Raw genomic sequence first — 51577 nt, 5'->3', positions numbered from 1 at the left:
TGAGTATTTTTCCAGATAGTTACCAAATTAAGTGCAAAACATTTTCATTCTGTTTCAAATAGAGATTATTCAAAAAGATAGTGAAAAGACCATAACAAGGAGTCATTAGGGCTTCCCCCAGTGGCTCAGCATAAAGAATTTTCCTGCAGTACAGGAGCCACAGGAAACATGGGTTTGATCCCTGGGTAGGGAAGACCCCTGGAGGAGAGCATGGCAACCCACTCCAGTATTCTTGCCTGGAGAAGCCCATGGACACAGGAGCGTGTCAGGCTACCGTCCACGGCATCACAGAGTCAGACACAACTGAAGTGACTCAGCACACATACACACACAAGGGTCATTAAGACTAACCTTGTAAATAAACTATTTTATCTCTAAGGCAGAGTCTGTCACCTGTGAGTAGACACTACCTGCCTGCTTGGTTCACAGGATAAAGTAAGATAAAGTAAAGGTGAAATGTTTTATAAATCTCAAAATGTTTCACACATTTAAGGTATCATTTAACCAGATTTTTGCTTACTCAGAGGAAGTTCTGTGAACTTAATTGTCTAGGTAAACAGTGAAGACCCCAAAGTCTAGAATATATTTAGTTAATACTGTTTGCTCCTCTTCCTTCTAGCCCAAAGTGCTGCAATTTTCAATGGCAAGCTTTTTTTTTTCCTTCTCTTCTTTTGCTATCTGTGTCAATTCTCATTGTTATCAGTGTTTTAGCTTCTAAAAGATCCTCTTTCCCCTTTTATTTACTTTTGGCTGTGCAGGATCTTTGTTGCTGAGTGGGCTTTTCTCTAGTTGTGGTGAGTAGGGGCTACTCTTTGTTGCTGTGCGTGGGCCTATTGTGGTGGCTTCTGTTGTTGCGGAGCACAGGCTCTAGGGCATGTGGGCTCCAGTAGCTGCTGGTTCTAGGCTCTAGAGCACGTGGGCTTAGTTTCTACACAGCAAGTGGGATCTTTTTGGACCCGGGATCAAACCCATGTCCCTGGCACTGGCAAGCAGTCTTCACCACTGAGCTACCAGGGAATCTCTTTCTTTTAATTTGCCACTAATTATATGCTGTGGCCTAAATCAAATCCCTTATGATTATACAGTGGAAGTGAGAAATAGATTTAAGGGCCTAGATCTGATAGATAGAGTGCCTGATGAATTATGGACTGAGGTTCGTGACATTGTACAGGAGACAGGGATCAAGACCATCCCCATAGAAAAGAAATGCAAAAAAAGCAAAATGGCTGTCTGGGGAGGCCTTACAAATAGCTGTGAAAAGAAGAGAAGCAAAAAGCAAAGGAGAAAAGGAAAGATATAAGCATCTGAATGCAGAGTTCCAAAGAAGAGCAAGAAGAGATAAGAAAGCCTTCCTCAGAGATTAATGCAAAGAAATAGAGGAAAACAACAGAATGGGAAAGACTAGAGATCTCTTCAAGAAAATTAGAGATACCAATGGAACATTTCATGCAAACATGGGCTTGATAAAGGACAGAAATGGTATGGACCTAACAGAAGCAGAAGATATTAAGAAGAGGTGGCAAAAATACACAGAAGAACTGTACAAAAAAGATCTTCACAACCCATATAATCATGATGGTGTGATCACTGACCTAGAGCCAGACATCCTGGAATGTGAAGTCAAGTGGGCCTTAGAAAGCATCACTATGAACAAAGCTAGTGGAGGTGATGGAATTCCAGTTGAGCTATTCCAAATCTTGAAAGATGATGCTGTGAAAGTGCTGCACTCAATATGCCAGCAAATTTGGAAAACTCAGCAGTGGCCACAGGACTAGAAAAGGTCCGTTTTCATTCCAATCCCAAAGAAAGGCCAATGCCAAAGAATGCTCAAACTACCACACAATTGCACTCATCTCACACGCTAGTAAAGTGATGCTCAAAATTCTCCAAGCCAGGCTTCAGCAATATGTGAACCGTGAACTTCCTGAGGTCCAAGCTGGTTTTAGAAAAGGCAGAGGAACCAGAGATCAAATTGCCAACATCTGCTGGATCATGGAAAAAGCAAGAGAGTTCCAGAAAAGCATCTATTTCTGCTTTATTGACTATGCCAAAGCCTTTGACTGTGTGGATCACAATAAGCTGTGGAAAATTCTGAAAGAGATGGGAATACCAGACCACCTGATCTGCCTCTTGAGAAATTTGTATGTAGGTCAGGAAGCAACAGTTAGAACTGGACATGGAACAACAGACTGGTTCCAAATAGGAAAAGGAGTTCATCAAGGCTGTATATTGTCACCCTGTTTATTTAACTTATATGCAGAGTACATCATGAGAAACGCTGGACTGGAAGAAACACAAGCTGGAATCAAGATTGCCGGGAGAAATATCAAGAACCTCAGATATGCAGATGACACCACCGTTTTGGCAGAAAGTGAAGAGGAACTCAAAAGCCTCTTAATGAAAGTGAAAGTGGAGACTGAAAAAGTTGGCTTAAAGCTCAACATTCAGAAAACGAAGATCATGGCATCCGGTCCCATCACTTCATGGCAAATAGATGGGGAAACAGTGGAAACAGTGTCAGACTTTATTTTTCTGGGCTCCAAAATGACTGCAGATGGTGACTGCAGCCATGAAATTAAAAGACGGTTACTCCTTGGAAGGAAAGTTATGACCAACCTAGATAGCATATTCAAAAGCAGACACGTTACTTTGCCAACAAAGTTTCGTCTAGTCAAGGCTGTGGTTTTTCCTGTGGTCATGTATGGATGTGAGAGTTGGACTGTGAAGAAGGCTGAGCGCCGAAGAATTGATGCTTTTGAACTGTGGTGTTGGAGAAGACTCTTGAGAGTCCCTTGGACTGCAAGGAGATCCAACCGGTCCATTCTGGAGGAGATCAGCCCTGGGATTTCTTTGGAGGGAGTGATGCTAAAGCTGAAACTCCAGTATTTTGGCCACCTGATGCGAAGAGTTGACTCATTGGAAAAGACTCTGATGCTGGAGGGATTGGGGGCAAGAGGAGAAGGGGACGACAGAGGATGAGATAGCTGGATGGCATCACTGAATCGTTGGCTGTGAGTCTGAGTGAACTCTGGGAGTTGGTGATGGACAGGGAGGCCTGGCGTGCTGTGATTCATGGGATTGCGAAGAGTCGGACATGACTGAGCGACTGAACTGAACTGAACTGATATGCTGTGGGGTGGGGATGGGGATCTTTTTCTTGGGGTTCAAGCTATATTTAGAAAAGGCAGAGGAACCAGAGATCAAATTGCCGAAATTTTATGGGTCATAGAAAAAGCAAGAGAATTCCCGAAAAAATATCTACTTCTGTTTCATTTACTCTGCTAAAGGCTTAGAGTGTGTAGATCACAACAAACTGGGAAATTCTTAAAGAGATGGGAATACCAGATTACCTTACCTACCTCCTGAGAAACTTGTATGTATGTCAAGAAGCAATAGTTAGAACCAGATGTGGAACAATAGACTGATTCAAAATTGGGAAAGGAGTACATCAAGGCTGTATATTGTCACCCTGCTTATTCAACTTATATGCAGAGTACATTATGCGAAATGTCAGGCTGGATGAAGCACAAGCTGGAATCAAGATTGCCAGGAGAAATATCAATAACCTCAGATATGCAGATGATACTACCTTTATGGCAGAAAGAGAAGAGGAACTAAAGAGCCTCTTGATGAAGGTGAAAAAGGATAGTGAAAAAGCTAGCTTAAAACTCAATATTCAAAAGATGAAGATCATGGCATCTGGTCCCATCACTTCATGGCAAATAGATGGGGAAACAGTGGAAACAGTGACAGACTTTATTTTTCTGGGCTCCAAAATCACTGCAGATAGTGACTGCAGCCATGAAATTAAAAGACGCTTGCTCCTTGGAAGAAAAGTTATGAACAACCTAGACAGCATATTAAAAAGCAGAGACATTACTTTGCCAACAAAGGTCTGTATAGTCAAAGCTATGGTTTTCCAGTAGTCATGTATGGATGTAAGAATTGGACCATAAAGAAAGCTTAGCACCAAATAATTTATGCTTTTGAACTGTGGTGTTGGAGAAGACTCTTGAGAGTCCCTTGGACTGCAAGGAGGTCAAACCAGTCAGTCCTAAAGGAAATTAATCCTGAATATTCATTGGAAGGACTGATGCTGAAGCTCCAATACTTTGGCCACCTGATGCAAAAAGCCAACTCATTAGAAAAGACCCTGATGCTGGGAAAGATTGAAGGCAGGAGGAGAAAGGGATGACAGAGGATGAAATGGTTGGATGGCATCACTGACTCAGTTGAGTTTGAGCAAGCTCCGGGAGATGGTGAAAGACAGGGAAGCCTGGTATGCTGCAGTCCATGGGGTCGCAAGGAGTCAGACACGACTGAGAGACAGAACAACAACAATATGCTGTGGGTTCAGAGAAGATTACTAGAAATGGATATAGATTAAGAGAAAACAAAAAGTGAATGAAAGTCACTCAGTTGTGTGTCCCACTCTTTGTGATCCCATGGACTATACAGTCCATGCAATTCTCCAGGCCAGAATACTGGAGTGGGTAGCCTTTCCCTTCTCTAGGGATCTTCCCAACCCAGGGATCAAACCCAGGTCTCTTGCATTGCAGGCAGATTCTTTACCAGCTGAGCCACAAGATAAGTCCAAGAGAAAACAAAAGACTTCCACAATAATGAAGCAAATTAACATTATTGCATGTGACTGTTATGTTGCTACCATTTCCCCCTTATCTCCTGATTATTGGATGTGTTTTGAATTTCTTATTTCAGCAAATATCTATTGAGCACAGTAGTGCCAGACACTAAAGCATAACCCCTACGCCTCATGGAGTTTACAACCTCGTTAGGGAGGCCGTTAATAAAATCACAGACTACAATGAAAAGTGACTGTCATGATAAGGAAGGTACGGAGTTTTATAGGACTAGGAACAGAGGAGTCACAAGTAGTTTAGGGAGTCATGATGGCTTCACAGACCCAATGGCTTCAGAAGCCTTTCCAGCTGAGACCTGAAGGAGGGCTAGGAATTAACCAGGCAGGGAAGAGGTATGCAGGGGAAGAGTTCCAGGTAGAGAGACAAAAAGTGGGAGAGCGCAGGAAGAGGGAGAAGGAGAGGAGAAAGAAGCCAGCCATGATGTGATTTGGGGGAGCTGGGAGGATTACAACACAGACCAGAGGTAAAGCTGGAGAGGTAAACAGGTAAGGAATCGGTAGAATTCTGGCTTCTATATTTGCATCTTCTTGTATTTTCACTCCTTTTATTTTCCAATTATATATTTCTTTTATAAAATGACTTTTACTTTTTCCTGTGATTTTGACAGTGCCACCTACTATTGGCCCCCAAGTGTGTGATTAATGAATTAATAGAGCACACAGGAATAGAATGCTGCCACATTCATTATGAGGTTGGAGTCATTACCTCCTAACCTTGTGGGGTAACTGTCAGAAAAGCATAGGCTTGGGAATCACACAAGCCCTCAGCCTGCCATTTATTAGTTCTCTAATTTGGGAACAGGTTATCTAACCTCTTCAAGCCTCAGTCTTTTTCATTGGTAAAAGGAATATAGTGACATTTAGTTCATAGAGGTATCAGAGGATGAAGTGAGATATTTATATAACATCTAGCAGAGTGCACCCAACAAATGCCAGCTCCTGTTCTCTCCTCTCCTTTCCCTTAACTCCCAGTCCATTCTTTTCCGCCTGCCCCTGTGCCTTGCTTCATAAACATTACTTCTCCTTTGCATTTTCTAAGCCTCCCTCTCCACTGCTCCTTCCTCTCAACCTACAAATGTCCTCAAACTCCAAGCCAAAAATAGTCCTCTCTCAATTCAGCTTCCCATCCCTTTAAGCTACCTTTCCATTTCTCTTCATCCCTTTACCACCACATTCATTTAAGGCGTTGTTAACATTTCCAATCCAAATTCAATCAAGCTCTGAAACCTGGGCCGAGAGAGGCGGGAGTGAGAAAGGAGCCAAGGCCCAGTCACTGTCTCCAAGGAGAGAATCAATGGTTTTGGAGTCACTGGTATGCTGATTGCCTCCACTTCTAAACTTCAACCTTTCACAACCAGACACCTTTCCCATTCTTCTTTTTCTGCCAGAACTTTTACTTTCTTAAAAAGTCCTTTAAAAAAAAAAATATATATATATATATAATCTAATCAGAAAATAAGAGGAATGAAAATACAAGAAGATGCAAATACAGTCAATACCTTCTGAATCCAGATCTCAAGTCCTCTCATCGGTTCTCATCGTGTGCTAAAGAAAATTATACTGATGGTCACTTCCTTTTAAGTGTCCCCTTTCCTCAGCTAAAACTTTGCTGAAGCCCCTAACTCAGTCCCACTGGGCTGATAAATTTCCCTCCCCTGGTCAAAAACCTTTCAGATCAGATCAGATCAGATCAGGTCAGTTGCTCAGTCGTGTCCGACTCTTTGCAATCCCATGAATAGCAGCATGCCAGGCCTCCCTGTCCATCACCAACTCCCAGAGTTCACTCAGACTCACGTCCATCAAGTCAGTGATGCCATCCAGCCATCTCATCCTCTGTCCTCCCCTTCTCCTCCTGCCCTCAATCCCTCCCAGCATCAGAGTCTTTTCCAATTAGTCAACTCTTCGCATCAGGTAGCCAAAGTACTGGAGTTTCAGCTTTACCATCATTCCTTCCAAAGAAATCCCAGGGCTGATCTCCTCCAGAATGGACCGGTTGGATCTCCTTGCAGTCCAAGGGACTCTCAAGAGTCTTCTCCAACACCACAGTTCAAAAGCATCAATTCTTCGGCGCTCAGCCTTCTTCACAGTCCAACTCTCACATCCATACATGACCACAGGAAAAACCACAGCCTTGACTAGACGAACCTTTGTTGGCAAAGTAATGTGTCTGCTTTTGAATATGCTATTTAGGTTGGTCATAACTTTCCTTCCAAGGAGTAACCGTCTTTTAATTTCATGGCTGCAGTCACCATCTGCAGTCATTTTGGAGCCCAGAAAAATAAAGTCTGACACTGTTTCCACTGTTTCCCCATCTATTTCCCATGAAGTGGTGGGACTGGATCCCATGATCTTCGTTTTCTGAATGTTGAGCTTTAAGCCAACTTTTTCACTCTCCACTTTCACTTTCATCGAGAGGTTTTTTAGTTCCTCTTCACTTTCTGCCAAAAGGGTGGTGTCATCTGCATATCTGAGGTTATTGATATTTCTCCTGGCAATCTTGATTCCAGCTTGTGTTTCTTCCAGTCCAGCGTTTCTCATGATGTACTCTGCATATAAGTTAAATAAACAGGGTGACAATATACAGCCTTGACGAACTCCTTTTCCTATTTGGAACCAGTCTGTTGTTCCATGTCCAGTTCTAACTGTTGCTTCCTGACCTGCATACAAATTTCTCAAGAGGCAGGTCAGGTGTTCTGGTATTCCTATCTCTTTCAGAATTTTCCACAGTTTATTGTGATGCACACAGTCAAAGGCTTTGGCATAGTCAATAAAGCAGAAATAGATGTTTTTCTGGAACTCTCTTGCTTTTTACATGATCTAGTGGATGTTGGCAATTTGATCTCTGGTTCTTCTGCCTTTTCTAAAACCAGCTTGAACATCAGGAAGTTCATGGTTCACATATTGCTGAAGCCTGGCTTGGAGAATTTTGAGCATCACTTTACTAGCGTGTGAGATGAGTGCAATTGTGTGGTAGTTTGAGCATTCTTTGGCATTGCCTTTCTTTGGGATTGGAATGAAAACTGACCTTTTCTAGTCCGGTGGCCACTGCTGAGTTTTCCAAATTTGCTGGCATATTGAGTGCAGCACTTTCACAGCATCATCTTTCAGGATTTGGAGTAGCTCAACTGGAATTCCATCACCTCCACTAGCTTTGTTCATAGTGATGCTTTCTAAGGCGCACTTGACTTCACATTCCAGGATGTCTGGCTCTAGGTCAGTGATCACACCATCGTGATTATCTGGGTTGTGAAGATCTTTTTTTGTACAGTTCTTCTGTGTATTCTTGCCATCTCTTCTTAATATCTTCTGCTTCTGTTAGGTCCATACCATTTCTGTCCTTTATCGAGCCCATCTTTGCATGAAATGTTCCTTTGGTATCTCTGATTTTCTTGAAGAGATCCCTAGTCTTTCCCATTCTGTTGTTTTCCTCTATTTCTTTGCATTGATCGCTGAAGAAGCCTTTCTTATCTCTTCTTGCTATTCTTTGGTACTCTGCATTCAGATGTTTATATCTTTCCTTTTCTCCTTTGCTTTTTGCTTCTCTTCTTTTCACAGCTATTTGTAAGGCCTCCCCAGACAGCCATTTTGCTTTTTTGCATTTCTTTTCTATGGGAATGGTCTTGATCCCTGTCTCCTGTACAATGTCACGAACCTCATTCCATAGTTCATCAGGCACTCTATCTATCAGATCTAGGCCCTTAAATCTATTTCTCACTTCCACTGTATAATCATAAGGGATTTGATTTAGGTCATACCTGAATGGTCTAGTGGTTTTCCCTACTTTCTTCAATTTAAGTCTGAACTTGGCAATAAGAAGTTCATGGTCTGAGCCACAGTCAGCTCCTGGTCTTGTTTTTGCTGACTGTATAGAGCTTCTCCATCTTTGGCTGCAAAGAATATAATCAATCTGGTTTCAGTGTTGACCATCTGGTGATGTCCATGTATAGAGTCTTCTCTTGTGTTGTTGGAAGAGGGTGTTTGTTATGACCAGTGCATTTTCTTGGCAAAACTCTATCAGTCTTTGCTCTGCTTCATTCTGTATTCCAAGGCCAAATTTGCCTGTTACTCCAGGTGTTTCTTGACTTCCTACTTTTGCATTCCAGTCCCCTATAATGAAAAGGACATCTTTTTTGGGTGTTAGTTCTAAAAGGTCTTGTAGGTCTTTATAGAACCGTTCAACTTCGGCTTCTTCCGTGTTACTGGTTGGGGCATAGACTTGGATTACTGTGATATTGAATGCTTTGCCTTGGAAACGAACAGAGATCATTCTGTCGTTTTTGAGATTGCATCCAAGTACTGCATTTCGGACTCTTTTGTTGACCATGATGGCCACTCCATTTCTTCTGAGGGATTCCTGCCCGCAGTAGTAGATATAATGGTTATCTGAGTTAAATTCACCCATTCCAGTCCATTTCAGTTCGCTGATTCCTAGAATGTCGACATTCACTCTTGCCATCTCCTGTTTGACCACTTCCAATTTGCCTTGATTCATGGACCTGACATTCCAGGTTCCTTTGCAATATTGCTCTTTACAGCATCAGACCTTGCTTCTATCACCAGTCACATCCACAGCTGGGTATTGTTTTTGCTTTGGCTCTATCCCTTCATTCTTTCTGGAGTTATTTCTCCACTGATCTCCAGTAGCATATTGGGCAGCTACTGACCTGGGGAGTTTCTCTTTCAGTATCCTATCATTTTGCCTTTTCATACTGTTTCCCTACTGTCTATGGCAAAAATCTGAAGTCTTGAGCAGCTCCTTTAAACCCTTCTGTGGTCTGGTCTTTTTCCTTCTTCACTTCTTTTTCAAACAACCTATGCTCTAGTCATCAGAATAAATCATTTCCTGAATATGCCTTGAATCTCTTTGTTTGCTCTTTGGCTTATGCGTAACTCCATTATCTGGGAAGCATTTCTTCCACACTCTGCCTGCTAGGTAGTTAAATCCATCCTTCTAAGTCTACCTCTTCAGCACTCCTATTAGAAAAAAAAAAATCTAAATTTCTCTTTACTCTCACACTTCCTTAATTCCTTAAATTTCTATGAAAGCTAATGACATCATTTGGCTTGTATTAGTCATATGTGCTTACATTTATCTCCCTGACTAGGCTGTAAGATGCCTTTTTTTTTTCCTTCAGGATGTAAGGTTCTTGATGGTAAATAAATTTGCCTCATTTACGGACTGTGATTTGCCTTCATTTTTTGCATCCCGTTCGCAGCTATGAAGCATAGTCGATAAGCTCGTTGCCTCTAGTGGTACAACGATGTGCTGACACCTGCTGGTTATATCTAGTTCTGCAGCCTGACCCAGCATCTTCCTCTCAAGTATTTGAGGTGAAGAGAAGTGTCAGTCGCTCAGTCGTGTCCAACTCTCTGTGACCCCATGGACTGTAGCCTGCCAGACTCCTGTGCCCATGGATTCTCCAGGCAAGAGTACTGGAGTGGGTTGCCATTCCCTTCTCCAGGGGATCTCCTCGACCCAGGGGTGGGAAACCAGGTCTCCTGCATTGTAGGCAGATTCTTTACCGTCTGAGCCACTAGGGAAGTGTAAGTATTAGGGGTGGGGAGACACCCCTGGAAAATTCAATGGCAACCCGCTCCAGGATTCTTGCCTGTGAAATCCCACAGACAGAGGCGCCTGATGAGCTACGAATGGTCGGACATGGCTGTGAGATTGAGCATGTCTGCATGCCCTTACCCTGCCAGGTACTGGAAGCCTGTGCTCCTGGTAATGTTGCCCCACAGCACCACCCATCCTTCGTGACTCTAGGGGCACACTCAGACCTGCTGATCTCTAACTTGCTTCTTGTGTCTCCAGTCTAAGTTCAATACACTCTTCAGAACTTTCTGCCCCGACCCCACCCCCCCACCCGCCAGCAATTTGTACATCACATTTCCCCCAGTACCACAGAAATACAAGGAGAACAAGATCTCAAGGAACTGGGCAGCAAGAGTAGAAAGAGGCAGACAATTTGGGAACAGGGGATGTGCAATTCTTCCTCCTCACCTCAAGGAATCAAGACTGTTTCCTACAGAGTGCTATTCCTTTTGACCTTTGTCTTATTTATAGGAGGCTACTGGGGCCATGGACTTTCTTGGTGACAGTGTGATGAACCGGAGGTTGAGCACAGAGTAGGTAGGCGGGGCTTGGGGGTGGGGCCAGGCCAAAGGGCCTCTCACTTAGGAGCTTCTCCATTCTGTCAGCTCTCCCGGAACATCCAAGGCGAGACTGGCACCCAGGGCGCAGCAGGTGAGGGACTGGGCAATGACAGAGGGTAGGCTTCAGGGGAGATGGTGGCAGAAGAGTCCCAGCTCTGTCAACCTGAGCTTTCCATATTGTGGCTCTCATTTGATAGAATTCCTGAGTCTCAGTGGGGAGGTCCAGCTCAGTTTTTCCTGGAGTAAAGCAGCCTCAGAAAGAAAGACATGGTTTTGGATGGGTGGGTGCGGGGCTGAGGGATGGCGGTGGATAAGGGCACGTGAGAGACCACTGAGAGATGCAAGGAGATCTTAGGAGACACGGATATAGAGGTAAGGGCCAGTGAGAGAGTATGGCCAGAGGATGACAGGGCAGCACTCAGTCAAGTGAAAACAGGAGACTGAAACATGGAGGGAGGGAGAGGACAGTGGACCAAACGCGAGATGGCAACGGAGGCAGTGGAGAGCTGGGTAACAGGAAGGCCAAGGAGGAAGGAAGGCTCACATGGAGCAATCTCCTCTTCCGGCTGTCGAGTGTGGTCCAGAAAGCCCCAGCAAAGCTGGGGGCAGAGCAAGGTTCTGGGTTTCCACTGGATTGATTCGGCTGGAGGAGAACCCCCTACCCCAGTGACCCTGCCCTGCTTCTTCAGACTCCCATTTTGGTTGGGGGACAGGGCGAGGCTGCTCCTCACTGCGGTCAGAGCCACATCCTGCAGAGGAACAGGGGAGGGGGAAGTAAGAAGCAAAACAAGCAGAACCACCGTAGGCAAGACCATGGGGACAGCGCTCCGGGACCAGGCACTCATGTGCCGCCAGCTGGTCCTGAGTGCAGCCTCAGCAGAGGCCCCGAGACCTCGGGGCAGTCTTGAGGTGCTTGTTCTCATGCTTCCTCAGCGTGCTTCAACCTCATTGAGAGCATTCCATGGGAGGAGGCTTCTTCAGATTGTGTGGTTCAACGCCCATTTTTATCATTTGCCAGTGACTTCAGTCAAATTGCTTAATTGTTCTTAGTTTCATTTTCCTCATTGCAAATTGGGGATACCTACCTTACAAAGGGTTGGAAGACTGAGATAATTCACATGAAGCACTTGCCATATAGTAGGTTCTCAATAAATGTGAATGATTATTATTTTTTTTCATCAGGACTCCAGGGACCCCTATATTTCTCATGTCTCTAAAGGCAGTACAACACACTAGCTGATATGGGCTTTTGGAGTCAGAAAAACAGTTGTGTTTGACCTGGGTAAATTATTTAATGTAAGCTTAAGTTTGCTCAGCTGTAAAACAAAGATAGTAATAGCTACGCTTCACAGTGTAGGTGTACGTCTGGGTACAGATGTACAGTACCCAGTCAAGTGTCCAAAAAGGGCAGCTGTGAGAGCTGTCTGCCAGGTAAGCTTCATCATCTCCACTGCAGGAGCAACAGCCCACTTCTCTTGAGGTCTTAGCTGTGGTGCGCTAGCCTGGGGTATGCCCTCATCCCTCCAGCTAAAGCTCCTACTGCTCTGCTGGCCTGTTTTAGAGATCATGATGTCCTGCAGTCCTAAAGGGAAAAATGGGAACCAAGTGTAGTGGACTGAGGGGGCGCAGGGGGAAAGAGATGACAAGCAGAGATGATGATGAGATGGAAACCAGAGACAGAAAGGGGAAAAGCTATTTCTCTCTTGCTAAGGAAGCCTGTGGCCTCTCTTCTAGTGACTGATCACATAACCCCCCACCCCGACCCCTCCCTAGGAACCATGGAGTCCTTCAGTTCCAAGAGTCTGGTGCTACAGGCAGAGAAGAAGCTACTGAGTAAGATGGCAGGGCGGTCTGTGGCTCATCTCTTCGCAGATGAGACGAGCAGCGAGGTGCTAGATGAGCTCTACCGTGTGTCCAAAGAATACACACGCAGCAGGCCCCAGGCCCAGCGGGTTATCAAGGACCTGATCAAGGTGGCGGTCAAGGTGGCTGTGCTGCACCGCAGTGGCTGCTTCAACCCCAGCGAGCTGGCCCTGGCAACCCGCTTTCGCCAGAAGCTGCGGCAGGGCGCCATGACAGCACTCAGCTTCGGGGAGGTGGACTTCACCTTCGAGGCTGCCGTGCTGGCCAGCCTGCTGACCGAGTGCCGGGACGTGCTGCTGGAGCTGGTGGAGCGCCACCTCACGCCCAAGTCCCACGGCCGCATCCGCCACGTGTTCGATCACTTCTCTGACGCCGGCCTGCTCACGGCTCTCTACGGGCCTGATTACACCCAGCACCTGGGCAAGATCTGCGGCGGGCTCAGGAAGCTGCTGGACGAGGGCAAGCTCTGAGAGTCCCAGCCCCAGCACTCTCCTTCTTGGCAGAATGGCTGACTGAGAAAACTACACACACCAGGCTCCTAACCCTGCGCCTCTGCACTAATGCTTTTCAATCCTCAGGCTTCAGTCTTTCCCAAGAGTGCGTGTGACTCTGAGACTACCCCACCCCCAGACTCCTGGTGGAGAAGCAAAGCTGAGGGTTGAGGCCTCTCTTCCCACTCCAGCCCCAAGACCGGAAACAAAGCTGCCTGAAAAAAGACGAAGTGAAACTTGGATCTCTGTTTTCCCTGCAAAGGGCCTTTCAAACAGGGAAGCCCCCTCACCTCAGAACCAGGGTAAGAGGACATAGCCCAGCTAACTCTTCTGGGGACACTAAAGACAGCTGGGGGGAAGGGGACCCTGAGAGACATTCTAGATCTGAAGGTCTGCAGAGTCTGGAGGGATCCCAGAGGCTCTGCTCCAGAGGGCAGGAAGAAGGGGCTAGGGCAGGGGAGAGTCTCACAGAGGAAATAAAACTATTAAAACATGCACAGGGCTCAATGTTTAATCTCTCCAGCTTTTTATATCTTATGACCATCACAGAGGAAAGAGGTATATAAACACCACTCATCTCACCTCTCACCATTTCCATACAGGAGACTGAGGCATATTTCCAATATCACTGGGGTTTCTTTGCCTACTTCTGTTTAAGAAACTCAAAAAAACTGTACCACACATCAGTGCTACAAATTGCAAATAAATACGTAGTGAGGAGCAAGGCATAGATCAACAGGCTCTGGCAGGGAGAGGGTATAACAAAGAGGCTCCCATGGCAAAAAGATTCCCACAACTGTCTTCCTCTTCAAACTCAAGTCAATTCTTCTTCCATCCTTTAGTCTCACACAGGCTGAAGAAAGGAGCAGATCAGAGGGGTGAACCGGTGGCACGGAGGGTTCTGGACCCTATATTGCCTTTTTTTTTTCTCAGAGCAAGAGTTGTGAAAAAGTTACAGTGACCTGATTAATCAAGACTAAGCCCAAATTCTTTCATTTGAGATTGGGGGCAAGGCCTGGCACAGTCTGCCACTCCCTGCAGAAGGGCTAGATCACTGATGGCCCATTCTCAATAACATGGTTGGCTAAGAAGGTGGGGAAGGTGGACTAGAAATCACTGGCTCACTGTTCCTGGGTTCCCCTCATCGAAGGGCTACAGAAATCCCAATTTTCAGCTAAGAGTGGGAAACAATAAGATACAGCAAATAAATATTACTTCAATATAGCACCAAATAAATTAGGTAACAGAGTTGGAGATGCGGAGGAAGTTAGGGGCTAGGGGAGTCCCTGCCTCCCTTGGCTCTAAGGCCAAGGAATCATGGAAGGGACGGGAAGGGCAGCAGGGATCTAAAAAGACCTTTTGAGTCTAAAGACCAACTCTAGACTCAGCCCAAGAACAGAGAAGGGGTCTATTTCCCATCCCCTACTCTTGCCAATAGAACTGCTCCAGGCCAAGGAACTCTTGACGGACAAGGAGGCTGGGGAGATGGCAGGAGTACGGGGAGGTAGGCTGGGAAGCCGCGTTCTTGAGCCTCACCTCAGGCTCCTCTCTCCCTCAAGATGCTCCTTCAGCATCTGGCTTCTCTCAATCAGTTCTGGGGACCTCAGAGTTTGAAGATTTCATCTTCCTGGTCCCGAAGTGTCCGGGTCCGAGAGGTCTGGGTCAGTGGCACAGGACCTAGGACTGCTCGTTGCTGCATCCGAGGAGAGCTTAGATGAAGACTTGAATCCTCCCCAGGTATCCTGCGGGTGAGGAAAAGGGGGAAAAGCAACAGATCAAGGGAAGAGACTGAGATGGGCTGAATGAAGAAGTAAGTGGGAAGCTGTCTTCCTCTAATATACATGAGCTGGTTGCTTTACGATGGAGTCCAACACCCTCTGGATAAATCCTAACCCTAACGTTCCTTCATGGATCATCAGAGCAGTAAGAACAGCCAACTATTTCCCTCCACTGGGAACACAGAATCACTTTCCAGCGCCTCCACCCATTCCAACAGCCATGGGCTCTGCGAATCGTCTTGGGGCCACCTGAGGAAAAGGCTTCACCTTGCTTCTGCTGACACTGGGCTTACTTTGTGTCTGATCAGGTAAGATTGGGGGAACAGAGAAATTTACGGAGGGACTTAAAAGGACCCATTCAAGACTCACCCACTTTCCCCCTTTTTCAGCTTCTGGGCAGCAGCCTTCTTTGACAGGCTGATCTGTGAATCGAGCTTCTTGAGGAAATCGGAGGCAGAAAGGTCATGCCTGGCGGGCTCCTGGCCAGCTGTGGGAAGGGGTTCACCATTGGCATGTCCTAAACCTCTTTCTCGTTTCTTCCTCTCGGCTGAGTGTGGTCGAACTTCATCCTTACTTGGCTGTACTGCTTCTTCTCCATCCTTCTCTTCCTCAGAATCCAAACCATTGAACAGGTCTCTGGGCTCTGTCAGGATGGGGATGTAGAGGGTTTTCTTCAGGAAGATGGAGTCATTAGTATAAAGGCGGTTTGCACGCTTAATCTGTTCCATCTTTAAAAAAAAGTCACCACAATTAATGACAGTAATAATGATCCACCTTATATTTGTACAGCATCTCATGCCTTTTAAAGTGATTGTTCAGAGTCTTATCTGGCCCTATAATAACCAAAATTACAGAGGGCTATTATCCCTATTTTATTGATCAGTAGTTTTTCACACTTTTTGGTTTTAGGGCCCCTTTACATTTTAAAAAAATATTGAGGAAAAAAGCTTTTACTTACGTTAATCACATCTATCAATATTTAAGGTATTATAAATTAAAACTTAAAAACTTTAAAACACTTAAATGTTAACATAAATATTTCAATGAAAAATAATGTATTTTATAAAACAAAAATAGTGAACATATAGCAAGAACAGAGGCACTGTTTTACATTTCTGTAAATCACTTTCATGTCCGACTTAATTAAAGACAACAGGCTTCTCATGTCTGCCTCTACAAGCATCTGCTGCAGTATCACAGGCCACACGGCTTCTGAAAAACACAGTGTGCACCCATGAAAATAAAAAAGACGCATAAAGTCTTGCTATTATTACTATGGAAATAGTTTTGACCTTGTGGATCCCTAAAGAGTCTTAGAGAGCCCTAGATTTTGAAACTACTGTGAAGGTGAAGGAACTCACTCTGAAACTAACTAGATTCTAATGACCTTTCTAGCTCTTGGCTCAAAGGCAGTGGAGCAATATCCCCATATATGATACTTTGAAAACTACCATAAAGGTGAAGGAACTGAGGCTCAGAGAGGTTAAGTGACTTGCCTAGCAAGCTACTGATAGAGCTAGAATTCTGGGCCTTTTTACTCCTCCCAGGAATGCTTTTCTTATGTATTTATTTTGGCCATGTTGCGAGACATGTGGGCTCTTAGTTCCCCGACCAAGGCTGGAACCCATGCCCCCTGTAGTGGTTAAGGCCCCCTTAACCACTGGGCCTCCAGGGAAGTCCCCAGGAATGCTTTTCTTATTATAATATTAATAATTTCACTGATCACGTATTTATTTAGTGCCTATTTATTCATCACTAAACACAGTGGCTGGCATCACCATCTATATCTACCTGCCTCCCAAAGTAGAAATATCACTGTCATCCTTAACTCATACTTTTCTTTCACCATCTATACCCAAGAGGTCAACAAAAATGCTGCAAAAATCTCATCTCTGGTCTCAGCTTCACATTGCCACTGACTTAGAACAGACTCAATATGTCTCATTTGGGTATTGTTAAGTTTTTTAACTGGTCTTCCTCCCTCCATTTTAACTTATCTTCTACCCTGCTGACATGTATCTTTTAAAAAAAAATTTAACCTGATCAATCCACTACCTTGCTTATGAACTTTCTATGGCTCCCCACTGGGTCAGAGATAAAATCCGCATTACCATTCAAGGGCATCTCGCCTTCATAGGAAGTCCAGCCACACCTCCCTTCTGCCACTTACACCTTTTGCCATCCTGAACTTTTAATTTTTCTTCCAACATTTCATGATCTTTCACACTTTTGTGACTTTATCTGCCTGGAACGCTTCTCCACTTCTCCCTTCTTGGCCGGGAAAACTTCTCATCAACTATCATTCCCTTCGTGTTATCTTCTTCAGGGCTCCCAATGCATACTGTAAATACTGCCATAATAATACCTATCTTATTATATTATACTGTAGGCATATTTGTCCTGTGCAAACTGTGAGTCATTTAAGGGCAAGACTGGTGACTTGCTGTCTCTGTATCCCTAAGATTCTCCTCAATATCACACAAATTTGGCACACAGCAGAGGCTCATTAATGCTTTATGAGTAAAGAAACTAGATAATAAAATATAGAAACCACAGACACCGTATATCAGTATTTTATTACCCGAGGCCAGGCAGCCAGTTTTACTAAAAATTCATCCCATAAAGGCACCAGTTTGGGAGATCATAATTCTTATAACTGTCCAATATCAAAGCTGTTTCCACTCTAGGCCAAGACTACTAAAATAAACTTGACTAATAAAATCTTATGCTATAATGAGTTTAAAAATAAAATCTGATTGATCTGAACAGTAAAAACAGTTAAAAGCGGCTTGCAGTTTTATACTTTTACTTTGTCAAGCACTTTGATGCTATTCATTTTATTTTGCCTAGATAATATCCTAGGTCCCTTCTAGTTCCAAGATGATATGAATTAATTTGTGAATTTTCTGTTGCTTTTATTACTTCCCAGAAGCACCATATATGGGGACACTGTTCCTCTGCCTTCGAGCCAAGAGCTAGAAGGTCATTAGAATCTAGTTTAATAGAGCAGTTCAAAGTGAGGATTTTATTTTTTTGGCCATGCAACACACCATGTGGGCTCTTAGTTCCGGACCAGGGATCGAACCCACGTCTCCTCAGTGGAAGCATAGAGTCTTAACCACTGGACCACCAGGGAAGTCCCATGAATGAGGATTTTAGAACAAGACAACTAGGTCTGAATCCTAGCTCTAACAATTAAACTAGTTGTATATAGTCTATAGCAAGTTATCTCTCAAAGCTTCAGTCTCCTTATCATTAAAAATTTGTTTTTATTGAAGTATAAGTACACTATTACGTTTCAGATGTACACCATAGTGATATTTCTTATCTTTAAATGGAAATGGTCACATCTACCTCATAAAGTTTCATGGAGATAATATGAGATAATAGAGCTTGGCATATACTAAGTGTTCCTTAAATGACAGGTAGGTAATAAATTACGTAATTTATTTACCTAAGTTTTTTATTTTTTATTCTTATTGTACAAATGAGGAAACTGAGGCCCCAGACAGTAAAGTGGTTGACTATCCAGTCACTCAGCTAGTAAGCAGCAGAATGAAACCAGAACCTAGAACTTTTCTTTACTAGACTACAGAGCTTTTCTGTACTCAGAAAGATACAGGGCAGTAAGAAAACCTCAAACAATAATTGTTGAATCACTAGCAGCAGTTTCCTTCATTGCACAACATCTGAGCCTCTGCTGGGATGAAAGGACTGCTCAGTACTTTCAAATCCATTTTCTTTATTTAGGTCTTCCCTCTACTTAAATGTTCACTTTACTATACTCCCAATCTCCAATGTGGAAATTTTAGCCAGACTTTCATTCATTCAAAAAACATCTATTAAGCTTCTATGTGCTGGGGATTATGTCAGACTCCAGAGACATAAAATTGAAAAGAAATAGTTCTGTCCCTTAGAGTGCAGGCTATTGGAAAGACAAAGATGTAAAGGATGTAGACCACTGGATTACACAGATTTATAGAGAGGAGCATAGAGAAAGGGATGTCCAAGTTTTTGAAGGCCCATTGTGATGGTCCCCTTAAAGTCTGCACTAATGTCCCCTTCCAAATAAAAACCAATCTTCTTTCCTGACTTCCCACTCTTTGTTAACACCTCTACAAACTCACCACGTTCTGTCACCTACAATCATTATTTGTGTCCCTGCTCACTTCTTCAGTTCAGTTCAGTCACTCAGTTGTGTCCGACTCTTTGCTACCCCATGAATCGCAGCACACCAGGCCTCCCTGTCCATCACCAACTCCTGGAGTTCACTCAAACTCATGTCCATAGAGTCGGTGATGCCATCCAGCCATCTCATCCTCTGTTGTCCCCTTCTCCTCCTGCCCCCAATCCCTCCCAGCATCAAGGTCTTTTCCAATAAGTCAACTCTTAGCATGAGGTGGCCAAAGTATTGGAGTTTCAGCTTCAGCATCCGTCCTTCCAATGAACACCCAGGACTGATCTCCTTTAGAATGGACTGGTTGGATCTCCTTGCAGTCCAAGGGTCTCAAGAGTCTTCTCCAACACCACAGTTCAAAAGCATCAATTCTTCGGCACTCAGCTTTCTTCACAGTCCAACTCTCACATCCATACATGACCACAGGAAAAACCATAGCCTTGACTAGATGGACCTTTGTTGGCAAAGTGGTGTCTCTGCTTTTGAATATGCTATCCAGGTTGGTCATAACTTTCCTTCCAAGGAGTAAGCGCCTTTTAATTTCATGGCTGCAGTCACCATCTGCAGTGATTTTGGAGCCCCCCAAAATAAAGTCTGACACTGTTTCCACTGTTTCCCCATCTATTTCCCATGAAGTGATGGGACCAGATGCCATGATCTTAGTTTTCTGAATGTTGAGCTTTAAACCAACTTTTTCACTCTCCACTTTCACTTTCATCAAGAGGTTTTTTTAGTTCCTCTTCACTCACTTCTTACTAGACTGTAAATTACATGAGAGCAGCAGCTACACACTTGATTTATGTTTCTATCTCCCAAGATGGTTACCACAATGCTTTGAACATACCAAGCAGAAAAATGTTGCCTAATTCAACAAGATATAGGGGAAGACCCTTATCAACTTTAAAGCAATGTATTTTTACTCCTACTAAATACACCCTACGCATGAACTGAAATGCTTGGCATAGAGAGTACCTGTTTTGTACCACAGAGACCACCTTCTTGAAAAGAAGAGGGCAGAGCATTGAGGAGGAGAAAAGAACAAGAGGAGACAGCACTTCAGTTCAGTTCAGTCGCTCAGTCGTGTCCGACTCTTCGCGACCCCATGAATCGCAGCACACCAGGCCTCCCTGTCCATCACCAACTCCCGGAGTTCACTCAGACTCAGGTCCATTGAGTCAGTGATGCCATCCAGCCATCTCATCCTGTCATCCCCTTCTCCTGCCCCCAATCCCTCCCAGCATCAGAGTCTTTTCCAATGAGTCAACTCTTAGCATGAGGTGGCCAAAGTACTGGAGTTTCAGCTTTAGCATCATTCCTTCCAAAGAAACCCCAGGGCTGATCTCCTTCAGAATGGACTGGTTGGATCTCCTTGCAGTCCAAGGGACTCTCAAGAGTCTTCTCCAACACCACAGTTCAAAAGCATCAATTCTTCAGCGCTCAGCCTTCTTCACAGTCCAACTCTCACATCCATACATGACCACAGGAAAAACCATAGCCTTGACTAGATGGACCTTTGTTGGCAAAGTGGTGTCTCTGCTTTTTTTTTTTTTTTTTCAGTACCAATAAGTTTTCATTCATTGTATATTCCCAAGGAAAACAAAGGAAAGGGAAAAGGGTCAAGTGGTGTCTCTGCTTTGGAATATGCTGTCTAGGTTGGTCATAACTTTCCTTCCAAGGAGTAAGCGTCTTTTAATTTCATGGCTGCAGTCACCATCTGCAGTGATTTTGGAGCCCCCCAAAATAAAGTCTGACACTGTTTCCACTGTTTCCCCATCTATTTCCCATAAAGTGATGGGACCGGATGCCATGATCTTTGTTTTCTGAACGTTGAGCTTTAAGCCAACTTTTTCACTCTCCACTTTCACTTTCATCAAGAGGCTCTTTAGTTCCTCTTCACTTTCTGCCATAAGGGTGGTATCATCTGCATATCTGAGGTTATTGATATTTCTCCTGGCAATCTAGGAACCTCAGACTAAAAACTAGCTCTGCATTGTTTGCTGTGAATGTTTAGTCATTCTCAATTAAAATATTTCTATGTAGTTAACAGTACAGGCTTTGGAATCAGACAGACCTGTTTGAATTTTCACACCAACACTTATAAGTTATTTGACCTTGGTCAAACTGGTTAACCAATCTAAGTCTCAGTTTCTTCATCTGTAAAAAGGGCACAATAATTATACGCTTGATAGGGATGTGAGGATCAAATGAGCTAATGGATGTAAAGTCTTTAGTACAGTGACTGGCCTAAAAAATAAATGCTGCTCCCCTCCGTTGGGATAATGGGACAGGATTTGTTCCCACCAGACAGTGCAACACTGAGATGGGATTAAGATGGGATTAAAACGATAAAGGAGGACCAAACCTTTATCACAATCAGTTAATATAAACACAATTAAGAAAATTTCAGGGGAAGTTGCCTAGATGGCCATACATTCTCATGAGGAATAAACCTCTTCTAATTGGGTGTCTACGTCCCAATCCTGGAAGACTCACCGTCACCCCGTATTTGAGTGCTAGTCCAGCCAGGGTGTCTCCGGGCGCCAACTGATGCTCCAGGCGTCTTTCCCTCACCGGGGAGCAGGCAGACTGCACCAGGCTTCCATAAGAACGAGCCCGGCTCCCATGAAGCAGTCCTGACCCCCCGAGGGGGGCCTGTCTAGAGGGAGAAGCCATCTCCTCACCCTGCGGACAACTGAGGTTACAACCCCCCGGAGGCCCGGCCAAGTGACCGATAATGACGGGCTCGCGGTCCGAGAATGGGTATCTTAGAGGATTCCTTTCTCTTTCAGTCTTCTCTCTTAAGTCTCCCCGCCTCCCCCGGCGAGACGCGACTTGTCAGCCCTAGCTTCTCCTCCCTCCAAGTCCCCTTCCCACAAATCTGTACTCTGACTATTCAGTCCCTACCTGAGTCTTCCTTAGCACCCCTCCGACTTTCGACTCCCCACAACAACTCGCGACGTTGACCCCTGACCTTTGAAATCTAGCAGTCTCCTTAACACGCAGCTCAATTTGCCCCTACGTCTGGCAGCCCGACCTCCAGGCTCCCCAGTATCCCGACTCCGCCCCGTCCCGGGGTTGGCCCTCTAGGGTCAGGAACAGATCAGGCCCACCCTATGTGGGCTGTGGCTGCAGGCGAAGGGCGTGACAATAGCCAGAGTCTGTAGCACTCTTTCTCCTTCAGAGATCCTCAAAGGTATTCTCCAAACCAAATCAGTCACACCCTCAAATTCGGGCTCCACATCTAGGTTCTTGTCGTTCCAAACACCTCGAGTCTGCCAAGACGAAAGGGCCTGGATCCAGCCCGGCGGCAAGCTCTTTGAAAAAAAGACTTCATTTCCCAAAAGGCCCCGCGCCGGTGAGGTCACAGGGAACCATAAGAAATGCAGTCCCCCTCTGCCGGCTAGAAGCTGGCTTCCGGGATCGCGCAGTGCATTCGTGGAACCACATCCCCGGAAGTCAGGGGGCCAGCCGGAAAGAGACCGGAAGGAACGGAGACGACCCACTCCCGCTACGGTGGCCTGAAAGGAGTGGCGAAGGCGGCTGGATAGAGTTTTTGATTTCTGGGACTCACAGTCTTGATGTCTTTCAAGAGGGAAGGAGACGATTGGAGTCAACTCAATGTGCTCAAAGTAGGCGGAGAGGAGTGCGTCCGAAGCAGCTTCACCTGCCCTCTGAAGGCTGTAAAGGAGCTGTTTTGTTGCTGTGGCAACAACTGGGGGGCGGGGTGGAGAGAACCAAAAGACTAGAGGTGGTGGTGACTGATGTGTGTTCTCCCATGGTCTATTCCCTTTGAGTCCTCTCCTCTATCATTTCCCTTTTATCCCTCCCTCATATCCAGCTGATCCCGTCCGGACTTCTTCCCCTGTCCCCTGCAGAAACGAAGAGTCGGGGACCTGCTTGCCAGTTACATTCCAGAGGATGAGGCATTGATGCTACGGGATGGACGGTGAGAGCGAAGAGTGGATCAAGTTTAAGGGTTTTGAAGTTAGCGGCTCAAGAACTTTTGTTATTAAGGAGGAGAGCGGGAGTATCTAGAATTCTTTGGCTGGGAGTAACAGGGATTGTGGGTGGTGGAGACTGGGAGACTTGGGAGTTGGGCTTTGGAAATGAATGCTTGGACGGGGTGGGACCTATGACCAAGACTCCACTCCCCAGGGACCAATTATCTTTCCTACTCCCCAGCTTTGCTTGTGCCATCTGTCCCCACCGACCTGTCCTGGACACTCTGGCCATGTTGACTGCCCACCGTGCAGGCAAAAAACATCTGTCCAGTAAGTTTGGGAAAAGACAGACGATAGAGTGTAAACCCTTAAAATCTCTTCAGACCACCCTTGGTGCCCTGCTTTTAATCCTCTTCCCCTCTCTCCTCAGGCCTGCAGCTTTTCTATGGCAAGAAGCCGCCAGGAAAGGGCACAGAGCAGAATCCAAGACAGCATAATGAACTCAGGAGAGAAGAGACCACAGCAGAGGTAAGGGGAAGTTGTGTTCCAGGCAGGACGTGCTGCACACCTTAGGCTTGAAGGACTTTGGCTTGTTTCTGGCTCTGAAGGCTCTGACTCTGTCTTCTGTCTCCATGCCAGGCTCCTCTCTTAACCCAGACTCGACTTATCACTCAGAGTGCTCTGCACAGAGCTCCTCACTATAACAGTTGCTGCCGCCGGAAGTACAGGTCAGTGGGATGGGAAAGCCAGAGGTAGGGAGGGACAAGAGATAGCTCTAAAGTGATTATTTTCCTAATTGTAATCTGAGAAATACTAAGCGTTCTGGGGGTGTTAACTTGTATTTCAGGAAAAAGATTTTTGTAACTAAAAAAGTGCTTTGTAATCCTATTTGATTAAAAATTAGTGTATTTTAAGTGTTCTACAAAATCGTAAGATAAAAAAAAACCCTAAAAGATTAATTTAGACTTTCCTAAATTTACTAGATTTCAAAATTTTTTTTATGCAGAACACTTACTAATATCTTGAGGAACACAGAATTGAGAAGCACTTCTATAAGGAGTTGGGAGTCACAGGAGATTAGGCCCTTTCCTTTACTGCTTTTACAGACTTCGATTCTTCTCTGTCCAGACCAGAAGCCCCTCGTCCCTCTGTCTCTCGCCCCCCTTTGCCACCCCCAGAGGTTGAACCCCAAGGTGGGAAGATCAGTAGAGAACCTGAGCCTGAGGCTGGTTCACAGACCAAGGAGTCAGCCACTGTCTCATCCCCCGCACCTATGAGCCCCACAAGAAGACGGGCCCTGGATCATTACCTCACCCTTCGAAGGTGAGTATGCAGAATTTTTCCTCAGTTTTTCCCTTTTCTCTCTGACCCTCCTTGTTTCAGAGCTTCTCAAGTGTTTTTACTTATCCCCATGGGGCTTCCCAGGTGGCGCAGTGGTAAAGAAACCACCTGCCGGTGCAGGAGATGCAGGTTCGATTTCTGGGTCAGGAAGATCCCCTGGAGGAGGGCATGGCAACCCACTCCAGTATTCTTACCTGGAGAATCCTGGCGGGCTATACTCCACAGGGTCACAGAGTCGGTTCCTCCTGAAACAACTTAGCACACATGCATGCATGCACAAAGACTCCTTACATATGTAACTTTTTTTCAAATAGTTCAGGAAATTAATTACAGTTAGATAGAAAGAACTATTGGGGCTTCCCAGGAGGCTTGGCAGTAAAGAATCCTCCTATAATGCACAAGAGGCAGGTTCGACCTGAGTTGGGAAGATTCCCCTGGAGAAGGAAACGGCAACCCATTCCAGTATTCTTGCCTGGGAAATCCCATGGACATAGGAGCCTGGCAGGCTACAGTCCATGGGGTCACAGAGTTGGACATGACAGAGCACTCACACACATGCTTTTATTAATTTAATAAACTTCTTTTCCTGACCAGTTCTGTTTTCTGGTGTTTCCAGCTCTGGATGGATCCCAGATGGACGAGGTCGATGGATAAAAGATGAAAATGTTGAGTTTGACTCTGATGAGGAGGAACCCCCTGATCTCCCCTTGGACTGACATCCTCTTTCCCCATTCATTTCACAAATAAACTACAGCAGGCGCTGGGAGCCCAGCTTTCCCTGACTCTGGTTCCTTGTTTCAGGATTTCAGATCTGTTCATTCTCAGCCCAGCCAATTCTTCTCTGCAAGGTACACAGCTCCCCACACTTCTAACCCTCCCCCACTTTCTCCCACAGTCATGCCAAGCGTCAGCTGCATGCAGCCTGGTGCCCTATTAATAAGTCTGTCAGAAGGAGGTTTTTGCCCTTCTTGTTTTCTGCTTTCTTCTCCACCTCCACTCAAAGTCCTTGCCTCCTTCCAATAACATGAGGGTTGTGGGTAGGCACTGGTCGGCAAGGAGGGGTTGGACATGTCTGGAAACAGCCACCCTGTGAAAGTAGAAGAGACTAAAGGCATTGGCAGGGTTATGGGGAACACCAAGGGAGGGAGCTCCCCCCACCTCCTCCTGGTAATTTGAACCTCCCTGCCTGCTGATCCCCAGAGTATAAATAATCCCCTGATGAATTGGCAGTAACCCTTGGGGTTTAGCGCCAAGATTTCCACTCCAAAGCCCAAGGAAGGAGGCAGGCAGAGTGGACAGTAGGGCCTTTATTTACAGGAAAGGGGGGACAGATGATTTAAGCTTTCAGGGCTCCGAGCCTTAGTTGGTAAAGGGAAAGGTAGTGTTATCTCTTCTTTTGCTGGCGACCTGTAAAGGAAGAAGAGTAAACACAAGTCATTATCCCATCTCTTGCCTCCTGCAAAGGTGTTCTTCTCCTTTCTAGTTCCTTGGCCAGACTCATAAAGAGGTAATGTCTTAGGTCACCAAGCATGCTCCTCCCCGCCATGTTAAAATAAGAGACAACAGGGCAAATAAAAACACATGGCCCCAATGGCTGTGACTACCTTCCCTTTGCCTCTCTACTGGTATACTTGGGCAGAGGAGTTTTGCTGTCTACTTTCAGGTTACCTATGGTATTTGAACTTCTGTGAATGTCACTTTGGCAGCACCCGGCTGCTAGTCACTAAGTTAGCGTTCAGGGGCATCCACCAGCTTCTGCAGCTCCTTGCCTTCTCCCCCACGCACCATATCTGCAGCTACTCACGCAGTTCATTGTTCCGGGTCATGGCCTGGGCGGCCCGAGCGCGTGGCCCCTGCTGTGTAAAGTGGTAGCCAAAGCGGACAATGGAGGGACACTGTTCAAGCACGGTGGCCATCTCCATCTCCACCGCGTCACCAGGCCACTGGCGCTGGAGGAGGGCGAGATGGAAGCCGTCAGCACCCCTCGTCTGGATTGTTCACCATCTCAGACCACCAACCCTTTGGAAGGTTAAAGAGACTCATTCTCCGTAATGAGTGATAAGAGGTGCTGCCTTGGCTCCCCTCATAAGAAGAGGGAGAGTTCAAACAAGATCAGATGAGATCCTGTCTATGGCTGCCCCAGGGAAGAGGATCAGTGAGTGTTAGCTGACTGCAAAGACTAGGGTAAGGGAAGGCTGACCTGGTTGTCTACTCGGAGCTCAGTGAGTGTGGCGTTCTCCCGAACTGCCTTCAGCACAGCCATAAGCCCTGTGCTGCTAATGAAGTTGGATTCGATGTTCAGGCTCTGGAGGCTACGATTCTCACGCAACATGTCAGCCACCGCCTGGGTAGTAGGGACTTGGATTAGGGTTAGGGTACAGTTTCACAGATGACTGAGGAGAGAAAGAACAGGAGCGAGAGGGAGACAGCTCTTTGAGAAGAGTCCTTGAGCTGGGTGTGGGGCTCCAGGGAGGCAGAGGGAGGGTAGGTAGTGGGGAAAGCCGTGGGGTGACGTGTGCAGTGGAGTTGGGGGTGGTTGAGAGGGTTTGGTGCTTTAGGAAGACAATCAGGATTTCACAGCTGTGAGTCAAAGGACTGAGGGGAGGAGTCTCCAGCAGGTCTCCCCTAAGAAAGTCGATGGGAATAGCACCCCCAGCGCAACCCTTTCTGACAGCCCTGCCAGGGAAGCATGTCCAGGGAGAGGGTGAGGGATGCCAGCTAGCCTTACATTGGCAACGGGGTCACCACTCCTTGTGGCCACCAGGCTGAAGCTCCGGACATGGGTATTTGTCTTCATGGCCTCACACAGCTCAGTTAGCATGGGTATCGGGATGTCCTATCAAAGGGGAATAGGAGAGGGTGAGCCAGGGAACTCATAAGACAGCAGAGTTAGGCCAGTGTTACTGCTTAGAGGATGGGGTCAGATAACACACCTGGATATTATTGAGGTTCACCTCCTCTACCTCCTTGTCGTTGCTTCGGACACTCTTCAGTATCTCCTCGATGTTGGTGGGATTTGGGGGCTCATCTGGCACTGGCTTGTACTTGTCAGGCTGCACCACACCTGGTGGGTGAGGGGAGGAAGGAAACCCCAACATGTCCCCCACAGTCTCCTCCCCATTCATTCTCTCATCACGTATGCATTATGTCTGCTCCCTGACTGCCTCGTTTCACCCTTTGCTACCTTTGCTCAGACTTCGGGACACCTGCCAGGAGCCCTGGGCGCCATGCTCCCAAACACACTCACTGCTAATGCCTTCGGTGTTGCAGATTTCTCCGCTGCAGATCGCATCATAGTACTGCTTGTTGCTCATCAGTGTGTACATGCCCAGAATTGCTGGAGAGAGTAGGCAGAGGAGGGCACAGGGAATGAGGAAAACGTGCTTGTTCCAGGCCCCCCACCCACCTCATTCTGGATCTATTGCATTTTTGAAGCCTGACCTCTTCCAAAGAGGTTTCCACTTTTGGTCCCAGGGGTCCCTTCCATTAAGCTGTGTAAGGCAGTGGTTTTCAAAACATTGAGACAGGGTGAAGGGAAGGTCCCTAAGGAGCCACCACAGGGTGAGGGGGTCTGTCAGACCCTGCTGTTTGCAGCCAAAATAGTTTTGTTTTATAATCCCTGTAAAATCGCCCTTGAGATGTTAACTTACTAAATTTAAAAATGAGTGTACACATATAGACAAAAATTAAAAACCACTATCTGAGGGTTTCTCAAAACATCCACATCCCACTAGTCCCATGCCATGTTCACGACCTTTGCCCCAGATCCTCCCAACTCAACTGGCCACAGCTGCCCACCTGCAATGTCACACATCTCAGCATCCGTGGCGTGGGCCAGCGCCTCCTCCAGCTCAGGCTCCAGAGTGACCTGCTCCTCCACTGGAATTTCTCTCTTGGGCTGGATGTAGGGTTTCCCTGATGGGGAGATGAGGATGGTTCAGGTCGAGGTCATTTCTCCTAAGATCCTGGCTTCCAGCTTCCTTTCCTTCTCCAGGAGGTAGAATGCTGGGTCACTAGGAGCTACTGTAAAACCTGAGTCCTCTACAAGCTCAGGACTCCTGGGTCCCCTTGATCACTTCTAAGAGCTGGAGTGTAAGTTGGCATGCAGGTGTAGGCAGCTGATTTCCTGGCAGTTAGGAGTGGGCAAGTGAGAAGAAAGCTGGAACGGGGACATGTGAGAGACCACCACTGGGTTCTAGGAGGCATGGATGTTAGAGATCCCATACCCTTCTTCTCGCCTGTGAAGGGCACCAAGTCATCACGCTCTTTGACCTCTAGTGCCTGCTGTTCCAGGTACTGCAAGAGGGCCTCTCGGTCCAGCGGCCCCGTTGGGCTCTTCTTTGTCTGGTCACGTTGTCTTAGTCCAGCTGGCAGGAGCATGTTCTTAGGGATGAGTTTTAGAGAGCGAGTCAGGGCCCCCCTCTGGCCTGGGGCACCTCCAGGTCTCTCTAAAGCATCTCCAGACACTGTTCCCCTGAGCTTCTTAGGACTCTAAGCCCTGTAGATCACCCTGGTCTCAGTCCCCCAGGGCCCCACACCTTTCCTACTGCCTCGGGATTGCCCGATCCCGTGTGGGAGCCCCTACCTCAGGGTCCATCTCCTGTAGTTCGCAGTCCAGCTGTTCTAGCTCCTCAGGGCTCAAGGTCTTTAGGATCTCATCTTCATCTATGTCTCTGTATTTTTCCAGTTCCTTTTGATACGATGACATGATGGCCCCCACCCCCTCCCCACTGTGTGGCACTCACGGAGCCTGGGTTATAGGGAGAGAGTGGTTGGACAATGGCAAGATGTACATGGACACAGAAGGGAAACAGACAAGCCAGTGGGGCAGAACAATAAATAAGCTGGTTGCCTTGGCGGATAGAGATCTAGCTGGCCGTGGGAAAATGGGGGAAGGTTGGGTTGTTTAGTTAGAACCGGAGCCTCCTTCCCGCTTCCACAGCTTCCAGCCACTCTGGATGGGGATCCCAGGTATGCAGAGTGAATCCCTCTCCCCATTGTCAGAAACCCTGGCAGTACCCCTCCCTTTAACCTCGCCTGTTGGTGCCTCTTGCCCTAGCACAGCTGCCAGGAGCCCTGCCATCACAGCTGGCCCCAAGCCCAATTCCTAATGCAAGGAAGGGGGCCAGGCAGAGAGCTTCAGGGAAATTCCGCCTCTCTTCCCCCTAATCCAGTTATTCCTAACCTGGCTTAAGAAACCAAGGAGGATTTGTGGGGGGGGGGATAGATAGTGCTCTTACTCCACCCTCATTTCCTTTCATTGTGAGGGATCAAGATCTCATTATGTTTGCTAAAATCCTAAATCCTGAGGGAAAGTGAGAGCTCAGAGGACCTGGGAGACATCCAGACTGGGGGAGGGGTGGCGCAGCATTAGGAGAAGGTACTGAGTTCACACAATGTGTCCCTGGCTTTGGACGGGAAGGCGACACCAGTCTAATGGGTGGGAAATGCTTTCTAAATGGGATACTTTCTCTAAAACCAGTGAGAGGATTAAACTTGCATGATCTTTTAAGCCGCACATACACACCATGCTGAATATGAAAGACTGAGAAAATGTGTGAGATACGTACATTGACAACGTAAGTTAAGGGAGAGGACAGACAGCGACAGAAACAGAGTGACAGAGAGGCAGACACACTCCACATCATTCCCAGTAGGAGCCCTTCTTCTCCTCCCATCTCCCACCAGACTCTGATCCACAAGCCCCCTGCCTTCCCCACCTACCAGTCCTGGTCGCCACCTCCCTTCTCACCTCCCCTGCTGTTGGTTGGTCTGTCTGTTCTGCTGGAGCACCGTCTGGGCAGCAGGAGGAGCCGGTGCCGAGGGAGAGGGTGGGGGAACAGTGAGCTCAGCATTTTATTATTTTAGCTCTGGCCAGGTGGGGGGTAGTGGGAGATCACATATACACAGCCCCCATACCCTGCCCAGCCCTGAGAGCCTCTAGTGGCCGCTAACAGCCATGGCACCTCCTCCCCTTCCTCCAAGCCCGAGTCCCAGAAACTGGACTTCTACGAATCACAGTTCCTATTAATACTTACTGGATTGGCCTAAAAGTCTGTTTGGGTTTTTCCATGGTATCGTACAGAAAACCTGAACCAAATTTTTGGCCAACCCAATATTTAGTGCCTGCTATATTCAAAGCAGTGACTATAAGGAGATATAGAGGTGAGTACAAGGATTTTGTTTTGGTGTCTAATTTTAAGGTGTTTATAAACTGTTAGAGGAATTAATATTTTACAATTTAAAAAGGGAAACTCTGGAAGTTCCCTGGTGGTCCAGTGGTTAGGACTAGGCGCTTTCACTGCTGAGGGCCCAGGGCTGATCCTTGGTTGGGGAACTAAGATCCTACAAGCCATATGGTGTGGCCCCCCAAAAAAACCCTTAAAAAAATAAAGAATAAAAAGGATGACTCATAATAAAAGCTATTAAACAAATATAAAACTCATTCACAAATACTTTTTGCTCCCAACCCTAGATTGGACACCAGACAAAAGGGATCTTTCTATTTTATTAGATTAAAAAACACAAACCTGTAGGAACTAGGGGGAAAGATGTGAAAGAAATACAGAGACGAGCTGGGCAAAGATCACCGATGACAAAGGGGAGAAGCAGGGCTTCTTAAGAGCCCCAGCTTAAGAACCTTAAGTTAGGACAGGAAAGAGGTTTCTAAGGACCAGACATCCCTTCATTTGATGACAATTTTCTGGCGCAAGGCTCGGGGCCCAGAGCCAGGGAGGGGCTCAGGAGGTGGTGGGCCAGGGCCTAGGGCTGAGGCGGTGGGCGGCAGTCCGTGGGCAGTGATGTACTTCTTGTAGGCCTCACGGATGATCTTGAAGGCTCGAGCAGTGGCGTAGGGTATGTCTGTAACAGGGTCCCGATATAGGGCTGGCCGATGGGTCACCGGGCAGACCTCCCGAACGGGGATCTTTGGGGTCCGCCCTTGAGGAAACCATTCCTCAAATGTGGCATCGTCACTAAAAGTGATGAAGGTACGTGAGCAGCGAGCAGGAGGGATGACGGGTCCAGTCCCAGCACGGGCAGCCAATGCAGAAGCCATGGGAGCGGGATCAAGTCTGAGGGAAAAGACAGAGAAAAACACAAAGAGCTGAGAGGTGAAGACAACAGGTAAAGAAAGAGATCAGAGAACTGAAGAAAGAGCAGGCGGCAGTGGATGGCAACAGTCCGAGAGAATCTATTAAGTGACAGACAGGACAAACAAAGCAGGGCTGGATGGAAAAACAGGAGAGAGAGACTATAAGAAAAATCGGAGCTGATGGGAAAAGGATCTGAAAGATATGCAAGTGTTAGGAGAGCTGTGTGAGGAGAGCAAGTGAAATGGGGCTAAGGGAACACAAGCTGAATTCAGAAGGGAGACACTGCACTCTCTTCCCCGAGATTCACTCACTCACCCTTCTACATCGACATTCTCTTCTTTAGGGCCTGGCTCCCCAACCAGTGGCACGGTCACCGAATGGTAGGTGATTATGGGCCCAGGGCACTTCCGCTTCTTGTGGACCTGCTTCTTTTTGTCAGCCTCGAGCCGCTCATATGTCTCTTCAGGAAGGAATGAGCGGATGGTCAGTTCCCCACTTCCCAAACCCCAGTCCTGTCCTATAGTCTCTTAATTACCCTCCTGGCTGTCTAGTCACTGCTCACCCAAGCCAATTAGCAAAGTCCTCTAAAGCCCTCAAGCATCTCCCATTTCCTAAGCTTTCTGCTTGCCCCTCTTGACATACACCCTGCTCATCATTTCTTAGGTTCACTCGATTCCTCACTGGCTCCGAACAGTAGGACTTCAGAGCTGGAGGGGATCCTTTGGCGAGGAGCCTGCTCATTTCCTCTAACCTCTCGTTACTGTTCTGTCAACTTGCTCCTATCTATCTAAGGCAGCACACTGCCTCTTTAGGATTCCCTAGTGATTACAGTTCTTTCCTACGTTTTAAAAATTATTTATTTATTTACTGAGTTATTTGTTTTTGGCTGCGCTGGATCTTCGTTGATGCGTGGACTTTTCTCTAGTTGCAGCGAGTGTGGGCTACTCTCCAGTTGCGCTGTGTGGGCATCACCTTGTGGTGGCTTCTGGTGTTGTGGAGCACTGGGTCTAGGCACAAGGGCTTCAGTAGTTGTGGCTCCTGGGCTCAGTAGTGTGGTTCCTGGGCTCTGGAGCACAGGCTCAGTAGTTGTGGTGCATAGGTTTAGTTGCTCTGCAGCATTTAGGATCTTCCCGGACCAGGGATTGGACCCATGTCTCCTGCGTTGCCAGGTGGATTCTTTACCACTGAGCCACCAGGGAAGCCCCCTTCTTTCCCACTGTGAGCTGAAATATACTTCCTGTTGATACTGTTTCACCTTTTAAGGCCAAAAGGAACATAAATCTAACCTGTCTTCCACTTGACAGTCCTTTAATAGTTGAAATTAGTGCTCATCTCTCTTCAGGCTGATCACAGTACCCCTTCTACTGAACCATTCCTCATACAACATGGTTCTGAGTCACTCCCTCCTTTGCCACCTGTGCCAAAAACATCCTTCTGTTCCTGTACTTACCATGATCTATGGCAGAGGCTGCAAGATAGCAGCCCCCTTATGTGTCCTGCTTGATTTGCATAGTGTTTTAAAGAAAAATCTGAATTAGTTGCTGACATTTAAAAGTCAGGAAATTACATTCAAATACAGAGGTTTCTGGGCCCTTTTGAAAAACTAAGAAGAAAATCTGGCAACTTTGTATCTGCATTCTCACAGGCAACAGTGAGCTGAGCTGAGTAACTGTCCTTCTTTCAGGCCCTCCTCTCTAGCTCGCCAGTCGCCCTCTCTGGCCCCGGTGACACTGCTCTGTGGCGGTTCATTGTTGGTACACACGTCTCCTAAGGGCAGTGACTGTGCCTCATGTTACCTATACATCATGAGGGTCACGCAGCATTCCACACATGACAGGAATTCAATAAAGATTTGTTAATGTATACACAGATCAAATATTCCTGGTCCCTCTGTCCCCCTTAAATGTGGGTACTCTGAACACAATTCTCCAGGGCAAGGGTCTCCAACCGCTGGGCCGAGGACTGGTACCTTCTGTCAAATCAGTAGCAACATTAGATTAGAAATGAAGTGCACAATAAATGTAATGCGCTCGAATCATCCTGAAACATCCCCCTCACCCTGGTTCGTGGAAAAATTATCTTCCACAAAATTGGTCTTTGATGCCAAAAAGGTTGGGGACCACTGCTCTAGATAAAGTATGACCAGAAGAGTCCTTTGGATACCTACTCCCCTGACCCCTTCACCTTCCCCAGTGATTTAATCTCCTTTACACTTGAATTCCGGATGGTAATATTGCTTTCCCTTGAGCCAACCTTTCAACTCTTCTCTCAACACTTTCCTGTACCCTCTGTAACCTCTGCTCTATAATCAGCCAACTCATCTATTTCGTCAAGTTTCTCACTCAGCATACCTTCCAAAACTTGCCTTACAGGAAACCTGTCATCCGTAGAGGCCACTACTCCCTGCAGCCCTCTGGTGGAGGCTGCTTATTCTCCCACACCCCGGGCAGGATGTGCCTGGGTCTTGTGGAGCCCCACGCTTCAGCTCTCTTTGCTCCATTACCCTAGATACCTCTGTTCTTCTAGTTCTTCAGTACTTCAAGTACCTGAAAATCTCTGCATTCTATCACTCCTTCCAGCCTTCCTTTTCTCTTCATCAGTCATTCTCTTATCAATCTGAACTCTTTCGCCCAAACCTGGAACGAAGAGCAGTACTGGAAAAAAGTTACACAACAGGTAGAATGAAACCACCAGAAATTCATATTCCCAAACTTCAGAAGACCTGCCAACACCAGCAGATGATCCTATCTCCACAACAATTTCAGTCTTCACTCTCAAGCTTCCAACTCTATCCCCAACACCTGACAAATGACAGTCCCTAAAAAACATCAGATGAGAACCATTATACTGGCCTGCTCTGGATTTACAACCCTATAGCTATGAGCCACCCTTACTTCCTCCCTCTTAACTTAGGCCAATCTTCTACCCGTGCCCTAGCTCCCACCCTGACTCCCACTTCTCCAAAACCCTACACTATTAATGATCCTTTCTTTTCTGTCTTAAAATTCTTTGTTACATCTCACCAAAAATACATACTCTCCAATCTTTGAATAAAAGAGAACAGGGACAAACCCTGTCTTGACCCCAGACCCCCTACTGTTCCTCTCCTACCCTTCATGGCCAAATTTTAAAGGTTTGGCTTCCCAACAACTTCCCAATGGCTTGCTCCCCCAAAAATGCTCCCTAAGGTAATTTCTGACTCCCATGTCACCAAAATCAACAGGCACTTCTCAGTTCTCTTCACTGGCATCTCAGCAAGACTGAGCAGCTACTGCCCCAAAACATTCTCTTTCCTTAGAGTTCTTAAGACAAACTTTCCTGGCATTTCCCACTCTCTGGCCTTCCCTCAGATCCTTTCCTAAGCTCCTCCTCTTGTAGGAGACCATTACTTTTTAGTGTCTGCAGGACCTTCTTGAGCCTCTGCCTTCCCTTCTTCCTCTATGTTTTCTCCCTGAGTGATCTCATCCACTCCAGTGTCAATTACCATCCACATTCAAAAACTTCCAAATTAGTATTTCTAGCCCAGATATCTTGTTCAAGCACAAGATTTGTGTGTTTATCTGATTTCTCAGCACTGCATGAACTGCTCACAGACATCTCAAATCCAACATGTTCAATTCTCCTGCCAAACATGCGCCACCAGGATCTCCTATGTCAGAAGCCTGGGAATCACTCTCTTTACAGTGGCCTGAAACCATCAGCAGATTATAATTATAGTGACATCAAGTCACCTCATTATTTGTGATATTTCTCAGCCATTTATATGTTTTAAGAGATAACCACTGTTTAAAAAAAAGAGATAACCACTGTTTTAAAGCACGGCATTGCCATTATACAGATAAAGGGTATATTTCCCATTTTAAAGCCAATATAATAATAATTTTTTTTTAAAGTCATGACAGCTGGACTTCCCTGTTGGTCCAGTGGTTAAGAATCTGCCTGCCAGCACTATTTACAATAACTAGGACATGGAAGTAACCTAGATGTCCAACAACAGGTGAATGGATAAGGAAGCTGTGGTACATATATACAATGAAATATTACTCAGCCATAAAAAGGAACTAGTTTGAGTCAGTGCTAATGAGATGAGTGAACCTAGAGCCTATTACACAGAGTGAAGTCAGTCAGAAAGAGAAAAATAAATATCGTATATTAACGCATGCATATGGAATCTAGAAAGTAGTACTGATGAACCTATTTTCAGGGCAGCAGTAGAGATGCAGACATAGAGAACAGACTTATGGACATGGGGGTGGTAAGAAGGAGAGGGTGGGATGAATGGAGAAAGTAGCATGGAAACATATACACTACCACTGCTGCGGCTGCGAAGTCGCTTCAGTCGTGTCTGACTCTGTGCAACCCCATAGACGGCAGCCCACCAGGCTTCCCCGTCCCTGGGATTCTCCAGGCAAGAACGCTGGAGTGGGTTGCCATTTCCTTCTCCAGTACCATATGTAAAATAGATAACCAGTGGGAATTTGCTGTATGATTCAGGGAACTCAAACTGGGGCTCTATGACAACCTCGAAGGGTGGGATGGGATGGGAGGGAGGCTCAAGAGGAAGGGGACATATATATACCTACGGCTGATCCATGTTGATGTATGACAGAAACCAATACAACACTGTAATTATCATTCAATTAAAAACACATAAATAAAGAATCTGTTCTGTTGAGGCAGAGAACAGTAGTTCGATCCTGGTCCAGGAAGATTCCCCATGCCATGGAGCAACTAAGCCCATGAACCACAGATACTGAGCCCTCATGCCCTAGAGCCTGTGTTCCACACAAGAAGCCACCCTAAACAATGAAGAAGAACCTCTGCTCTCGGCAATGAGACAGAGCCTGAGGGCAGAACGAAGACCCACCACAGCCAAATAGAAATATTTTTTTAAAAGTCACGACAATACACCCTGAAAATGTTGAAAATTAATTAAATCTTTTGTGGTCTTTTGGAGTGAAAGTGAAAGTCACTCAGTCATGTCCAACTGTTTTGTGACTGCATGGACTACACAGTCCATGGAATTCTCCAGGCCAGAATACTGGAGTGGGTAGCCTTTCCCTTCTCCAGGGGATCTTCCCAACCCAGGGATCAAACCCAGGTCTCCCACATTGCAGGTGGATTCTTTACCAGGTGAGCCACCAGGGATGCCCAAGAATACTGGAGTGGGTAGCCTATCCCTTCTCCAGCAGATATTCCCAACACAGGAATTGAACCCAGGTTTCCTGCACTGCAGGCAGATTCTTTACCAACTGAGCTATCAGGGAAGCCCCAAAGATGTGCTTCACTGACTGGGAATAGAACCCAGGCAAGGCAGTGAGACCGCTGAGTCCTAACCACTAGACCACCAGCGAACTTTCTGGAGTGTAGGTATCTACATTTCAAAACTACTGATACCATTAAACTAAAATGAATTAAGTGAAAGTGAAGTCACTCAGTCGTGTCCAACTCTTTTCAACCCCATGGACTGTAGCCTACCAGGCTCCTCCGTCCAGGGGATTTTCCAGGCAAGAATACTGGAGTGGGTTGCCATTTCCTTCTCCAAGAGATCTTCCTGACCCAGGGATTGAACCCAGGTCTCCCACATTGTAGGCAGACGCATAACCGTCTGAGCCACCAAGGAAGTCCTAAGGATACCAAGGATACCATCATACTAAAATGATTTGGGTCCCAGATATTCTGGGTAAACAATTTTCCACATCACAGTAGAACTGTATTTGGGTTATGCACATTCAATTATATGTGTTTGATGAAAAAAAGATTCAGAGAGAGATAGCAAATCAAATATTGTAGAGATTTCACCTGTTATTTTACTCAATGTACATATGGTCCAGAGTGAGCACATGATGCAGAGAGTGAAATCTGCTGCTCCCTCATTCGTCTCTCATGATCTGAGAATGCTCACCGTCCCTTAAAGAAATGTATGCTTTTGTACTGTATGTTCCCATACAGGACTGTGTGCCCAACAGCACATAAACTGAAAAGACCTTACAGAATTTTTACCTTAAAGCAATGTATCTCATGAACAGACTGATTCTACTGAATTTCTAATTCTCATGATCATTAAAGTAGTATTATCATCTCATCACATTTTGTGAACAAGGAAAGAAAGATGCAAGCAGGTTGTAAGTAATTTGCCTGCAGTCTTATAGCAAGTGAACAGCGGAGTTAGAATCTGAACTCCTTTCCATACGATTCCTACTTTATACCAAAGCACTTTAATATAACTTGTTCTTCAGAGCCCTCATTACTGCCTACTTCCTTGCTCCTAATCACTTTCTCTCCCCCTATCTTTCATCTGATTTCTCTTGTCCCAAATCTCCATCTGTCCAATTCTTTGGGGCCTCTAGATCTAACTTTTTCTTGTGCTTCTCAGCCCCTCTACCCACTGTTCTCAAAACCAAAGACTGACCCAGTGAACGTAAGTTGAGCTCCTCTGTGATCTTGGCCTCCCTGAGCAGCTCCTCCTGGGTGAGTGGCCGCTCACAGTGGGGCCCCTTCCGTCGCCGTGACTGGCCCTGCCTCTCCTGTACCCGAAGGAATGTTTGTCGTGTGTGCTCAGCTGTAGATTGACGCATGGACTTCCGACCTGGGAAGGAAATCATAGAGGGAGAAATCTTTGAACTCATGTCTACCTTCTCTGAATTTAATTTTAAAGCTTTTTATTTGGAAATCATTTCAAACTTACGAAAAAGTTAAGAATAGTACAAAGAACACCCATGAATCCTTTGCCAAATCCTCTGTTAACATTTTGCCCTATTTGCAATCTGTGTGTGCGTATTTTCTGAATAATCTGAGAGTTAAGTTATGCACATCAACATCATAGCTCTCTTCCCTAAATACTCGGTGTATATTTCCTAATTAGAATTATTCCTACATGCTCATAGTAAAGTTATCAACTTCAGTAAACTTAATATGAATACAGTATTTTATCATCATACTTCATCTTTCTCTATTGACCCAAACATCCTCACTCACTGTCAGTGCCATCATCCTGTAGTTCTAATGGAAGCAGTGCCTTCTCTTCTCGGGTCTTCTGAGAGCTACCAGCTGGGGTGCTGACCTTTCGAGGCCTCAAGCTCTTGAGAGGCTCCTGGGGACAGAGTGAAATCAGATACCAGGGAAGGGAAGATATTGGGAGACAATGAAGACCTTAGGAAGAGAAAACCAGCACAGCAGGAAGTGGGATTGGTGTGGGGCATAATGGGACCTGATGAAAGGGAGAATACAAATTAAGGAAGTCCAAGAAAACCAGGCCTCCCCTGCACCTTATATGCTTTGGTGACTACTCGGCGCTTCCTTCTTGGCTCTTCTGCTTCTCCATCACTGGATGGTTCATCCCCTTCGTCGATGTCAAAGTCAGAGTCCACCTCATCCTCTGTGTCTGACTGGTCCCCTTGATACTCATCATCTCCTGATTCCTGAGGACATAGGGAGATGCCGTTCTCACTGGCAGCAGTTATTAATGCCCCTCTAGGAGGAACAGAATCCCTTTGCCTATTGATAAGGGCTGCCCCACTCTCCTTCCCAGCCTAACCTTTCATTTTCCTCAGGCAAGAAGGGCTGATGGTCTTTGGCTCCAGCACCACCCTTTCCAACGTTAACTGACTGCCCTTTACCTGAAGCACACTGTGTTAAGTGCTGGGGTACAAAAGGATATGGTTTGGTCTCCACCTTCAGGGTCTCACAGTCAAGTATAGGAAAAGACATCATTATAAATGGAAGTTTTAATACAGAGCAACATATAAACTACCAAATGGCAATAAAATGTTATAAGTGATCAGAGGAAGGCACACCTGCAATGGACTGATGGCCTGGAAAAGTCTAAATGTTAGACTTTATTCCTTTAGACCAAGGGTTGGCAAACTTTTTCTGCAAAGGACCAGATTAACACAGATAGTGGGTTAGATTCAGCCAGCAGGTTGTAGTTTACTAAACTCTGCTTCAGACTTTAAAGAATGAAGAGGACTTGAGCCATGGTTTAAAATACTGCTAGTATTTAGACAGCCAAGAGGGAAGAGGGAATTCCAGGCAGAGCAAATGACAGGAACAAAGGTGCAGAAGCAAGAATGTGTACAGCATGTTTACGGAATAAGGATTTAGACCTAAGCAAAGCAGGTTTGTCTCTGGCAAGAAGTCTTCCTAGGTGACTGCCTTTCCTAGGAGACTTCCTAGGCTCCATCACAGCCTTCTTCCAGCATTAACTGAATGCCCTATAGGGCTACAAGATTTGAAAAGAAGGTTGCATTCAATCTAAGAGCTCAGTCGTGTCCAACTCTTTGTGACCCCATGGACTGAAGCTGGCCAGTTTCCTCTGCCCATGGAATTTTCCAGGCAAGAATACTGAAGTGGGTTGCCATTTCCTTCTCCAGGGATTCGATATACAGACAAATGTAAATGTCATGACTTAATGACATTTAACTTTTAAACTTATGATCTTATCTTGCAGGACAGTGATTCTCAATTCTCTCCCTCTTACTTGCTCCAGCACTGATAATCACCGCTGAAGTAAGCCAAAGTTACTGAGAAATATGTCTCATTCCTCAGGTGAGTTGGGACAGAAAAAGAGTTGGGTCCTACTACCATGCTCAGACGGTAAAGAATCCACCTGCAATGCGGGAGACCTGTGTTCGATCCCTGGGTTGGGAAGATCCCTTGGAGAAGGGAATGGCTACCCACTCTAATATTCTGGCCTGGAGAATTCCACAGACAGAGGAGCCTGGCAGGCTGTATAACGCATGTTGTTGCAAAGAGTCAGACACAACTGAGCGACTTTCACTTCACACCATGTATAATGGGAAGGCACTGAAGATTTGGGAGGAGAGGAAAGCTACATACAAGGAGTGTTTCAGAAAGTTCTGGAGGTGGTGGAATGGACTGGAGTAGAAAACATGTAGTAGAGCCTAAGCCTGAGTTTGGGCTAAAACAGCAGCCACACAGGAAAAGAGAGAGGAAAAAAAAATGCTTGGGAGGAGGGGAGTTAACTGAGCAGGGCAGCACCTCAAACATGTGCCTTTCTCTTCAATCACTGACGAGACTGACGGGTTACTCTTGGTGCACTTGGTGCCAAAGCAAGCAAATAACACAGTTGACAAGCCAAGGCAGCCAGTATTCAGTCTTGTATTGGTGACCATCATTTCCTCCCAACTAATGTTTGTGAAAGACAGCCTGAGAACACATTAATCCCCTCAGCCCTGACCTGGTATTAAATCATATCACCAGAGGGTAGTAGTTCAACTACATATTAGCTTAGTGCCCAACTGAAATGCTTTCACTAAGTTACGGATTTATTATCATTCCTTTGGCTTTTATCGAGGGTCATTAAGAGACATGACTAGTTAAAAGAATGCTTTTACATCATCTACCAAACCCCTGCTATTTTATTTACAAGGATGTAATTCTCCTTAGGACTTAATGCTGAATAAGTATATCTCTCTTAAAGAACTTAAATGCTTCTTTCTTACAAAAAAAGAAATTCAGGATTTGGCTGCCAGGAAACTCACAGCTAAATTTAATATCAACTGTTATTACCATTTTAGCAGAGGCTCCTGGTACAATTACTTCTCATCTGTCTCTATTTTTACTGTTCCTACTTTTTGTTTATATCATAAGCCTTCTTAAATCCTTTTTGGAAGCATGAAGGGTACATATTAAATAACGACTCGTAAAATGACAGGAATAGGAAAATGGCCTTTGGAGGAGAGATGAGAAGGTTCTATTTTAAACTAATTGGTTATGGCTGTGTTAAGTAATGATTCCTAATCAGTCACCAAGTCCTGTGGATTCTAATTCCTTAGTTTCTCTTGACTCCTCCTGTTCATGTTTCTCTACTCTCACTGCCTCCTCCTACCATTTTCCTCATTATAGAGTGATCTTTCTAAAACACAAATCTGACCATGAAATAATCTTCTCAGTCCTCTGAGTGAAGAATAAAACTTAACATGGCTCACAACACCCTACAAGAATGGGCCCAGGCCTACTCCCTCTATTCTTCTCCTTCCTGGTTTGGAGTATGAGAGCAGCTGTGCAGGTCCCAGAGCAGGCTTTCAGTGCCTTTACATATTCCGCCCCACCCTCTTCCAGGACTAATGGTCATTCTCTCCCTGCTTCCAGTCCTACTGCTCTCCATCCAGCCAAGGCTCACTTTTCAAACTGTCCTCAGCTTAAACATCACGTTTCCCAGGGATGCCCATCCCAAACAACTTTGTCTCCCAAGTGCTACCATAGCACCCTATGCTTAACACTTTTCTCCTTACCACACGATATTTTAACTGACTGTTAACTCAGCTAGGTCACCCACTGGAGTCTGGACAATGTAAGGATAAGGTGGTGTTTTTAATACTCTGTTTCCTCAGCGCCTATCACAGTGCTTGGCTTGCTTTAGACACTTGACACATTTAAAAAATGGACAGATTCAATCAATACAAATTTAACTAGTGTCAACTCAATCCAGTCATTGGACTAGGCACTCGGATGTACACTGTTGAACAGAACAGATCATCTCTAACCTTACAGAACTTACAGTCTATTGGAAGGTATAAACAAAATATATCTAACTACAAACTAAAATATGTTCTATGAAGGACATACATGGGGTCACTTTTCAGGACAGTCAAGAAACAGTTATCTAAGAAAACATTTACAACGATACATGAAAGCTGAAAAAAGGAGTTGGCTAAGTCCCTCTATCTTTTTTTCTGAGAGATTCTTTTCTACAGTTCAGGTGAATAACCAGGCAGTAGGCCAACGAATATACACCGCGTGACTAGGATGTGCCTGGCGTATGCTAGACGTCAGAAGCGCTGAGATGCAGTTAAGGAAATAGTAGTTTTCAGCCACAGTCTGGGGTCCTTCGGACAACTACTCCATTCCTGACCCCTCCAACACCATTCAGGGCTCCCCCTGCTAGGACTCCAGTTTATCCCCCCCATCTCGCCCACCCCATCTCCAGTACCAGCTACCAGCACTCCTCTCCCCCGCCCCCTTCTTTGTCCGAGGTTTCTCTCTCCGTCAGGACTCCTTTTAGCTTTATTCCCTCCCTCTTCCTGGGCCCGGCTCTTGCCTCAGTGAAACCCCCATAAGTCGTCTGGTAGAACTCATCTTCCTCCTCTTTTTCCAGAAGCCCAGAGAGCCGGTTCCCCGCGGTCTTCCGGGGGGCGCGGCCCCCAGCCAAACTCATAACGCCTATGGAGACTGCGCTGCCACCACCAAGCCCCTCACCCAGCGCCGTTCTCTAGGCTCGGCGCTCGATACCACTACCTGCGGGCGGACGGCGGAAGCCGGTCGTCTACAGACAGAAGTAGCAGAGCGTCGAGAAGTTCCCAGTACAGTCCCCTCAGTTCAGTTCAGTTCAGTTGCGTCCGACTCTTTGTGACCCCATGGACTGCAGCACGCCAGGCTTCCCTGTCCATCACTAACTCCCGGAGCTTACTCAAACTCAGTTCCATTGAGTCACTGATGCCATCCAACCATCTCATCTTCTGCTGTCCCCTTCTCCTCCCGCCTTTAATCATTCCCAGCATCAGGGTCTTTCAGATGAGTCAGTTCTTCTCATCAGGTGGCCAAGGTATTCGAGTTTCAGCTTCAACATCAGTCCTTCCAATGAATATTCAGGACTGATTTCCTTTAGGATAGACTGGTTGGATCTCCTTGCAGTCCAAGGGACTCTCAAGAGCCTTCTCCAACACCACAATTCAAAAGCATCAATTCTTCCGCGCTCAGCTTTCTTTATAGTTCAGTTCTCACATCCATACATGACTACGGGAAAAACCATGGCTTTGACTAGACGGAGATTTGTTGGTAAAGTAATGTCTCTGGTTTTTAATATGCGGTCTAGGTTAGTCATAACTTCTTCCAAGGAGCAAGCGTCTTTTAATTTCATGGCCTTCTCAACTCTTCAGCCCCGCCCACTCCTGCGTTGAGGCCACCCCAAGCTCCCCGCCCCAGTAAGCAAGTTTATCCGGGCTGTGGAATGATAAGACACCAGGAGCCCTTTACCCCACGGACAGAATTTGGGAATCAATAAATTTTCATTTAGAAGAGGTCAGTTTCCCTCTGCTCCCGTACGTTTTTCATTCCGTTGTCAATAGAAACCTTTCTGTTATTGTTCAATCGCTAAGTCGTGTCGGACTCTTCGACCCTATGGACTGCAGCACTCCAGGCTTCCCTGTCCTTCACTGTCTCCCGGAGTTTCCTCAGATTCATGTCCACTGAGTGGGTGATGCTATCTAACCCTCTCATCCTCCCTGTGCCGCTCCCTTCTCCTTCTGCCCTCAGTCTTTCCCAGTATCAGGGTCTTTTCCAATCAGTTCACTCTTTGCATCAGGTGGCCAAAGTATTGGAGCTTCAGCTTCAGCATCAGTCCTTCCAAAGAATATTCAGGGTTAATTTCCTTTAGGACTGACTGGTTTGAGCTCCATGCAGTCAAAGGGACTCTCAAGAGTCTTCTCCAACACCACAGCTCAAAAGCATCAATTCTTCAGCACTCAGCCTTCTTTATGGTCCAACTCTCACAACCGCACATGACTACTGGAAAAACCATAGTTTTTTTTTTTTTTTTTTTTCCCAACAGCATTGACTTTTATTCATTCATGTTGTCACCTGAAATGTCATCTGTTGGATTTAAATGTTCATTAATGTAAATGGCTGAACAAATCCATTTTAATGGATATTCAATTCATTAAAAAAACCTCAATATCCCACATAGTTAAAGTCACTTCCACATAGCCTTGTGACAACTCCCACACCAAAACAGTACTTTATTTTGTAAATTTTGACCCATTATTACTCCCATGTTATGGTCTTTTCAGCTGTCAAGCGTACAAGGTGAAGAAAAAATTTAGTTAGATGGGGGTTGCATCTGGAAAACAAATTCCTTAAACTCCACATACACGTTTCAAAACTGCTGGGTCCCAAGTCCATCTATGAACTCCCAGGCTGCCAGTATCATGTGCAGCATACTAAAGCTATACTATCTGAATAGCTTATTAATTCTGCGTAAATCAGGTCAATCAATGTGTCAACCTGTAACAGACAGCACACTTTTAACTGAACATGCAAAATATTCACTCTCTTGAACTTTACATCATCATTTGATGTCAAACAATGAGGCAAATCCCAACAGTATATACAAAAAACTGCTTTGCATTTACCAAAGATTGTTTCCCATACTGATTAATCTGGACAGCTAAATGCTCAAAATTCTCCAAGCCAGGCTTCAGCAATACGTGAACCATGAACTTCCAGGTGTTCAAGCTGGTTTTAGAAAAGGCAGAGGAACCAGAGATCAAATGGCTAACATCCACTGGATCATCAAAAAAGCAGGAGAGTTCCAGAAAAAACATCTATTTCTGCTTTATTGACTATGTCAAAGCCTTTGACTGTGTGGATCATAATAAACTGTGGAAAATTCTGAAAGAGATGGGAATACCAGACCACCTGACCTGCCTCTTGAGAAACCTGTATGCAGGTCAGGAAGCAACAGTTAGAACTGGACATGGAACAACAGACTGGTTCCAAACAGGAAAAGGAGTTCATCAAGGCTGTATATTGTCACCCTGCTTATTTAACTTATATGCAGAGTACATCATGAGAAACGCTGGGCTGGAAGAAGTACAAGCTGGAAATCAAGATTGCCAGGAGATATATCAATAACCTCAGATATGCAGCTGACACCACTCTTATGGCAGAATGTGAAGAACAACTAAAGAGCCTTGTGAAAGAGGAGAGTGAAAAAGTTGGCTTAAAGCTCAACATTCAGAAAACTAAGATCATAGCACCCGGTCCCATCACTTCATGGCAAATAAATGGGGAAACAGTGGAAACAGTGGCTGACCTTTTGTTTTTGGGGGCTCCAAAATCACTGCAGATGGAGACTGCAGCCATGAAATTAAAAGACGCTTATTCCTTGGAAGGAAAGTTATGACCAACCTAGACAGCATATTAAAAAGCAGAGACATTACTTTGTCAACAGAGGTCCATCTAGTCCAGGCTACGGTTTTTCCAGTAGTCATGTATGGATGTGAGAGTTAGACTATAAAGAAAGCTGAGCACCAAAGAATTGATGCTTTTGAATTGTGGTGTTGGAGAAGACTCTTGAGAGTCCCTTGGACTGCAAGGAGATCCAACCAGTCCACCCTAAAGATCAGTCCTGAGTGTTCGTTGGAAGGACTGATGTTGAAGCTGAAGCTCCAGTACTTTGGCCACCTGATGCGAAGACTGACTCATTTGAAAAGACCCTGATGCTGGGAAAGATTGAGGGCAGGAGGAGAAGGGGACGACAGAGGATGAGATGGTTGGGTGGCATCACTGACTCAATGGACATGGGTTTGGGTAGACTCCAGCTGTTGGTGATGGACAGGGAGGCCTGGTGTGCTGCAGTTCATGGGGTAGCAAAGAGTCAGACATGACTGAGTGACTGAACCGAACTACACTCATTGGTTTATGCAACTTCATTGAAAAAAATAAATCAATTACTAGCAGAGTTATTAGTTGATCACTCATCCATTGACAACTTGCACCATTTATTCAGTACTATATTAAACAGTGTATTGGAAGACAGATTAACTCCAAGTTAGAGTTCCAAGCCTCCTAACAATTTAAATGAAAATTTAAAAATCTTTGAGACCGTATTTTCGAATACAAAGTGTGTTTGACTTCCTATTTCCATTCTCTGTAGAACAAGAACAGGTCATTCCTTTATTGACATGCATAAAATACATCACATTTTCTGTTCTGCTGATGCTATAAATTCAATAAATTCTCCAGCCACATCAGTTATGAGCATAAAGTATATCATGTAACTTCAAATCTCTAACAGTGGAATGCTTAAACAAGGATGGATGCTGCTAGAATAATGCTGCTTCCTTTGATGTGACAACTCAGCATCCATCTCCCTCCCTCTCAAGATGATTCTTCAGCATGTTTGAGCAGTGAGGAAAGGTTTTAGTCTTATAACCAAGTTAGAGTGAACACATTGGCCACATATTACACATGCTACATTTTTTAAAAATATTCTGAATCTTGCACAACTATTCTCTTATAACTACTTTACAGTTTCTAAAAGCAGTTATTGTCCAAAGCTGGAAGAACTTAAGTCTTCTCACATGAGCATGTGAATGGAGGGAGGTAAACAAAAAACATGAGGTCTGATACGGGAGCAGCCCGGTAAGAAAATCAGAAAAGCAACACTAATTTAAAGTTTATCCCAGCTATAATACAGGTTATTCTGTCTTTAAGGTAGAATCACATGGCATACTTCTGAGTCCATTCCCGAGATATTCTGTTGTACTTATCTCTGTCTGTTTTATAGATCCATGCAGTCTCTGGCACTAAGGGGTCACCTGGGTTTGGATCACATAGCAGTGAACAAATGGATAAAAGAACTTTAGAAACAGTTAAAGCAGGAGACCACTGTGATCTTAGAATATTGAGACAAATGCTGCCATTACTGTTAATATTTGGATCATAAATTCTTGTTGTAAATACAACCTTAGGTGGTTTGAAGGGGTAGTCTGTAGGAAAATGAATTATCAAAAAGAATACACCATCTTGATATGGGCTGTTATTAGGTCCCATAATTGTGACTTGCCAATGAAACATATCATCCCCAACTGGACTTGCAGAACATTGTGCTGGAGGGTCACGGGCCAAATCACTAAGTTCTTTATTAGTGTGTTTCAGCACCATAGTCTGTGCTTTTTGTCTGGCTCCTCACTATCTTGATGTGTGCTGGAAGGTCCGGCCAAAACTCTTGATTATCCCAGTGACTGGGAAGGATTGTCTATTTATCTCACACCAGCTCTGCCAGACACAGGCGCTTGGTATCGAGGAGGTGGATCTCGCGAGAACCTCGAGGCTGGTTTCTTCAGCACTCAGCCTTCTTTACGGTCCAACTCTCACGTCCATACATGACTACTGAAAAAAAACATAGCTTTGACTAGACAGATCTTTGTCGGCAAAGTGATGTCTCTGTTTTTTAATATTGTCTAGGTTTAGCACAATTGCACTCATCTCACATGCTAGTAAAGTAATGCTCAAAATTCTCCAAGCCAGGCTTCAGCAATATGTGAACCATGAACTTCCTGATGTTCAAGCTGGTTTTAGAAAAGGCAGAGGAACCAGAGATCAAATTGCCAACATCTGCTGGATCATGGAAAAAGCAAGAGAGTTCCAGAAAAACATCTATTTCTGCTTTACTGACTATGCCAAAGCCTGTGACTGTGTGGATCACAATAAACTGTGGAAAATTCTGAAAGAGATGGGAATACCAGACCACCTGATCTGCCTCTTGAGAAATCTGTATGCAGGTCAGAAAGCAACAGTTAGAACTGGACATGGAACAACAGACTGGTTCCAAATAGGAAAAGGAGTTCATCAAGGCTGTATATTGTCACCCTGCTTATTTAACTTATATGCAGAGTACATCATGAGAAACGCTGGACTGGAAGAAACACAAGTTTGGAATCAAGATTGCCAGGAGAAATATCAATAACCTCAGATATGTAGATGACACCACCCTTATGGCAGAAAGTGAAGAGGAACTAAAAAGCCTCTTGATGAAAGTGAAAGTGGAGATTGAAAAAGTTGCTTAAAGCTCAACATTCAGAAAACGAAGATCATGGCATCCGGTCCCATCACTTCATGGCAAATAGATGGGGAAACAGTGGAAACAGTGTCAGACTTTATTTTTTTGGGTTCCAAAATCACTGCAGATGGTGACTGCAGCCATGAAATTAAAAGGCGCTTACTCCTTGGAAGGAAAGTTATGACCAACCTCGATAGCATATTCAAAAGCAGACATTACTTTGCCAACAAAGGTTCGTCTAGTCAAGGCTATGGTTTTCCCTGTGGTCATGTATGGATGTGAGAGTTGGACTGTGAAGAAGGCTGAGTGCCGAAGAATTGATGCTTTTGAACTGTGGTGTTGGAGAAGACTCTTGAGAGTCCCTTGGACTGCAAGGAGATCCAACCAGTCCATTCTGAAGGAGATCAGCCCTGGGATTTCTTTGGAAGGAATGATGCTAAAGCTGAAACTCCAGTACTTTGGCCACCTCATGCAAAGAGTTGACTTATTGGAAAAGACTCTGATGCTGCGAGGGATTGAGGGCAGGAGGAGAAGAGGACGACAGAGGATGAGATGGCTGGATGGCATCACTGACTCGATGGCCGTAAGTCTGGGTGAACTCTGGGAGTTGGTGATGGACAGGGAGGCCTGGCGTGCTGCGATTCATGGGGTCGCAAAGAGTCGGACACAACTGAGCGACTGAACTGAACTGAGCATAGCTTTTCTTCCAAGGAACAAGCATCTTTTAGTTTCATGGCTACAGTCACCAGCCACAGTGATTTTGGAGCCCAATAAAATAGTCTGTTACTGCTTCTCTAACGGAGCAGGATGAGCACAGCCCTTAGCAGGTAGAATTGCTGTGCCTCATTACTCTGCACCTTGCAGGCAACAGGTCCTGTTCAGCTATTGGTCAGCGCTGCAGTGGGTCCTGCCCACTGGTAACTGTCAACAGGGGACCACTGGGGAAACGATTCAGTCAACAATCCATGGGGTGGTGGTCATGAGATGGAGAGTGAGGTAAAAGGCAGATGCAGGCCTTCTCCTGGAGGCCCCCCAGCTTACCCAGCCTTGGGCCAGCAGGTGAGCTGGAGGGCCCAGGGAGCAGACAAGGGAGCCCAGGGACTATGTCCTGCAGAGCTCCAGAGCCCTCACTAAGGCCCTCCACTAGCTGGGGCCCAGACTTGAGAAGCAGTGAACCTCTTCCCCATCCCTGCCTCTGTGACCCACTAGCAGTGGCCGTCTGTATGAGTCACAGTCTGTGAGACCTGGTCTTCCCATTTGGATGGTCTGAGGAGACTGAGGGCCACTTGGGTTGGATGCCTGGCTCCCTCAGGGATGACAGCTGGGCAGGATATGGGAACCTGGCCCTGAAGGAGCTGCCAACTGAGATCTGCCTCCTCTTAGCCAGGACTGGGACCTTGGAGGGTAAAAGTTGTGCCTTGGGACTTTGCCCTTTCTGGTCAAGACAGAGAATAATATTCATCTGGTAGAGATTTTCAGGAACATCATTATCTGACCATGACCTGACCTTGAGAACAAAGGATCTGACACCCAGAAGTCTATAACAACTAACCACGCCGATCCCTCACCTTTTCCTTTTAAAGGGACTTGCCGGGGTACTCTTTCTGCCCCCTTCTGATGCCTATGTCAGAAGCTTTCTTTATCTCCTTTATACTTTAATAAAACTTTATTACACACACACACACAAAAAAAAGAAAATAAAGTGAAAGTCACTCAGTCATGTCCGACTGTTTGCAGTCCATGGAGTTCTCCAGGCCAGAATACTGGAGTGGGTAGCCCTTCCCTCTCTAGGGGATCTTCCTAACCCAGGGATCAAACCCAGGTCTCTGGCACTGCAGGTGGTTTATTTACCAGCTGAGCCCCAAGGGAAGCCCTTTTTGGAAATAAGGTTGTTGCTAACCCTAGGACAAGCCCTTAATCCAATGTGACTAGGGTCCTCAAGTGAAGGGGAGAAGATGGCCATGTGGTGGTGGAAGCAAAGTGACACTCCAGCAACCTGAGGGGTACCAAGGAGTGCCGGCAAACACCAGAAGCTGGAAGAGGCAAGGAAGGAGTCCTCCCTACAGGTTGGAGTGTGGACCTGCCAACACTTTCATTTTGGACAACTGGCCTCCAGAACAAGGAGACAAAACATTCCTCTTGTTTTGAGCCTCCCAGTTTGTGACACTTTGTTACGGCAACTCTAAGAAACTAATAGAGTAACTGATGAAGTTTTACATTTTTTAGATTATTTTATTTATTTTATTTTAGCTTTGGCTGTGCTGGGTCTTCAATGCTGTGTGGGCTTTTCTCTAGTTGCGGAGGGTGGAGGCTAAAAAAGAAAAAAATAAAAAAATAAAGGGACTTGCCGACAGCTTTCAGTAATTTGGGGGTTCTAGGATATGAGCCACCCATCTTCTTGTATGAATCTGTAGTAAACCTTTCTCTCTTCCAAACTCTTATGTTTAGTATTTATGGGCCTCACTGTGCATCGGGTGCATGGACTTGTGATTTCAGTAACACTTCCACTTTTCCCTCTTCTACTTACCATATAGTGATGGGACTGGATGCCATGATTTTTGTTTTTTTTAATGTTGAGTTTTAAGCCAGCTTTTTACTCTTCTCTTTCACCCTCTGCAAGAGGCTCTTTAGTTTCTCTTCAGTTTCTGTCATTTAGAGTAGTATCATCTGCATATCTAAGGTTGCTGATATTTCTCCTGGCAGTCTTGATTCCAGCTTGTGATTCATCCAGCCTGGCATTTTGCATGATGTACTCTGCATATAAGTTAAATAGGCAGGGTGACAATATACAGCCTTGATATACTCCTTTCTCAATTTTGAACCAGTCTGTTGTTCCATGTCCAGTTCTAACTGTTGCTTCTTAACCTGCATACAAGTTTCTCAGGAGACAGGTAAGGTGGTCTGGTATTTCCATCTCTTTAAGAATTTTCCACAGTTTGTTGTGATCCACACAAAGGCTTTAGTGTAGTCAGTGAAGCAGAAGTAGATGTTTTTCTGAAATTCCCTTGCTTTCTCTATGATCCAGTGAATATTAGCGATTTGATCTCTGGTTCCTCTGCCTTTTCTAAACCTAGCTTATAGCTTATACATCTGGAAGTTCTTGGTTCATACTGCTGAAGCCTAACTTTAAGGATTTTGACAATGCTTTACTAGTATGTGAAATGAATGCAATTGCACGGAAGTTTGAAAATTCTTTGGCATTGCCCTTCTTTGGGATTGGAACGAAAACTGACCTTTTCCAGTCCTGTGGCCACTGCTGAATTTTTCAAGTTTGCGGACATAGTGAGTGCAGCATTTTCACAGCATTATCTTTTAGGATTTGAAATAGCTCAGTTGGAATTCCATCAACTCCACTAGCTTTGTTCATAGTAATGCTTCCTAAGTAATACTTTTGAATTGTGGTGCTGGAGAAGACTCTTGAGAGCCCCCTTGGACAGAAAGGAGATCAAACTAGTCAATCCTAAAGGAAATCAACCCAGAATATTCATTGG

At 45.5% G+C, this 51577-nt stretch overlaps 5 protein-coding genes across 9 annotated transcripts; 2 read left to right on the top strand and 3 right to left on the bottom strand.

Annotated features, from left to right (window-relative positions):
• Positions 1 to 10851: 10851 nt before the first annotated feature.
• Positions 10852 to 13665, top strand: TNFAIP8L2 (TNF alpha induced protein 8 like 2). The gene is given in 2 exon segments (NM_001034389.1): positions 10852 to 10907; positions 12590 to 13665. A coding segment is annotated over 1 exon segment (555 nt). The 5' UTR covers positions 10852 to 10907; positions 12590 to 12594; the 3' UTR covers positions 13150 to 13665.
• LYSMD1 (LysM domain containing 1) lies at positions 13664 to 22190 on the bottom strand. 2 transcript variants are annotated; one of them, XR_003033203.2, is made up of 4 exons: positions 21619 to 22190; positions 15318 to 15676; positions 14707 to 14912; positions 13668 to 14023 (listed from the first exon to the last, which is right to left on the bottom strand). XR_003033203.2 is itself a non-coding variant. In NM_001077898.1 (3 exon segments), coding segments are annotated over 3 exon segments (678 nt in total). In that variant the 5' UTR covers positions 21799 to 22186; the 3' UTR covers positions 13664 to 14773.
• Positions 22191 to 22583: 393 nt separating this feature from the next.
• Positions 22584 to 25178, top strand: SCNM1 (sodium channel modifier 1). Of its 3 annotated transcripts, none has more exons than XM_005203850.5 (7): positions 22584 to 22754; positions 22964 to 23071; positions 23308 to 23396; positions 23497 to 23594; positions 23706 to 23794; positions 24195 to 24389; positions 25024 to 25178. In XM_005203850.5, exons 2-7 carry the CDS (start codon positions 23055 to 23057, stop codon positions 25121 to 25123), a joined length of 588 nt encoding a protein of 195 aa, XP_005203907.1. In that variant the 5' UTR covers positions 22584 to 22754; positions 22964 to 23054; the 3' UTR covers positions 25124 to 25178. The 3 variants fall into 3 exon arrangements, with proteins under 3 accessions (XP_005203907.1, XP_024841822.1, NP_001029426.1); XM_024986054.2 differs by having other exon boundaries at positions 22584 to 22805; positions 23001 to 23071; NM_001034254.2 differs by having other exon boundaries at positions 22641 to 22754; positions 23001 to 23071; positions 25024 to 25173.
• A 518-nt stretch (positions 25179 to 25696) lies between these two features.
• On the bottom strand, positions 25697 to 30205 carry TMOD4 (tropomodulin 4). Of its 2 annotated transcripts, none has more exons than XM_005203852.5 (10): positions 30132 to 30205; positions 28993 to 29157; positions 28634 to 28790; positions 28206 to 28322; positions 27655 to 27744; positions 27341 to 27471; positions 27136 to 27243; positions 26608 to 26751; positions 26212 to 26356; positions 25697 to 25814 (listed from the first exon to the last, which is right to left on the bottom strand). In XM_005203852.5, exons 2-10 carry the CDS (start codon positions 29113 to 29115, stop codon positions 25792 to 25794), a joined length of 1038 nt encoding a protein of 345 aa, XP_005203909.1. In that variant the 5' UTR covers positions 29116 to 29157; positions 30132 to 30205; the 3' UTR covers positions 25697 to 25791.
• Positions 30206 to 30897: 692 nt separating this feature from the next.
• VPS72 (vacuolar protein sorting 72 homolog) lies at positions 30898 to 42737 on the bottom strand. The gene is made up of 6 exons (NM_001015658.1): positions 42564 to 42737; positions 38770 to 38922; positions 38480 to 38594; positions 37914 to 38090; positions 31817 to 31961; positions 30898 to 31480 (listed from the first exon to the last, which is right to left on the bottom strand). Exons 1-6 carry the CDS (start codon positions 42678 to 42680, stop codon positions 31093 to 31095), a joined length of 1095 nt encoding a protein of 364 aa, NP_001015658.1. The 5' UTR covers positions 42681 to 42737; the 3' UTR covers positions 30898 to 31092.
• Positions 42738 to 51577: the final 8840 nt, after the last annotated feature.

The sequence above is a fragment of the Bos taurus genome, chromosome 3 (assembly GCF_002263795.3).
Source record: "Bos taurus isolate L1 Dominette 01449 registration number 42190680 breed Hereford chromosome 3, ARS-UCD2.0, whole genome shotgun sequence".
Taxonomy (NCBI): Eukaryota; Metazoa; Chordata; class Mammalia; order Artiodactyla; family Bovidae; genus Bos; species Bos taurus.
Note: the sequence above shows the minus strand (reverse complement) of the source record. Positions and strands in the feature narration are given on the sequence as shown.

Excerpts from the sequence above, each read along its gene's own strand:
- SCNM1 (XM_024986054.2), top strand. The coding sequence starts at position 22,704 with ATGTCTTTCAAGAGGGAAGGAGACGATTGGAGTCAACTCAATGTGCTC. Across the intron at positions 23,072-23,307 it reads TTGATGCTACGGGATGGACG|CTTTGCTTGTGCCATCTGTC; the intron begins GTGAGAGCGAAG and ends CCTACTCCCCAG. Across the intron at positions 23,795-24,194 it reads TGCTGCCGCCGGAAGTACAG|ACCAGAAGCCCCTCGTCCCT; the intron begins GTCAGTGGGATG and ends TTCTCTGTCCAG.
- TMOD4 (XM_005203852.5), bottom strand. The coding sequence starts at position 29,115 with ATGTCATCGTATCAAAAGGAACTGGAAAAATACAGAGACATAGATGAA. Across the intron at positions 28,791-28,992 it reads TACAGGAGATGGACCCTGAG|AACATGCTCCTGCCAGCTGG; the intron begins GTAGGGGCTCCC and ends CTCATCCCTAAG. Across the intron at positions 27,745-28,205 it reads TGAGATGTGTGACATTGCAG|CAATTCTGGGCATGTACACA; the intron begins GTGGGCAGCTGT and ends TACTCTCTCCAG.
- VPS72 (NM_001015658.1), bottom strand. The coding sequence starts at position 42,680 with ATGAGTTTGGCTGGGGGCCGCGCCCCCCGGAAGACCGCGGGGAACCGG. Across the intron at positions 38,595-38,769 it reads TAGTCACCAAAGCATATAAG|GAGCCTCTCAAGAGCTTGAG; the intron begins GTGCAGGGGAGG and ends CTCTGTCCCCAG. Across the intron at positions 38,091-38,479 it reads ACAGGATGATGGCACTGACA|GTCGGAAGTCCATGCGTCAA; the intron begins GTGAGTGAGGAT and ends TTTCCTTCCCAG.